At 51.3% G+C, this 69,474-nt stretch overlaps 3 protein-coding genes across 3 annotated transcripts in view; all 3 read left to right on the top strand.

The window, feature by feature from the left end:
* LOC111157804 (keratin 8) overlaps positions 1 to 324 on the top strand; it is a 7,332-nt gene extending 7,008 nt beyond the window's left edge. The window contains exon 9 of the mRNA XM_022519462.1: positions 1 to 324. This exon is cut by the window's left edge and continues 107 nt beyond it. Within this exon, the coding sequence (XP_022375170.1) occupies positions 1 to 84 (84 nt within the window). The 3' untranslated portion in view covers positions 85 to 324.
* A 33,855-nt stretch (positions 325 to 34,179) lies between these two features.
* On the top strand, positions 34,180 to 41,490 carry LOC111157865 (keratin 78). Its single transcript, XM_022519564.1, has 9 exons — positions 34,180 to 34,548; positions 34,960 to 35,174; positions 36,149 to 36,209; positions 36,689 to 36,784; positions 37,614 to 37,778; positions 38,169 to 38,294; positions 40,654 to 40,874; positions 41,109 to 41,143; positions 41,225 to 41,490. Exons 1-9 carry the CDS (start codon positions 34,180 to 34,182, stop codon positions 41,488 to 41,490), a joined length of 1,554 nt encoding a protein of 517 aa, XP_022375272.1.
* A 5,324-nt stretch (positions 41,491 to 46,814) lies between these two features.
* Positions 46,815 to 58,734, top strand: LOC111157837 (keratin 79). Its single transcript, XM_022519515.1, has 9 exons — positions 46,815 to 47,297; positions 49,563 to 49,783; positions 51,027 to 51,087; positions 51,211 to 51,306; positions 55,702 to 55,866; positions 56,065 to 56,190; positions 56,858 to 57,078; positions 57,757 to 57,791; positions 58,070 to 58,734. Exons 1-9 carry the CDS (start codon positions 46,815 to 46,817, stop codon positions 58,255 to 58,257), a joined length of 1,596 nt encoding a protein of 531 aa, XP_022375223.1. The 3' UTR covers positions 58,258 to 58,734.
* Positions 58,735 to 69,474: the final 10,740 nt, after the last annotated feature.

The raw sequence follows: 69,474 nt of genomic DNA, 5'->3' as shown, positions 1-69,474 counted from the left end.
TCCTCCAAGGCTGTGGTGGTGAAGAAGATTGAGACCCGTGACGGGAAGCTGGTGTCCGAGTCGTCTGATGTCCTGTCCAAGTGAACAACCACCGTGGTCCCACCCAGCCTCCCCGCTCTCGTGGCTGCCATAGAGCCTTTGAGGGAAGGAGCTGTGTAGGGGAGCATTGGGAACAGGAGACCCACCTAAGACTCACTCAGCCCCAGTCCTCAGCCTGCCCCTGGGGGGAGTCTGCTGCCCTGGGTACCCCCTCTTGTCCATGCCTCCAACTAAAAGCCAATTTGAGTGTCTTGTCCCAAATAAAGCCTCAGCCGGTTCTGCCCATCCCACTTGCTGTGTGCAGCCCTTGGCCATGGGGTGAGGGAAAGGAGGTCAGGAGGCCTCTCCTGGGACTCAGAAGCTGGGGTGGGGGATGGCTAGAACATGGAGAGGGGCACTGGGAAGGAAAGTCTGGCCTTCTCCAGGCTGTTCCCAGAGAGATCTCTTTGCTGAAAAAAAAAAAAACCACATGACACCTTGGGCATGAATGTGCTCTTCAACACCCCATTTCATTTTATCTATGCAACAAACACTTTGAGGCAGGCAGGCGGGTTTTAGATACTATTAGCAGGAGAGAGTTCAATTTCCTTTCTGCAGACCTCCCAGGACTCCTTGCACATAGGGCCGAGTAATTGGCCCAGCGGTAAAGAGGAAGCTCTGGAGTTTGTACTCTGCCCTTCCCCAGCCTCTTCTCCTCGTCAGTCAGGCACATGGCCTTTGCTTGGTGGCCACAGATGCCTTTTTACCGTCTTAATTCCTTTGCATTGGGGGACCAAGGAGTCCCAGGTTTCCTTCCCCTTCCGAAGCCCAGAGTCCATTCATAGCAATTGTACGTGTCCCACCCACGGTTTCTAGAAGCCAAGATCGCACAGGACTTGGCATTGATAAGTGAGCTCTTCCCAGCTCCCCTGATGGTTGCATCCATCTGACACCGGTCCTTGCCATTCCTTTGCCACCCTTTTACATGCAGTGTTAAAAATTATTTTTAAGATTTATTTATTTGAGAGAGAGAGAGTGCAAGCTGGAGTAGGAGGGGCAGAGGGAGAGGAAGAGAGAATCTCCAGTGGCCATACCGAGTATGGAGCCCCACGCAGGGCTCAATCACGACCCTGAGCTCCTGACCTGAGCTGAAACCAAGAGTCGGACGCTTCACCAACTGCACCAGCCAGGCGCTCCCACACGCAGTGTTTGTATTATACATACAGCTGAGTGAGTGAAGGGTGTGTGCCTTCTGTGTTTGCATGTGGAGGGCATGCCGTGTTGGTAGGGGTGTGTATATGTTCTGTGAAGTGTGTAAAGGGGTTTGCCCATCTTTGTGGAAACTGCAGCCTCCAGGGTCTAGGTCAGGGCCAGAAGTTGAGGACGCACCTGGGTGGGTCAGGGCATCTCTGGCCCCTGGTCCCACCACCCCCCCAGCCCCCACTGCCACCCCGGGGGTTCCAGGCAGACACGCTGACCCCTTAGCTCCGGACGAAGTGAGGACAAGCCCTTACTTAGTTCTGACTTTCTGAAGCACAAGGAGAATAAAAACCATGCAGAGAGTACAGTTGTGGGGACAGTGGGGGAGGAAACTCAAGTTCTAGCACTGCTATGGGGTCTCAGGGGTCCTGTCGCCAGATCCTTGGCTTCTCAGCATCGGGGTTCTCCAGATATCTCCCTGGCTACTTAGCTCGACGATGGAGCTACTTCCAGACTGATCCCAGGCCTTCTACTTCCCTACCCGTTCCCAGGGCTAGGCCCAGAGTTCTGGACTCTGTCACAGTAAAGGACTTCCCTTTTCCAGGACCAAATTAAGCACCATTGTTTAGAACATGATTAATTTTTGGCAACAGCTCAAAGTAAGAAATTCATTTTTATCACAACCTACAGACTAAGCAGCCTTCAGTTCATGTGGGACTGACTCTCACCAGGTCCCAGGGTGGTATCAGAGCCCAGAGCAGGTGTGGCACCCAGAGAGAGGGACCTCTTGGCCCCTGAGGCCCTGAGTCAATATTTTAAATTGTGTCCCACCCAATCCTTCTCAAAGCCAGCCACCCGTCTTATCAGGCCCCGCCCTCACACGGTGGGCATGTTGGGGGCAGCTAAGGGCCCCACCAATAGTCTCCTGGTGTTACCACACCCCAGGTGTTTGCTCAGGGAAAGGCAGGAAAACTCTGGGGGGAATTCCCTCCCTTCCTCCCTCTCCCTCCTCCCTTTCCAGGAAGTGTCTCTGTGTTCCCACTATGTGATCAAGCACATTCAGCATTCAGGGGACACCAAATATAAGAGCTGGGCCCCCAATTCTCATTTAGACGACCCTGAGGAAGGATGGAAGCTAACATTTCTTAAATACCTCTTGATCGCACATCTGGGGCTGCATCACATTCCAACTCTCCAGTGATCCTGGGAGGCGGGTAATAAAATCCCCATTTTACGCAAGTAGAATTTGCAAAAGGTTACACTGTAAGTGATGGAAATGGTGTCCAATGCTTGGTCTAGGGCTTTTATACAATCCTAGATTTTTATCATCTGTACGGCATACACAGCTGAACAATTTTAAGCTTGTTTTTGTTTTTGAATGGACGATGTCTCCTGTACACAGTTCTTTTATTTTATTATTTTATTTTTAAAGATTTTATTTATTTGTCAGAGAGAGGGTGAGAGAGAGAAAGAGAGAGCACAAGCAGGCAAAGTGGCAGGCGGAGGAGGCAGAGAGAGAAGCAGGATCCCCACTGAGCAAAGAGCCCAGTGCTGGATACTGGGATCCACCTCAGGATACTGGGATCATGACCTGAGCCGAAGGCAGATGCTTAACGGACTGAGCCACCCAGGCGTTCTCCCTGTACACAGTTCTAAGTACAAGGGGCCTCCTTCCCCACCAGCTACCTGGTTTCTCACCCAGAGGGTAATTAAGTTACCTGTTTCTTTCTTTCTTTCTTTCTTTCTTTCTTTCTTTCTTTCTTTCTTTCTTTCTTTCTTTTTTTTTTTTTAAGATTTTTATTTATTTATTTGTCAGAGAAATAGTGAGAGAGAAAGCGAGGACAAGTAGGGGGGAGTGGCAGGCAGAGGGAAAAGCAGGCTTCCACCTGAGCAAGGAGACTGATGTGGGACTCGATCCCGGACTCTGGGATCATGACCTGAGCCGAAGGCGGATGCTTCACTGAATGAGCCACCCAGGCGTCCCTAACGTTACCTGTTTCTTATAATTCATTTCAGGTAGAGTTTATGTATATATCGTCCCTTAAGTAGGTACATGTATACAGGTGTACTTTTCACAAAGGGTATTATACTATATGTGGTATTACATGGCACGATTTGACATTCACCCAACACTTGTTCTTTCCATATTAGTATGTAAATTGCTGCCTCTTGCTTTTTCAAAGCTTCATAATATTCCACTTATTGATGAGCAGCTATGTATGTATATATGTAAGTAAGCAATCAAAGAAGCTCTACACCCAAAGTACAACTTGAACTCACGACCCCGAGATCAAGAATCCCATGCTCTATTGACTAAGCAGCCAGGCATCCCATATTTAAAAAATTAAAAAAAAAATAAAAAAAATTTTTAAATTTAAATTAAAAAAATTTTTTTTAAAAAGATTTTATTTATTTATTTGACAGACAGAGATCACAAGTAGGCAGAGAGGCAGGCAGAGAGAGAGGAGGAAGATGTAAGGCTCCAACCTAGGACCCTGGGATCGTGACCTGAGCTGAAGGCAGAGGCTTTAACCCACTGAGCCACCCAGGCGCCCCTAAATTTAAAATTTTTAATATTTAAAATTTATTGTTAAATATATTTAATATTTAAATATCATTTAAATCATATAAATTATATACAATATTAATATATAATTTAAATATTTAAATATTAATTAATAAATATATTAAAATATTAAAAAATAATTAAGTTTTAATTTTAATTCCAGTACAGTTCAAGTGCCAGTTTATGTAACCAATCCTCAGTTGGTGGGTCTTTTAAATTTTCTGCTTTGTCAACAAAGTTGCAGTTAATAAGCTTGGGTCTGTGGCATATCGTATGTGGTGGGGATACCTGAATAATTCCTGGAATTACTGAGTCAGAGTACAGGTACATTTAAATTTTTGATTGGTATTAGAAAAGAAGTTTGTTTTCTTATGGGATTGAATTTTAGTTTTCTAGGAAATCTACAGGTATAGAAGACCTACGTTTGACTGGTGCAGATAAATCATTGTTCCTCATTGTTCTCACCTCTCACCCCTCTAGGAGCAAAAGAATGAGTTTTCCAAGCATTTGTGGGCCACTCTTCATACATTGTCATTTTAAGGTTTTGCTTTGCCCACCCAAGGTGCTCTGGGCTAGGATGGGCCATAATTGCCTCTTTGGGGGACTTTAAAGTAGCTCAGGATGAGGGCCAGACAGAAGATAGTGTTAAGGCCCTGGGAAGGGAGGAGGTGCTGGGAGCAGTAGCAGGGGAGGAAGGAAAGGGAGGCCGGGGAACAACAGGGCTGAACATGGTTGGTAGTCTCTGGGCTGGCCACTCTGCTGCCGCTTGGCATACCCTGGGGGGTGTTAGCTGCTCTGTGTATCCCTCCCCGCTTCTGGTAACAGAACTCTCTCCTGACCTGGCCAGTGGCACTGCCTCCCATTTTTTTCCCAACTGTCCTTCCCAGCTGCAGCCTGCAGTCCTGGTGGGCCAGCCAGTCACACACCTCCTCTCTGGGCCCACAAGAGTGGTTGGGGCCAGTCTGGCCAATCAAAGAACAAAGGCTTTGTTCCTTTCTTGTGGGGGTATGCCGGTAGGGCGGTAAAAGGCAGAAAGCGCTTCATAGATTTCCTCTTCTAGAACATTCCCCAGCTCACAGAAGATTCCCATGGGCCCCTGGCTAGAGTGCTCCTTTAAAAGGACGGATCAGGTTTGGTTAGTCTGCTTGCAGCCCCTCCTGTTGACGTGCAGGAGAAGAAGGCTCCTGCCCTGGGGGTGGGGGGTGCCGGGCAGTTTGGGCCTGATTGGCCTCTGCTGGCTGCTCAGGCCTCCTCCTGGCCACCCTCTCCTGTGTTCTCTTTCATTCTGTGGTGCAGGCTTTTCAGGGCTTGGCTCCCATCACATCTTTTTCTGCTCGGGCCTACTGCACAGGCTGTCCTGTCTTCTTGGAACACAGTCCTTTTCTATGCACACTTAGGAGTTTCATATCGTCCTTCACAGGGCCCTCAATGCGGCATCTGCAGGAAAGCCTTCTAGACACCACAGACCGGGTGGGCTTGCCTCTTCCTACCTTCCTTCCTTCCCTCTTCCCTCCCTCTTTCTTTCTTCCTCCCTCCTTCTTTCTTTTCTTTCCTTCCTCCCTCCTTCCCTTCCTTCCTCTCTCTCTTCCCTTCCCCTCCATCTCTCCCTCCCCTCTCCTCCCTCCCTCCCTCCCTTCCTTCCCTTTCTCTCTCTTTCTTCCTGTTTATTTATTTATTGATAGTAATCTCTATACCTAGCCCAATATGGGGTTTGAACTCACGACCCTAAAATCTAGAGTCACATGCTGTTTGGACTGAGCCAGCCAGGTGTGCCCAGGGTGGGCTACGTCTATAATAAGTTCTCAAAGTAGCCTGTATTTTTCTCCTTGTAGAATGAAACCGTCTGTTCATCCACAATGCTGTCTTATTCATGGGAGCCATGCCTGATGGACTGTAAGCGCCATAGGGACAGAGACCCCATCGCACCTGCCTAGTTTCTCATGATCTTCAGGACTGAGCAGAGTGGTAGGCACACAGCACATGGTCCAGGAAAAAGTTATTAAATACAAGAATAAATGAGCCATTTCCATAGTGATGGTCATCTATTTTTGTATTTTATTATTATTATTATTTTTTACCATTTCGAGACTTCAAAATTCCTTCTTCAGGGGCACCTGGCTGGCCGGGTCGGTGTGGAGGATGCAACTCTTCATCTCACATTGTGAGCTCGAGCCCTATGCTGGGTGTAGAGATCACTTAAAAATACAATTTTTTGAAAAAGATTTTATTTATTTATTTGACAGAGAGAGACACACACAGTGAGAGAGGGAACACAAGCGGGGGGAGTGGGAGAGGGAGAAGCAGGTTTCCCTCCGAGCAGGGAGCCTGATGTGGGGCTCAATCCCAGGATCCTGGGATCATGACCTGAGCCAAAGGCAGATGCTTAATGACTGAGCCACCCAGGCACCCTAAAAATAAAATCTTAAAAAAAAAACAAACCAAAAAACCCCAACCAAAAAAACCCCTCCTTCCTTTTGGGGAAAACCAATCAATTTGCTCATGCCTAGTCCAGAAGCTGCTGATGTACTGGCTTTTATTTTAATTTATTAAAAAAAAAAAAGATTTATTTATTTATTTGAGAGAGAGAGACACTATGAGCGGGAGGGACAGAGGGAGAGGGAGAGAAGCCCACTCTCTGCTGAGCGCAGATCCCGATCCCAGGCTCCATTTCTGACCCTGAGATCATGAGCTGAGCCTAAACCAAGAGTCAGACGCTTAACTGCCTGTACCCCGCAGGTGCTCTTGTATTGGTCTTTTAAGGCATCTACCTGTAAAAAGGCCTTGGCCTCACGGCAGCAATCAGGCCTTCTGTAAGTGCCTGGGAAAGGAGGGAAGGCAGACTTGGGGCCAAGTTTGACGCAGATGTGCCTACCTGTGTGTGGCCGGTGCCTGGAGGATGGGAACAAGGATGGCAGGAGTGAATCCACAGACACCCAAGACAGGGTCCTTGGCCTGAAACGACTTCCAGCTTACTGGGAAAACAATGCACAACCCAGAAAAGTCAACTTCCCTAGCTCAGTCAGCAGTCACTGGTCACCTGGGATGAGGAAGACACTGTCAGGCTCAGGGTGGAAGGGGACTGGATGTTTGGCACCTGGCAAGGTGAGGAGTCGCTGTGCACGATGGACTCAGTGATGACTTAGGGCAGCATTGACAGTTGGTGGTCCCCCAATTCCTCCGTAACTAGAACTCCACTTTTAGGCTTTGGGCACTTGGTTACCTGAAATAAAGACTACATACTTTTGTCGTCCTAGTGGGTAGCTGTGGCCATGCAACAAAGGGCTAGAAGAGGAAGTATCCTAAGAGGAAGAGAGTGTGAGCTGCTTCTTTCACTTCTCCTTTCTGGTGGTGTGAATGCATATGGAATGGCTCTAGTTCAGTAGCTATCTTGGACCATGAGGTGACCTCCGGAATGAAAGCCATCCTGGGCAGAGCAAAGGAGAGATGAGACCTGGCCCATGTACCATGGGATGCCATACTGGCCTTGGGCAGATGATTTCCATGCCTGGAAATTGGGAGAGAGATAAACTCCCATCTGCACTGAGGCACTGTTATCCTGGGTTTTGCTGTTACTATTAGCTGAAGCCAATCTTTGTAGAGTCTCAGGTGCCTAGCTTCCAGAGGAGCCCAGAAGATGAGCAGAGAGAGTGCTAGTTGGAGAAAGCAAACTGGCTTCTAGCCCCGTCTTGCCCTTGACTTGCTCTGGGATGTTTGGATAAAGCTGTCTCTTCTTGGGCCTCGGTCCCCTCTTCTTGGACCGAGTTGTTGGACTCTGTGGTCACCAAGATATCTTCTCACCCCGCCGTTTTATCTTCTGGATATTTTGATGAGTCCTGGAAGCCCAGCATGCTAAGTTGAGAAAGTTGTACTAGATCTCAGAAACCATGGTGTCCCTGGAGAATTTTTCTGAGGAGGGGTGCAGGGACGGGAAGTGGTGGAAGTGCTGCTTTAGGAAGAGGAACCTGGCGTCTCTTGATAGGGACGCCTGGCTAAGCCGGGGTGGGTTCTGGGTGAACGTCAGAAGACTGACTATGCCATGCACTGGGTCTATGACTGTGGCATACTGCCTCCCCTTTCTGAACTTCAGCTTGTTGCCAGTGATGTGGGGACAATCCGCCCCGTCCTAGGGCCTTTGAGGCTAGGACACAGTAATGTATGTGAGAGAGTTCTATGAACCCTAGATGGTGATGCTTGCCCTTTCCCTCAGGAGTCCTTCCAGGATGAATTCTCTGTTGTTGTCTTCCCTTCTGTGTCTGTGGCTCACCCCAGTGTGGGCACTCCCCATCAGACTGTGCCCCCCACCCCCCAAAGCAGGTGGCTCAGGCCTTAAGGGAGTGGGGTCCTCAGGCACCTGCCTGCTCTGGCCCTACCCCCGGTCCAGGCAGCTTTTTCTTCCTCTCTTGCAGGTGTTAAGTGCTTAACCCCACCCTCCGCCCCCCGCCTGCTTCTCGTGTGTTCTCTGTGAGGAAGGAAGGTTGTCTTTCTATAGGTGAGGAATGGGGTCTGAGGCCCTGCCCAGGAAGGGAAGTTGTTTTCTCAGGGTTCCCTGGCATGGGGTGGCAGCATGTGGCTGGAAAAAGAGACTCTAAGCCTAAAAAAATTTTCCCAGATTATTTGACCTGCGCAGACCCTTTGAAGCTAGTGGAAACTTGTGGGATTAGATGAGAGAACCGAGGAGTGGACCAGGCTGGTGGGCTCACCACTGGGTGGGGGACAGAGGCGGGCAGTAGAGCTTCGGTCTCCTGGGGTCCATGGGTCACTTCACCCAGGCTTCAGGTGCCCCCTGGTGGGCATTGTGGGGAGTGCCCAGCCCATCACCTTCCCCACTGTAGCCAGCTTCTGGATAGTTCCCCTGACTCTCCCTCTCCTTCTTGCTACCAGTCTGCCTGTGGGGCTTACTGGAACGATAAGAATGTGAGCAACTTGGAGATCTTTTATTATTATTATTATTATTTTTTTCGGTTTAGGAGGTTAAAATTCAAGCACTACAGGGGCCAGGCCGCTAAGGTAAAACAGAAAACTTGGTGTGGGGTGAGAAGTTGTAGATAGTCACATGCTGTTGGCGCATAAAACATGCTGGGATGTTCTTCACATTCACAGAGACTTACACTCTCCCATGGTCTTTTTTGAAACATGCCGGCCTTTCATCCTCCCCCTGAAGACTGAAAGATACACACAGGGCAGTTTACTTTTCTGTTCTCTGTCTCACCTTTTCTCATTTTCTCATTCTTTTCTCTATTTCATCTTTATTAGGAGATAGCGTAGGTGTGGAAAAGGCCTCTCACACTTGGCCTCATTGTAGGGAGAATAAAAGGCGGTGGTGAGCACAACGGCAAACTAGAGCCACTTTGAACACCTGGGGCCCAGGCACCCCTGCTCTGTTACCCTCTGGCTGTGCCCTTGCACCCCTGCTGAGGAGCCCAAGGGGCCAAAGGGACATGGCCACCCACAGAGCCTGCGTCTTCCCATCTTTTTCAGTCTGCTCTAAGCTCACTTCCAGGAACTGCTGGGGCTCCTTCCCTGGGACCCCCTCCTTCACACCTCCTCCCAGCAGCTGAGGGGTGGCTGATTTGGGGGCTGGGGGTCTCTAGAGCAGCCCTGCTGAGAGTTCTGAATGTGGCCAGTCTGAATTGAGATGTGCTATGATTATAAACCCACAGCAGATCTTCAAGACAGTAGGAGATGAATATAAAATACAAATAATTTAAACACGATTTACATGTTGAAATAATATTGTGCATATGTTGGGTTAAATACATACACTATTCAAGTTAGTTCTATTTCTTTGTACTTTATGAAGGTGACTACTAGAAAACTAAGAAGTATACATGGCTTGCATTTGTAGCTCACACTGTATTTCTGTTGGGTTGGTACAGACAGCTCTTGGAGCTGTCCCTCCAAATGTGGATGAAGTAGGGGATGGAGCTGGGTCAGAAGGGAAGGGAAGCTGTGGGCCTCCTTTTGCCTGTTCTGTGCCTGTCCACATGTTGGGGCTGGGCCCAGGGCAGGGCAGCATCTCTACTCAGACCCTCTCTACTCAGACCCTACCTACTGTAGACGGGCAAGGTCTAGAACTTTCACCCAGTTTCCAGAACTTTCCACTTTGCAACAGAAATTGGAAATCGGAATTTTTACATGAAATATCCTGATTTTTAAGTGTTGACAGCTAATTCAAATGTTTAGAAAAAAACACACTCTTGGCCAAGACCCCACAAGCCAGGGAAAACACATCTTTGAGCTTTGGTTCAAAGTTAGGGAGACTAGGTCAGACAGACAAAGTTTGAATTTGGTTCCCACAGCAAAGGAGCACAGGCCATGGTGCAAGGGACTGAGGGAAGGGGATAAAAGGAACCATAAAATCTCCAATACCAGCATCCATACCCATTTGCCAGACTTTGAGAGTCCAGTATTGGGGTCAGGCACCAGTGCAGTGGTGGGGACCCGAGGGACACAGAAAGCCTTGGATTTTCATCTTTCCCTGAAGCATGAGGCTCAGCCTGCGTGGACTCCGCAGGACTGGGCACTAAGACTGGGCCATATCCTGAGGGAAGGTCCGGTTTGAGCGAATAGAAGTACTCCAGATGTCCACTGGGGGGCAGGAGAAGAGCAGGGATGAAGCCTCTCTACACGCTCTTTGGAGAGGACCGGGTGGGCAGGACGCGCGGCTTCCTCCCCAGTCCAGGAGCCAGATCTGGGAGGCCCCTGTGTTGCAGGCCACCACAAGCCCACAGGGTGCTTGTGCCAATCCGAGAAAGCTCCCATCCTCCTGCGGGATACAGCCGTGGGTATGGCTTGGTGAGTGGAGTTTGGGGTGGATTTTAGTCCCCATCCACTTGTGCCTTACCCATCTGACCACCCAGGGGCCAATGCTGTGGTGGTGGGGAGCTGGGGGCACACCCAGGAGCTGAGTAGGGCAGCTCTATTCCCGCAGGGATGTGTCTCCTGCTATAGCGCGCTGGAAGTCTGAGTTCCTGCAGAGAGGTGGCTGGGTGTCCCCTAGAGGGCGCCATACTGTCAGGTGATGGTTGGCTGGCTCTCATCTTTACAGCAGGTGGCAGGCTCGCCACTCCATCAGCAAAGCAGGGGCCGGGGAGGGTGGAAGGACTATGCTAATGAAGCATTGGCAGGTGAAGCTGGAGACAGGCCGGGAAAAATGTGCACAGCAGGGGTCAGAGGGGGTTCTTGGCTCTGAAAGAAGGGACACCTGCTTTATGAGAACATAGGTGGCACTGTGGGTCAGCAGCTCGGAGGCCCGGTGCTCTCTTGCTCTGAAAGCTCTGAGAGGGAAGTCACTGAGTGTCTAAGCACAGCCGGGGCAAGAACTTGGGTGTCCATGTTCCCTGTCAGTCCTCTTGTCTCCGCAGCACTCCCGGTTGATTCTGATCATGTCACACCCTGGCTAATCTCCTTCCTTAGGGGAAAACCAAGTCCCTGAGCTTGGCACTCCATGCCCTGCCTGACCTGGCTGAAGACCACCTCTGCAGCCACAACTCCCACCAGTCCCCCCACATCCCCCTCTCTCTGCCCATGAACTCCTTGCAGGTTCCTGGAGGAATCCACCCGGCACTTCCCAGCCTTAATGTACACTCTCCCCCTACCCTATCTCCTATCTCCTATCTGGCCCCTCCAAGGCTGAGCTCCCCCACTTCCCTGTACTCCACTGTGGGGTCCTATCCACTGGGTAGCAGCTTCCCCAAAAGACGGTGATGTTGGTGAAGGCCGTCTGCCTGGAAAGCATCGTATATCCCTGGGCCTGGCACAGAGCCAGGGGTGGGAAATATCTGTTGTTCAGATGAAAGGGAGTCCTGCCCACCTCCTGTGCCCTGCCAGCTGCAACCTTGCCAGCGCAGAGGGAAAACGGGGAGGGGGTTGTCGCAGAGGTATGTGTTTGTGAACATGTGCGCATGTGCGCGGGTGTGAGCACGCACGTCTGTGTTGCGCACTCATACAGAGGGCCTCAGGGAGCCGCGATAAGGCCTAATTCATGGGGATGGTTGTATGGACACAGGCGCAGACAGGCACCAACAGGCACCAACAGGCACCGACAGACTGGGTCAACCCAGAAAGACAGCACTCTGTACACAGCGGGGGATTTACTTTTCCAACAATATTTTCATTCAAGTATACTATACATGCAGAGGCACTCAGGTCCTAAGCCTACATACGGCTTGATGCGTTTCCACAAACTGAGCACAGCAAGGTACCAGCAACCTAATCAAGAAGGAGCAGGGCCAGCCTCCCGAAACCCACGGTGGGAGCTTTCTAAGTGCCCGTTGCTCGACTCTCAAGCCAGGAGAGGGAGGAGGAGAGGGGCACAGAGAGGAGCGAGTCTGGGGCCTTCAGACCTCTGCTTATTGCCCCTGTGGGGTCTGGGCCTCCCCAGTGTGGCCTGAGGAGCTTTACTGCTCTTTGGACCCCGGCCCTCTCCCTGGGGCCTCTGCCAGCAATTTTTCATTGTCTCTCCTCCTCCAGCGCCCCACATCGGCCAGGCCCTTGCAGGGCTTTCTTCCTGGGCAGCCGGCCCACGGCTTACTCCTGCCTGCCCACCTCAGTTGCCAGAAGCTGTCTAGGGTTCTGTGTAAATCAGCCACTGGGCAAGTTTGCTTTTCTTCCTCACTCCTGGAGGGGGGTGCGGAGGACTGCTGTGAGAGGGCATGGCTTCTGGGGGGGCATCTCCCAGCCCCCTGGCCGGGCCAATCATACTTGCAGAATAGGAACAAAGCAGGGAGAAAATGAAGCCCACCCCAATGTCTTGGGTCTGTGAACACCAGGGGTGTGTGGGCAGAGACCTGCACCCCGAGAACCCCTCTCTCAGGGCACAGCTGGTGTGACTGAGTGGGACAGTTATCAAAAACCCCCAGTGAGGCTGGGCCAGTCTGTGTGACTGGCCACGCTCAGGGCATGGTTTCCTCCAGCTGTGGAGATAGCATGGAGGCCACATGACGCCGTGTGTCTGTCACAGGGCTCCGTGTGACTGGCAGTGCGGGGGGCACAGGGGGTAGATGCCTGAGCGGTTGCATGTGCGGGGCTGCGTGTGTGGGGCCGTGAGAAAGAGTGCTGGTCGTGTGTATGCTGGACAGCCCGCGAGGATGGCAGACGTCTGTGGGTTAGGGGACAGTGTGAGACTCACAGCTGTGTTTGCTCCCTGCCATTGGGAGGTTACCAGTTACTGGGGGAATATTCAGTATTGCTGAGGAGGGGTCAGTGTGAAGAGGGAGAAGGGACCAGGGGCCTCTGGATGGGTTGTGCCTTCCCCCTAGGGTCTGGCCCCTCCTCTTGGCCCCCAGCTCTGAGCGTCAGGCACCCTGCCTACTGCCTGCAGAGATGGGCGAGGTGGAGCCCCGGCTGGGGCCCAGATGCTGAGGTGGCAGGCCCAGGAGGAGGGGGTGGGGCGGGGACATGCCGGAGCGGCAGCCGGGAGCCCAGGGCACCCTGCCCTGTGCTGAGTTGGCAGCTGGCTCTGGGAGCAGGCGGGGCCCCACCCGAGCAGGCTGGGGCAGGCCGGGCGGGGTCTCTCCCTGGCCAGGGACAGGAGAGAGCTAATGGGTCAAGCCCGGGACTTGTTTTGCCAAGACAGAAGGTGGAGGGACAGTGGTCTCTGCTGGGGGAGCTCCTTTTGTGATGGGGGTGGTGTGTGTGCACACACCCCTGCTCCTACTGTTGTGTGTCTAACTGGCATGTGTCTTTGTAGTTTCCTCTTGGTGGAGGCATGTATCCACGGGTCTGCATGAGGGCCGCAGTGGTGGTAGTGGTGGTGGTGTGTGTGCGTGTGTGTGTGTGTGTGTGTGTGTGTGTCTGTCACCCGGGCATGTTTGTGGGAGGGTCTCGCTTGGAAGTGCGTGCCCACATGACTGCCGTGTGTGCGCCCTTGTTGTGAAGGCCTGCATGGCTTCTGTGTGTTGTGTTTGTGAAACATCGGTGTGAACTTTCTCTGAGGCCTGTGTGTGTGTGCACGTGTGTCTCTGTGTGTCCATGATTCATTCAGGTTCTAGGTGCAGAGGGCAGAGGGGTCGTGGTGGGCAGTGGCCTGTTGGGGGTGGGGGGTGAATGGGTACGGGGGGTGGAGGGCTCCGGGCTTCCTGGCTTGGGGTCTGGTCAGGCCCTGGAACCAATTCATTTCCACGACAAATCTACATGCCCTTCCTGTTCCCCCGTCACCCCCTTTGTGGATGGAACAATGTGTGTGCGCGATGACCTACAAACTATTTACTGCTGTGTGTAACCATGCCATTCCCCTAAACACCATGTGTGCAGCACATGAAATATGCAGGTATAGGGTGACTGGATTCCTGTGCGTCTATGTGCCCAACCCCCACCAGGCATTAGGTGTGTGCACTCGTGTGTGGGGGGTTTCACGATCACTGTGCGAGTGTGTGTGTGTGTGTGTGGGTCCCATGAAGTTTATAGATCTAGCTGACAGTGTCCCCCTCAGCCTTTTCCCTGCTGGGGATCTGGCATGTACATTCTGTTACCTCCAAAGCCCGCATGTCCTGACACTCAGCATCTTTCTGTTCCCCTCCCGGGTCCCCACCCTACTCCTTCCCACAGCCACCAAGGATCCTCCCCTGGGACAGAAAATCCTGCATGAAGTTGAGAATTGGGACTTTCTGTGGAGTCAGTGGTTTTCCCCAAGGTTGCTGTGGTACCAAGCGGCCAAGAGGAGGCTTCCACCAGCTAGGGGTTGTGGCGGGGGAGGGGGAACAGCTCCGGCCAGGGGCAAAAGCATAGGTTTTGAAGCCAGACAGACCTGCGGTCAAATTCAGATTCTGACACATGTGTAACCTGCATGCCTCGGTATCTCCTCTGCTGATTTTTGGAGTTGCTAGGAGAAGGAATGGATGAGATGAACATAAAGCTTCTGGCATAGGGCTTGGCACCCAGGGGTCTTCTGACATGGGTCCTTTTCTGCTCAAGGGATGGCTTTAAGATCACTGTGAGCTGTTGCGTGTAAGGCTCAGGGCTTGGACGGGTGCCTTGAGCCTGATGCGCAGGGGAGCGTCTGGTCTCTGACCTTCGGAGGCTCTGCAGTGTGGACATGGGCAGAGTCCGGACTTGAGAACTCTCTAAAATGTAGCCGCTGACACACAGGTCTGGGCCTTTCTGAGCTCAGGCCTAGAATCCCTTCGAGAAAGAGGCGTGGATGTGGCGTCCAGGACGTGTTTGGAGGGCATGGGGTGGGGTGAGCAGTGCAGAGATGATCTTGAAATAGTGGTCGCGGAAGGACACCCTAAATGGACCAACATTTGGATTCCAAAAGATCACCAGAGTGCCGCCCGCGGGACGCGCAAAAATCCAGAAGAGGAACAGAGACACTTCCAGGAGGACGGGCAGGGCTTCCCACTTCAGAGGGAAAGAAGTCCCCACCACCCCAAGGACAGACACTCAGATCCCCCAGAAAAAGGGACACCTGCCGTACCACCTAGAGAGCCCCCTGCCTCCTGCCCGCACCCCTCCCTCCCACCCTGCTCTCCCTGCTGAGTCAGGCTGTCCCAGCTTAGTGGGGCGGGTCTTGGCTGGAAGCAACTGGGCATTCGTTCAACTCCAGGATGGTGGTGGGGGGAGGATGAGTCACCGACAGGGGCACAGCCGGAGCCGCCCTGGGCCCGTGGGCCCGCCGTGGGAGCGCTGGGGCCCAGCCAATCGGCAGCTGCCACCAGGCCTGTCGCTCTAGCCCCGCCCCCGCCGCGGACCGTCGGCTTTCCAGTTCCCAGGGCCCTTTGCCTCGGAAGGGACCCTTGACCCGGTGGCACCCAGCCTGATCCCGTCGTCCGTGCTTCCGGAGGGAGGCTGTAGGAGACAGATATCCGCACTGGGCTCTCAGGGAAGAGAGCTCCCAGCCAGAGTCAGATCCTCCCAGGGGCCCCCTTGCTGTCCCACCCCTGACTGGTTAGGGGCAGGGGTGGCCCCCCAGGTGACAGGGGGGACTGCCCCCTTCTTGCTGTCCTCTGAGTCCTTCCCAGGTTGTCTCTGCAGGGCACTCAGCCTCTGTGGGAAGGGGACAGACTGCGCTGGTTTCCCAAGCTAAGGGCGTGGGCAGGCCGCCCACTGTCTGTCCTCTAACAGTCTCTGTGGCCAAAGCTCCTGCTCCTCAGTCCGGCACACCGTACATTGTTGCCAAGGCTCTGGTGACACCAGCTACTGAGCCTGGCAGGGCCAGGGTCTGGCCCTTGACATTGACACTCGTGCAGAGATGCAGAGACTCATCTGAGCAGGTACAAGACCGTGCAGATGCATGGACCCATACAGACAGGCCGGCCAATGTCATATCCAGATTTGCACATATATAAGAGAACACACACACACACACACATCAGTGTGAGAGGCAAGCGTCCGAGCTTGATCGCTTACTAGTTACCTGACTCTGGGTGGGTTATCAAATCTGTTTCCCTCTCTGTAAGACAGAGATAGCTAGGATAACTTCCTTAAGGGTTGTTGGGAGAATTAAAGGCAATAACAGCTGGAAAGCGCCTGGTACACTGTAATAATTCGTAAATGGCAGCTGTGATGATCACCCAGACCCACGTGGATGTAGCCACACAAACACACTCGTGGACTCCTACCACAGCACTTGGACACACCAAACCTCAGACGGCCGTATGCGTGAAGGGACCGGGTGTGTTTGCACATAGATACACAGACACAAGCAGCACCCCCAAGGAAAACAGCCACCCCCACAATAACCATACAAGCAGGTTTTACGGCTCTGGGTGTGATGGGAACAGCAAGCCCAGCTGGGTGGGGGGGCGGAGGCCTCCGCGTCGGGCGGTGCCCGCTGTGCTCCCGCTCCCACTCAGCCCCAGGGAGAGGACGCTTTCATTCTTCCAACACACCCCTCTCTGTCCCCCTACAGCAGTCACCCCATCCCTTCTCCACTGTCAAACCCCACCTTTTCCTCACAGCCTGAGTCCCGGGGTGGGGCCCCCAAGGATTTGGGCTCCCTGTGGTTGGTGGCCAGGCATGATGGTCTGGCTTTCTTGGGAGGGCTTGGGAGTCATCCTGGGGGGTGCTGTCCCCACCACTTCTCTGGGCTGGTGGATTCTGGAGGGTTGGGGTGGTGAGGATTTGGTTGCTGGGCCCTGAAAGGAGCCAGTGGGAATACCCCTGTGGGCTCAGATCCCCCTGGGCATCTGGACAGGATTCAGACAGCTTCTCTCTACTTCTTATTTTATTTTTATTGTGGTAAAAACTCTCACCATGAGATCTACCCTGTTCAATTTTATATGTCCCATATAGTGTTGCTAACTACAGGCCAAATGGTGTGCAGCAGCTCTCTAGAACTTTCTCCCTGGCACAATGGAGCCACCCTCTGTTTTGTCTTGTGCTCCCCATCCCCAGCTCTTGTCTGACACCCCAGCCCTTCCCAGGGATGGGGACATTGGAAAATGGGTCTTTAGTCTCAGGGAAAGCTAGAAGGACTCCCTGTCCCTCAGCTTGGGAGTGAGAGTCCTTTCCTGTCGGGCCATGGCCACACCAGCCTGGTTTCCACTTAGCGCTTTGCCATTTGCCTTAAAGTCCTCTCTCCTCATTCACATATTAGGATACTGGATAATTCCAGTACCATAGGCTGTCAGAGCTGGAAGGAACCCCTAGAGTTACATGAAGTCAGAACCAGAGATGGAGAGTCTCATGTCTGAGTTGACACAGTGATTCTGTAAGAAGTAGCAGTGGGATCGAACTTGGGGCTCTTGCCTCCTCATCCAGAAGAGAGCCCCGTTTCTCAATGCTCCCATCTCCCCTGCTCCTCGTGTCCATTTTCACAGGGAACAGGTCTGAGCCCCTCCCGTGGCCCCCTGGTCCTAGGAGCTGGGGATGGAGACTAGAGCAACCAGAGGACGCAGGCCCTGTGCTCTGGAGCTCCAGCCTGTTGCGGGAGGAGGGAGTCCCTGATCTAGGGAGCAGAGGCCCAATCCACAGACGGGGCCCGACCGCACATGTCTCACGGCCTCTGGGAGGTTTATCAAGCAGTTGCCTGGAGGAGGGTTTTGAGGGAAAGGAAGGACATGGACACGTCCAGGGGGTGGTCTCCAGACCGTGGGGCTGGAGGTATTGAGGGAAGATGGATGAGGCTTGTTCTCTCCACTTCAAGGACTAAATGTACTGCTTCCACCCCGGGGGACTAGATTTGGGGCGTTAGCCATGAGTGACCAGGTAACTCTTGGCTTCCAATGTTTGGCATGACTAAAATGGCCAAAGACAAGCCTGCATGTCTTGCCCAGGCCTGGACCTGGGTGTAATGCCCTACAGTATAAACTTCTGGCCAATTTCAGGGATGGGTCTCCCTGGGGGAGCTGGGGGCCAAGAGATGACGGCTCCCCCAATGCCCTGCCAACCTCCACTCTCCTGCTCCAGAAAAAGCCAAGCCAAGCTCCTCAGAGGCCAGAGGGTCCTGGAGTGTGGCCCTGCCCTGCTGATGGGTCCTGAGAGGACTTCAAAAGCCTCCCAAACACCCAGGTGTTCAACAGACCCCTTCCTTTCAGGCTCTCAGGTTTCCTGCCCCCTTCTGCCCCCACAGCCTGCATGAGCCAGAAGGGTGGGGCTCTCAGTTGGCAAGACCCTATTTTGCTGGCTGGGAGTTTTTCAGGGTGCTAATTAAAAGGAGCCACCCAGAGAGAATGACTTCACTTGTTCGCACACACACCCTTCTGCCCTGCCCTCTCTTCTGCCCCCATTCACACGCCCAGTCAAGGCAGGGGTGGTGGGCAGAGAGAGCCCCACGGCAAAAGCCTGGGTTGTGAGCAGAGGTGGATATCAACAAGCAAAGTGCAGGCTCAGAGCATTTTTGACATTTTTTTGGAGAGTCAAATGTTGCAGTCACTGCATTTCTCCAAGGTTCCCCTCCCTGCTGAACTGAAAGGGCAGAGCTGACCTGGACAGGGAGTGATTTAGGTGTCTCCTAGAGGCCCGGAAATACCCCCGCTCACCGGCGGGGAACCCTTCCCTGGCTCACCCTAATCCAGCCAGCGGGAGGCGGGGGGGTTCCCTGGTGGCTTCATCCCCCGTGGCTGAGGCCTCTGCCCGGGAGATCTTGGCGGCTCTGTCTTTGGTACAAGCTGCGTGAGGTTCTCCCACTTTGTCACAAGTCTCTATGTTCCCCAAATCCTTCCATTCTGTAGCCGGGCTCACGATCCCTTCTGCGGCCGTGGCCGCGGGTTGGGCATGTAGTGCTGAGGTGGGCACTGGTGCGGATCCAGTGGTATCTGGGGCGGGGGGCGGGGGGACCTGTGTTGCCGACAGCAGAGCTCCCAAACATTTCTGCTTTGGTGCTTGCCACAGCGCCCGTTGAGCTCTTGGTCTCGGTTCATCGGGGGCGGGTTTGTTTCCAGACTCTCTGAGGGTCTGATAGGGGACGACCCTCAGATTCTTTGCGGCTGCGGAGCAGCAGGACGCGGGGGAAGCAGAGAAGCTGGGCGGCTGCGCCCCACGTGGAGCCAGGAGGGGTGGGGCGGGGCGGGGAGCCAGCTGCCCTCTTCCCCCTCTATTCTGGGAACGCCCTGCAGGGGTCGCCCTAAGCCAGGCTTCCTGTCGGAGGTCGGCGAACCGGTCCTCTGGAGAGGCGGGGTCCTAGCTCAGCCCCCTGCCGCCAACTCGGGCTCCCGTCACCCTCTAGGGCCCTCCAGCCCTCGGGAGTCTAGAAACGGCCAGAGGAAGGGCCAGAGGCAACGTGGGGCCCAGAGGCTCTGAAGCGACAGGAGTGACAAGAGTCGATGGCTAGACAAAGTGCATGCAAATGACATGCAAATGAGTCTGGCTAGCAGGCCCTGGCCTGAACCAGAGGGAGTTTGGGCCCAGGTCCCTCTTCTGTACCCTGGGGGTGTGGAGAGAAGGTGCCCGCCGGCTTTCCACCCGTCTGTGGGTGTTAGGGTCCCCTCTTTGCTGCTTGCACTCACTGTTCCAGGCACGCAGGTGCTAAGTCCTTTAGCTAAAGCACTTAACCCCCCACAATAACCTTGGGGCAGGGACCGTCAGCCTCATCTACCCACGGCCCCTATGGGGTAGGAATATTGGTACCCAGTCTCTCCCTTTTTTTCTCACAAATCACCAGCAACCAAACTGGGTTCTCCTGGGAGGTCCTTGAGAAAGGGGGCTCTGGCTCTCAGTTTGCTGCACAAAGACTTCTGGGAGAGTACTCTGAAGAAGTCACCTGAGCATTCCACTGTCCCACTGCTCCTAGACCCTTACCTTTCCCCAGTGTCGGTGGTGCAGCACTAGCCCTTTGCCCTGGTAGGACCAGGCTTTCCAGGAAACTGTCAAAGGGGGTTTTGATAGACTTTTCCTACTTTCTCTCGCAAAAGGCCTTCATGAGGCCTGGGGAGCTTGGGGTAGCACTGGTCCCTTTCCTGGAGTAGAGTCCCTGAGAGAGGGCTGAGGGGACCTGCCGCTCTGCCTCCCTGTGTTTCCCACAAGCATTCGCACCTCCCCCTGCTCCCCACCTTGGTGGGGCCTGGAGAAGCTAGGAGGGGCCTGGGGTGAGGCCAGGTGAGGTGTGCTTAACCCCTCTCCCCCCACACCAAGTGCTCTGCCTCAGCCCCGCTTCAAAAAGGAACCTGTGCCAGGCTCCTTTGGCATCCCTAATCCCCATTCCTGCCCCCCACTCACCCTGCCTTGCTGTCCCTCCAACTCCCAGTTCTTCTATGGCCCCCGTGGATCTCCTCTCTCCGGAATCTTTGCCAGGCAGCCCCTCCTCCCCACTGCCCCTCTGGGCACTTTGGCTGATTACTCCGGAGCCCCACTGAGTTTCTCTTCTCCACAAGCCCAGGGGCTCAGGGGCTCCTCCCTGTTCCTGGGAATGAGGCAGCTAGAGGAATGAAGACCTGGCACATTCCAGAGTCTGAAGATGCTCAGTGGTTCAGCGCTTGGGCTCCCTGTGGTCTGAGACCCCTGGCCCAGCAGGGCTCAAGAGGCAGAGAGCCCAGGCCTCCCTGGGTGTAGTGACGGTGCAGGGAGACAGGTACTTTGGGGGCTCAGCACTAGGCCCCAATTTTTACCATCTCAGTTCCTGTTCTCTGCCACCCAGCAGACAGCTATGCACTCGCCCTCCCGGGCCAGGTGTCACAGAGGCCAGAGTCCCCCTTCCCATCCCTTCTTTCCTGCACTCAACAGTCTCTCCCCCTTGCTTCTTGAGTTCCTGCCATGCTCCCATCCTCCCGAAGTCTTTACCAACAGCTCCAGCCCACCATTCTCCCTAGCTCTTTCGTCTAGTCTGAGCATGTTTCTGTCTTTCTTTGGAAGAGGAAGAACAGAGGTGTCCCTTCTGGCTAAGAGCAGGCAGGGAGATGTAGGCAAAAACCTAAGAAAGGGTCCAGACTTTACAGACAGACCTGGGTTCAAACCCTGACTCTGTCACCACTGGTTGTGTGATCTAGGACAAGTTATTTAACCTGACTGAACCTCAGGTTCCCCCTCTATAAAATGGGGTTAATTAGAGGTACTGTATGTAAATCACCTGGCATGTAGTGCTCTTGGGTTAAGTGGTGATTATTGTTAATACACATAATGCTATTAACAACTGAGACGACTTCCTGGAAGAGAGGTCTTCTCTGGAACCCCTAAATGAAAGTTAGAACCCTTCTTGACACCCAGCCTCTGCATCCAAGTGGCCCTTCTTTCTGAGATGTCCTCCCCACCCAGCCCTCTATCATGCTTTTGCCTTCTTAGGAGATGCACGGTGGGGTGGGGTGCCTGCCTCCTGGGTGGGGGTTGGTTGTGGGCTCTGAAGTTGGTCCCCCTCTCTGGCCCCCAGTTCCGCTCTGGCAGGGAGTTACTGGCTGCCCCTGGGTGAGGCCTGCCTGGGCTGGTAAGCAAAGTGCTCTCACAGCATGGAGAGGGGCTGAAGCTTTCAGCCAATGGCTGGGAGCTGCCCCAGGTTCCCTTAGAGGGGCTCGGGAGAGCAGGGAGATCAGGGAGAGCAGGGAGATCAGGGAGAGCAGGGAGAGGATAGGGTGAGTTGTGGGTCCTGTGCCACCAAGACCCCCCCCCTCCCCCCGCCAGGAGCATTCCTGGGCAGGGGTGGGGGCGCTGGGTGGGGACAGCTGGCGTGGTTTCCTTCCTGAGTTTCGATCAGTGGGGCGGGTTTAAGGCTGGGCTCTGCTGAGCTAGCAGCTTTTCTCTAGGAAACTCAAAAGCTCTTGAAGAGAGAAAAAACATCCAGGTTCTCCCATCAGGTCAGGGGCACCGTCACCTCAGCCTGGGGAACTTCTGTCTCTGGTAGCCCCCTCCCCGAGAGACAAGTGCCAGGGTGGGGCTGGGGAGAGAGGACATTCACACACGACCTTCCTGCACATGCGTACTCTTACGCATTCACAACATACAACCCAGTACACATTCACACCTGGTCCCCCCGCTGACCCCTTACACACTGATGTGCACAAGTGTCTTCTACATTCCACATTCGTGGAGCTCCCCATCCTCACTCGCCTATATGAACTACGCTTCCACGGCCCCTACACTTGACTCGTGCACACACATACGCACTCCGCACATCTGACCTCCGCACATTCTCACTCATGCCCCCACATTCAGCTGGAAGCTTCCCACGATACACTCCCCACAGGTACCCCCATGCGTGTCCGTGCTCTCTCTGTCTCCTGCCCCACTCACTCAGACGACAGGGCAGGATTAGTCCCAGGAGAGTTGGCCTTTAGTAGGCCAGGCCTGGCTGCTGAGTGGGGACCGAGAAGTTAGTAAGAATAAGAGCCAATAGTGGGTACACAGTACCCTGTGTTAAGTGCTGTTCTGGGCACTATGTGTATCATCTTGCTGGGAATACACAGCAACCCTATGAAATAGGAATTATTATTCCCTTATTATAGTTGTGAACATGGAGGCTCAGAGAGGTTAGGTCACTTGCCTGAGGCCACAGAGCTTGTCTGTAGTGGAGACAGAATCTGGGAACCCAGGCAGTCTGACTCATGCTCTTAACCACCACCTATAGGTCCTCTCTTCCCCTTTCTCAGCCTCACTCTTATGCTTTGCCCCAGGTACCCTGGGACCCCAAGAGCTAGCTTGCAGGGAATCCATGTACGGTGGATTTTCCCAGCTTGGCCTAGGGCCAGCTGGGACTTCACAACATCCAGAAAAACGCCCAGGAATCACTGGTGGTTTACGTTCCCATTTGGGGGCCTGTTTGGGGGCTCTCGCCTTATAACCCCACCAGGTAGCAGGGACGTGGTGGTCGGGGAGGGACTTCAGGGAGGTCCTGCTCACCCCCTACTCCTGTTTCAGGGATTCCCAAAGGGCTGGTTCTGGCCTGGCTCCCAAGTCCTGTTCCAGTTGCAAGCCCTGGTTGCCTGCAGGGGGAGTCAAGAGCAGGAGAAGCTGGGCTCCTGCTTTCGCTCCTGCTAGCAAGGGAATGCCAAGAATGGGTCTGTGCCCCGGAAATCCCTGGAAAGATATCTGGAACCAGGACTGGATCAGACTGCCCTGTCCAGGGACCTGCTGGCTGGCCCCCGTGGGAGTCAGTGGGTGCATGCGTGTTCATGTACGCATGGGTATGTTTTCAGATATGTCCTCTGGGAAAGAAAGAAATCAGACGGTGGACTTGGTGAAAAGCCCTGAGAATCCATGAAGAGTATACGCTGAACCGTTTATAACATACCCCTTCCCTTTTTAAAAAGATCTTATTTATTTATTTGACACTGAGAGAAACTGAGAGAGGGAACACAAGCAAGGGGAGTGGGAGAGGGAGAAGCAGACTTCCCGCTGAGCAGGGAGCCCGATGTGGGGCTTGATCCCAGGGCCCTGGGGTCATGCCTGAGCCAAAGGCAGAGCCTTAACGACTGAGCCACCCAGGCACCCCTGCACCATTTACAATAATCCGATCTACACTTATTGACACTGCCAGGGTGAGACAGGGTATATAAATCCATATGTGTAATCTGATCCGACTTCAGGGAGATACATATCTATATCCATAAGGAGCGCTTATGCTGAAGTAGCATCTGGCACTTTGAAACACGACTGTACACATATACATTCATATAAAATCATAAAACGCAAACTCTGTAAAGGCATGGATTTTTTTCTGTTTCATTGGCTACTTTATCCCTAGTGCTTGAATGCTACTTGGCCCACTAAACATGGGTTGAATGGATCATGAAAGATATTTACAGGTGGAGAAGTCTGGAAGGTTTTGCACCAACCTGTCGATAGTGACAGCTTTGAAGTTGTAGTTTTTGGAAGAGGTTTATTGTTCCTAATTTTATTTTATTCTCTGTGGTTTTAAATTTTTCAACAATGACTTTGTTTTCTTTGTATAAAGAAAAGGAAGTGCCACGAGCCTTAGAATCTTCTTCCTCTGCATCTTTGAGTCATCAGCCTAGACTTTAAGAAGCCAGATGGCAGGTGGGATCTGCGTTTTCTTCCCCCTCCACTTCCCTACCCAACATCTTCTTGTTGGTCTTCTGCTCTCCCTGCCCCCTCCCTGCCCACGAGCTTCTGCTGGCACAGCTCCTGGGGCTCTTATGCCACCTTTGAAATAATGGATGGGCTAATTTGGGAGCCAGCAAAAGGCCCTGGGTATCGAGACATCCTCCCCACCTGCCAGGCTAGATCAATAAGTAGGTGCCTTGGAGGCCAAGAGAAATTGAGCTGATGTTGCAGCAGGAAGGAGTGAGGGAGACCTAAGAAAGTCTGGAGAGCAGTAAGCATCTGGGGAGGTCAGGGAGGTCACAGAGCCCATCTCTTTTCCTGGAGGGCAGTAGTGCACTCCATTCTTAGGCGGAGGGGATCAGTCATTGTATCTGATGCACCCAGCACAGTGCTTGGTGATGAGAAGAGCCCAGTACATGTTATGGATGCATGATAGCCTTCATGAGCTTGCTGGGATGGCGGAGTGGCTAGGTGGACGGGGGCTTAGAGTCCTCTTCCATGGGTCTCTATCCTAGCCTCATGGCTCCCTATGATGCAGGATGACATGAGTCCTGGCTTAGTGGGGTCTAGTCCTATCCTTGCTGTGTGCCCTGGATAGGTTGCTTTCCTTCCCTGGGCCTGTCTCTTGTGCTGTTAGATAAGGCTGCTGAACAAGATGACCTCTTGGGTCTCTCTGCTCGGACATTCTTCGTCAACTGGCAGGGGTCGTGTGGGGTCTTTTTGCCGTCGGGTCACTCTCCGGTTGTGCATTATTGTAGCCTTGACTAAAGTCTATGGTCCCCAGGGGCAGCCACACAGTCTGACCTGGTCTGTGCAGCTCACGGCAGGGCCACCATCAGGTCTCCTGTCCTGTCTGCACTCAGCGTGCTGCTGTCTGCTCTCCCCGGCTCCACCAACCGCATTCTCCCTGGACCCAACCAGGGGTTCCTGTCCTTGTCATTGTCATGACTCAGTGGTCCCACAGAGGAGGGGCCATGGTTCTTCCCTTTCGGGAGCTACAGCCCAGAGCATGCATCAGTGGGTTTAAGAATTAGATTAGGTATTAGGAAAATTTCCTAACCCTTAGGATAGACTGGGAGAACTCCTTACCCTCAGCTTTCCCCCTTCTCAAACCTGCTTTCATTCTCTCTCTCTCCCCGAAGAGTTTCCCAGAGGAAAGCTCTATTTTCCCATCCCCCAGTCCTGACAGCTAACACTGTTCCTGGTTCTGGTCTTGTTTCTTGGGTTCGTATGTGTTCGAGAGTGTGACCACTTCTTCTGTTGGAGGGTTCCTTCCTCCCTCCCTCCCTTCCTTCCTCCCTCCCTCCCTTCCTTCCTTCCTTCCTTTCTTCCTTCCTTCCTTCCTTTCTTTCCTTCTTTCTCTTTCTTTCTAAAAGATTTTATTTATTTGACAGACAGAGATCACAAGCAGGCGGAGAGGGAAGCAGAGAGAGAGAGAGAGAGAGAGAGGGAGAGAGAGAGAAAGGGAAGCAGGCTCCCTGGAGCCTGACACAGGGCTCCATCCCAGAACCCTGGAATCATGACCTGAGCCGAAGGCAGAGGCTTTAACCCACTGAGCCCCCAGGCGCCCCTATTGGAGGGTTCCTTAAACTTTTTTGGACAATGATTCCTAGGAAGAAATTAATTTCATTTTTTTTAAAGATTTGATTTTTAAGTAAACTCTATACCCAGTGTGGGGCTCGAACTTATAACCCCAAGATCAAGAGTTGATTGTTCCATCAACTGAGCCATCTGGGTGCCCCAGAAATTCATTGTCTATCACAGTTCTGTACACACTTACACAAACACATACATATGGAATAGAATTTTGTGGTGCAGGGGTAGGCAGTCTTACTCCCGGGGATACACGCTGATAATGCTGGTTGAAACCCATTCAGCTGGGCGCCTGGGTGGCTCAGTCAGTTAAGCGCCTGCCTTCTGCTCAGGTCATGATCCTGGGGTCCTGGGATTGAGCCCAACACCTTCCTGCTCTGCAGGAAGTCTGCTTCTCCCTCTCCCTCTGCTCTCCTCCAGCTTGTGTGCTCTCTTGCTCGCTCAATCAGTCTCTCAAATAAATAAATAAAATATAAAAAAAAACCATTCAGCTGATTTCACACCTTGTTGCTGGGCTGTAACAGAACAGACGGAAGTCCCTCGGGAATGGGAGCAGAAGAGTCAACTCCCCCACCCCCAGGTTACTGGCCCCGGGCCCCAGGCACAGCTCTTCAGATGGCCCTAGAAGGGATGCTTGTCAGAGGGGATGAAGGTCAGGGAGCTCATCCAGGTGACCCCCCTACCCCACCTCCCAGTCCGGCATCTCCTGTGGGGACTTACTTTCCCAGCGTTGTAGGAATCCTGGGAACTTTCCCCTAGAAATTGCCCCATGGGCCATCCACCCTCTGGCGTGTTGGGAAGCTGTCCTTAGCAACGCGTTTCCCAAATATTTGCCACGTCAGGAGCTGTTGTTAGCAACGGGGGCACCCAACTGGCTGAACCTGATTGGGTCAGAGTGGCTATGCTGCGTGCTGGGCCCTGGATGAACAAGTCTGGACTTCTAGCTCCGGATTTCTGGTCTGAACACTTCCCTCTTCCCTTAGCCCAGCCCCACTGTCCTCTCTCAGGCACCACTGGTTTGCTCCCAGAACTGTGCTCCTGGCTGCCACAGGCTGGGAAGGTCTCTTTCCCCAGAAAGGCCTCCACTGTCTTCACCTCCAGCTGGTGGCGGCATGCCAGTGTCTGCCGGGACAGACTGGGGGTGGTGGGTGAGTGGCACACGGTGTCCACCTTGTCCCCGCCCCGCAGTCACTGGCCATGCCCTGGCCACTTGCAACGAGCTGTGGCCGAAGTATTTACACCCCAGAAAATGGCCAGTGATACAGAGCTGTGTTCTCTCAACCTGCAGAGTGTGCATGGTCCCATAGCTGGGCATGGCTGCCTGCCCCTGAGCCCAGTGAGTCCCTTCCTGGCTTCTGGTGCTCTGCCAAGTAAGGAAACATGCACCATGCATACTGCTCCAAGGAGTCTCAAGGGTGCGGCGGTGCCCCCTGGGCAGACCCCCGTTCTCAGCCTGACTTGGCCTCTCACTGTCTTTGAGATCCCGGGCGCTTGCTTCCGTTTCTGTGCCTGTAGCAAGAGAGACAGTAATACCTGCTTCTCAGATGGGGACGAGGAGACAGACATTTAAATTTGGAACTCCTAGGCAAAGCTTTGTAAATCCCTGCTCTCCAAGGCCTCTGTGTGGGAATGGCTCTCCCTGTGGGTTTTGGGGGCTCATTACCTGTGGAGGCAGTGGCAGGGCCCACCCTTTTCTTGTTGCAATGAGCCCGTTCTCCCCATCTCTGGCTGGGTGCCACATTCCTCTGCTGCCAGTGCAGGGAGGAGGACAGGGCCTTCTGTCCCAGCCCAGTGGGCAGGAAGGTGCTGGGGCAGGGAACACTGGCATGTGCTCTGTGTGGCCTGGGGCTCCGCGAGGGGCCACTTTCATCTCCTCCTCCTTCTTTCCTGCCCCACAGGCTAAGAGAGATGTATTATAGAAATTGGCCACATTGGAAAGATGCTGCTCCCTCCTTTTCCTCACTGGCTTTGGGACAGCTTCAAGCCTTCCTGCTTGGATGCAGGAAGCAGTACCGGGTTGATCCGTGTTTCTGAGATCATGCCGTGTAGGCCATTGGCACATGGATGAACATTTGACATTCTAACAGCCATGTCTTACTTGAATATGAATTAGAAAAATTAGAACTAGCACACCAAGGCCATGACTTCAAGGACATTACTGCCTAGGGGCAGGATAAGAATAAAGTAAATTGATTTGTAGAAAATTATCAATGGGACACCTGGGTAGCTCAGTTGGTTAAGCGTCCAACTCTTGATTTCACCTTGGGTCATGACCACAGGGTCGTGAGATCCAGCCCCGGATCTGGCTCTGTGCTCAGCGCTGAGTCTGCTAGTACCTCTCCCTTTGCTCCTCCCCCCTTCTCTCTCTAATAAATAAATAACATCCTTAAAAAAAATAAAGAAAGCTATTAAGCACATGATGATATCCATGGGTATCCCTCCACGATGGTGAGGGTCGAATGGATGAATGACTGGTGTTTGGGATGTTCTGGGTTAGAATTTGGCACATATTTCTCAGCTGTGATGGCCTAAATGAGGGAAAGTTCTGTGACTAGAGCAGGGAAAGTCATGGGCTGTCCGTGGTTGGGGTGGGGATGCAGGCTGAAGACAGGTGAGGGACACCTTTGTGTCCGGTTCCCCTCAAACAACGGGACACTAACCAAGCCCTTCATTGCCCCCTAAAAACCAGGAAAATGGAACAAGTGTGGACAGCACAGCCTCAACCTGATCCCAGGAGATGATTTTCCTTCTTTCTGAGCGTGCCAAGAATAAGAACACCTGCTCCTGCTTTTAGACGGTCCTCAGGCTCCCACGGTACCCTGTACGTGGCACCTTCAACACTTTCATTGCACTTACTGTTTTTTGCATAGGTTTCCCGCTAGATTGCAAGTTCCACCAAGACAGGGATTTCTATTGTCCTTTGTGTACCCTGGGCTAGCATAGTACCCTGTCCAGCACCTGGTAGTGCTTCGTTGATGTTGATAATGGATGCAGTTCGAGAAAAGAGTTTCACTTTTGGATCTGCTGTATGACCTTGGGCAAGTTGCTTTACCTATCTGGGCTTTAGGTAGTTAAGTTGTCCTTCAACACTGATATTTCCAGGTATCTGAAAGGAGCACTGTGTGGTGATGAAGGGCAGACTGTAGTGCCCAGTGACCTGTGTTCGAGTTCCTGCTCTGTAGCATACTAGCTGCATGGCCTGAAGGAAATTCTTTTTTCTCATAGGCACCTCGGTTCCCTTTTCTTTTCTTTTAAATTATTTATTTACGTATTTATTTATTTGAGAGAGAGAGAGAGAGAGAGAGAGAGGGAGAGAACATGAGAGAGGTCAGTGGGAGAAAAAGACTCCCTGTTGAGCAGGGAGCCTGATATGGGATTCGATCCTGGGACTCCGGGATCATGACCTGAACTGAAGGCAGCCACCCAACCAACTGAGCCACCCAGGTGCCCTCAGTTCCCTTTTCTATAAATTGGTGATACTAATAATACCCATTTCACAGAGTTGTTAGGATTACATGCTTAATATATGTAAAATTCTTAGAATGGGGCTGACATGCAGGCCATTTATTTTTACTTATTGCTTTGTTGTTGGATAAAATAATTCACTGGCAATATTATCTTAACAGTTTTGTAGGTCAGACAGAGACTATCTGGGATAGTCTCTGAGATATTTGGTACATGAGATACTTGGTACATTTCTGAGGTTCTTGCAGAAAGACAGGACATGGGGTGAGGGTACAATGGATGCAGGGGAGTGGGAGATACAGGCTTCCACTTGCAGAATCCTCCACTTACGGAATTCCACTTATGGAATGGATGAGGTCTGGGAATGAAAGGCACAGAATAGGGAATGCGGTCAATGGTAAGGTCATAGTGTTATTTGGTGACAGATGGGAGCTACACTGGCCAGTGAGCATAGCACAGTGTATAGACTTGTCCAATCACTATGTGTGCCCTTGAAACTAATGTAACATTGTGTGTCAATTCTATTTCAATGAAGGAATTGGATGCTGAATTAAAAAAAAAGGGGGGGGCTCCTGGGTGGGTCATTCATTAAGCGTCTGCCTTTGGCTCAGGTCATGATCCCAGGGTCCTGGGATGGAGCCCCGCATCAGGCTGTCTGCTCAGCAGGGAGTCTGCTTCTCTTTCCCCCACTCCTCCTGCTCATGCTCTCTCTCACCCTAATAAATAAATTAAAAAAATCTTAAAAAAATGGGGTCTGAAAAAGTACAACTGTGTAGATTTCCAAAGAACGGAGCATAGTCCCCACAGGACCTAGGCTGGGAGGATGTAAATCTGTAGAGGAAGGGTTTTCTAGGGGTGGGCCACAGGAGTCTGTCCTGTCTCCTCCAAGACCACGGCAGTAGGTCAATGTTCCTCCAAAAGAGGAATCCCCCACTATACACCAACATGCAAACTTGTGAACCGGGGCAGTCCCTTTCAGGCTGCCCCCCGCTTCTGTATTCCTATGTGTAGCCTCCCTGGGACTCTATATTCCTTCAGAGTGGGGATGGGGCCTTATCCATCGTGTATGTCCTGTATCGCTTAGCTCAGCGCTCAGCCCCACAGGAGGAGTTCAATACACACACACACACACACACACACACACACACACACACACACACTCACACACGTCCATATTTTTCTAATGCATGCATGCTTCCCACCTGGAGAAGGTGGATGGAGATTTGCTTCAGAGAATAGAGTTTAGAGTCACAAGGACCTCCAGAGGCTGAAAGATGGAAGGAAACCAACAAGATGAAACTGACTGGGGATTCATGTGCTCAAAAGATACTTATTGTTCACCTCCTGCCGGCCAGGGACAGATCTATGTGCAGAGGATACACAAGGAAGCAAGGGGACCCCATGTCTGCCCTCATCGGGCTCACATTCTCCTGCAGGAAGACTGGTGAGTGAAATGAGGGAGTGAAATACTCGCTGTGTAAGGCAGGGGCAGGCCCTAAGCTGAGAGAAAGAGACAAAAAGTGTTGGAGGAGGGATGGCCCCAGGGTTGCAATTTTGGTTTTAGCCCTGTGGGTAGCTGGGGAGGAGCATTCCTGGAAGAGGGAACAGCACGTGCAAAGGCTCCGAGGTGGGAGTGTTCCTGGCATGTTCGAGAATAAATTAGGGGGTAAGCTAGGTTAGGCCTCTCTCATGCCCTATACTTTCCTCTCCTTGTTGTAATTGCAGTGAAATACTTGTCTAATGGCCTGTTCCGTGTCTCTTTCTCCACAGGACTCTGAGCTCTCTTGGTGCAGCGGCTGGGCTTGCTCTTGGCTAAATTAGTTCTCAGTGCAGGCCCTGGCACATAGTGGGTGACTGATCACGTTTTGGTGAAAAAATAATGAATAAATGTGAGTAAATGACATTTGGGTAAAAAAATAGACTGTGCAGGGACACCTGGGTGGCTCGGTGGGTTAGTCCTCTGCCTTCGGCTCAGGTCATGATCTCAGGGTCCTGGGATGGAGCCCCGCATTGGGCTCTCTGCTCAGTGGGGAGCCTGTTTCCCCCTGTCTTTCTGCCTGCCTCTCTGCCTCTGTGGTCTCTCTGTCTGTCAAACAAATAAATAAAATCTTCAACAACAACAACAAAAATAGACTGTGCAGACAGGACAGGCTTGAGGGAAAGAGGTTGGGGAATGATAGCTGTGGGGGTGGGAGGGAGGACTTAGGGTGAGGCGGGGAGGGAAGGGGTGAGGCAGGGAGGGAAGGGGCTGCGGGGGAGCCATGAGAAGCCGTTCCAGTCCGGCACTTTCCCGAAGGTGGGCGCAGGTGGCCAGGGCCTGCCGAGAATGATGTGTGGCTGAGGATGGTTAACCGGGAGCCCCGGACATAGCCCGTCAGAGCCTTCCCACTGCCAGGTTTCATGTGAAGTTGTGATTCCAGTCATTGGCACTTTGGCCACTGCACGAGTGGAGATCCTTTTTTTGTGCACCTCTGTGTACCCGGACAAGTCAGTCCTTCAGCGGGGGTCTAGCATTCAAATCCCCAAACTGTTTCAGCCTTCTCTCCGTCACCGCATGATTATTTATTTATGAATCATTCATTTCTTTTTAATTAAATTAGTCAATTAATTAATTTATGTATTTATTTACTTAAAAGACCACAGAATCATCATATTTATTTATTTAAAATGTCATAGAATCGTTTTCTTTCTTTCTTTCTTTCTTTCTTTCTTTCTTTCTTTCTTTCAGTAAGCTCTCTGCCCAACATGGGGCTCAAACTCTCTCGACCCCGAGATCAAGATTTGCACGCCCTACTGACTGAGCCAGCTAGGTGCCCCTGACTTATTATTTATTTATTTTTTAAATACAAGGAAATATGTTACAGCAGCATTTGAGAACCTGGTACTTCAAGAAGTTCCCTGGGTGTGACTGTCGTGGGTAAGAATTCATTTCTGAGAACAAGTATCTGTTGATGCCTGGTGTGTGTCAGACCCTGAGCCGGAGACAGTGGTGGACAAGTTATAAACAAGGGCTTAGCCGGTGGGTCCATGGGGCATGGGTCGGATCTGGGTTGTGGTCCTGGCTCCAGCCTGATCCGCGGGGTGGGTGGCCTCGAGCAAGTCACTCAGATTACAGGCTCAGAAGTCACCTGGCGCAATGCTTAGGTTACCCAAGGGTGCACAGTCTCAGTACCCTGCCCTACCTCCTATGGGGGCTCAGAGTCCTTAAGTGTAAAATGGGGCATTGGACAGATGACCTTGGAGCTTGCTCCAACTTTAATATTCTGTAATGCTACAGAGATGAGGGAGTTCCAGGCAGGTGGGTTTGGTGCCATCCCACCTATGATCTCTGTTCTCCACCCTTAACACTGGGGGGAAGGGGTAGTAGAGTCCAGTCCCCAGAAATGTTTCTCAAACACACGCACGGAAGGAAGGAAGGTACCTGGGCTTCCTTGCTGCTACGAAGTGGTCCCCAGGGGCAGGGTTTGGTGGTGGGCCCTCAGTGGGATCCAACCCATTTCCCAGATTTTCTTTCTAGACACTGGGGCTGCTCCAGGCTGCCTCTGTCTCCTCGGTGCACTCCGGTCTCCTGTTTGGATCTTTTCTCTCTTCTTCCTCACCTGGCCCCTCAGTCCCTTGATCTCTTCTATTCTTCCGGCGGAAGGCCCGACCTCTTCTTCCTCTTGAGGCCATCTGTCATTTAGCTTTGTTCAGGGGTGTGCCATGTGGGGCTGGAAGAAGGAGGAAGGGGCTTCTAATCCTCCGGAGGGAGGGGAGGCTTGCTCACCGTTGTCTGGCCTGTGGGAGCATTGCTAGGACAAACTTCCTCATAGCACGTCTCTTGAGTGTTCATGAAGTTGAGTCCCTGTTTGTTCTTGCTTTAGTAAAGGCCCAGTCTCCTAGTTCTAAGAACTAGGTTGGGAGGCAGGGAGAAATAACCCTCCCACCATGTGAAGAAGGAATTTTAGGAATTTCTAAAAAGCAGAGCTACCCCACCCTGCTTGCCAGTAGTGGGAGAGTTTCAGTGGTGGCAGCTGGACGCCTCCCCCTGAGGGTCCTGTACTGGGTGGGGGGCTCATGGACTACCAGGGGGCAGAGACAGAATCTATCCTGGGGGGGCATCCCAAAGTTCCTGTGTCTGCTCCCAGAACCTCAAGGCAGTCTTTGGTGCTTTGATTTGTAACCGAACATAGGCAGTGCGTGACCCGAGAGGAAGGGCCTGGCACTGCACGTCTGGGGAAGGAGCAGGGACACGGGCTGGGCTTGGAAACGTGCCACTTGCCCAGATCCTGGATGGAGATGCCTGGTTGGAGTGGGGCGGTACCTGGTGGATGATTGCTGGGTTGAGCAAGAGAAGGGACTTGGACACCCTGTTTTTCGGTTTCATTTCCAAATCCCAGAGTGTCTTTTAACCAACAATGACAGTAACACCTTTATTAACCTTGTAGCTTCACCTAAGCTGCCCAGCGCCTTCCTTCTCCGGTTACTGTAGGTAGATTCTTTCTTGAGAAGTTTCACACTCCTCTGTCCGGCATGGAAAGCATGGCAAGGGCCCTCAGGTGCTCCCCTGAACCCCCTTTCTTCTTCCCCATTCCCCCATCTCCTTCTCTGGGAAGCCTTCCTTGAATGACTCTCAGTGGTAGTTCAGGGCCATCCCTCCCTACCCCCAGCACCTGGAGTCCAGGTCTCTGTCTGCTTCCTCGTCTTTGGGACGTGCCCAGCTCTCCTGTCGGCCTGCGAGCTCTGAGGGCAAGGTCTGGGCTTCCTCTCCCTTGGGCTCCACACGTGTTGGGCCCCTGTCCTCCAGGCGTGTCAGAATAGGTCAGCCGGAGTCGGTGACAGACACAGTCAGGCCCAGAGCATCTTGCTCCCCAAGGCCCAGCCCAGGCACGGGAGGGGATAAAAGTCTCGTGCTGGGGCCTTGGGGCAGGAACTCACACACCTGGATTATCCTCCGTCTGTCTGCAGCTGTGTGACCTTCCGTCTCTACCATGTCTCGATCATCATGCCAGGCCTGGAGGGGCTTCGGCGCTCGCTCTGCCTGTTCTGCACCCCCGGGTGGCCGTGGCGGCCGGAGCAGCTTCAGCAGCAGAAGCCTCATTTCCTTTAGGGGCTGCAGAGGAGCCTCTAGTGGGAGGGCTTGGGGATCAGGGGGAGGACCAGGGGTACGGTTTGGGGAGGGCCGTGGTGGGCCCAGGCTTTCCTTGTGCCCTCCGGGGGACATCCAGGAAGTGACCATCAACAGTAGTCTGCTGACCCCATTGAAAATGGAGATTGACCCCCAGTTCCAGGTGGTGAGGACTCAAGAGACCCAAGAGATCAGAACCCTCAACAACCAGTTTGCTTCCTTCATTGACAAGGTGAGGGTCCACTCAGGTAAGCCTCTCTCTTTGCCTCCCTCAGAAGAACCATTCTCCAGGGATTTGGGAATGGGGAGGTCTGCTCTGCCACCACGTTTTTAGTGCTTCTGCAGCAAAGAAGTCCTTCCTGTGGTCTAACTGCAGGCTCTCTGATTATGCGGAGCCCCCGCTGTTCTATGGTTGGGGCTCAGGAACAGAGAACAGTCATTCAGCAGTGGACCCTCCCCCGTTAGCCCATCCCCATCATTTTGATGTGTTCAGAGTCTCCTGGGAGGGCACAAGGCTGCCCCTGCCCAGGATGGATTGGGAGGTAGAGGAAAGGTGGACTGAGGGTCCGTGAGGTTTTCCTTGCCAGATCCTGTGGCCAGGGAGTCCCCCAGGAGCCTCAGGGAGCCTCTGCTTGGATCCCAGGTGCGCTTTCTGGAGCAGCAGAACAAGGTCCTGGAGACCAAGTGGGAGCTGCTGCAGCGGCTGGGCGTGAGTGACAGCCCGCCGGACCTGGAGTCTTTCTTTGAGGGCTACCTGGCCCGGCTCCGGTGGCAACTGGAACAGCTCCAGAGGGAGCGAAGGGCTGTGGACGCCGAGCTGAAGTCTTGCCAGGACCAGGAGGAGGAGTATAAGGCCAAGTAGGCAAGCCCTGGGGTCCCATGGGGTCTGGGAGGGCTTGGATCCGCAGTTGGAGGGCTTCCCCATGCTGAGCTCCCAGAGACACAGGACGGTCCTCCCTTCTGCATCCCATTCCCTCTGATTCTCAGGGCTCCCCCCACCCCTCACCGTGGTAGGTAAGGAGGCCCCCCAGTCCCTGATGCCCGGGTCTGGAGAGCCTTAGTGCCAACAGACCCAGCTCTGAGGGCCATGATTTGGGTCAGGGCTGGGAGGGGCTTCTTTAAACAATGCCTCCCCGGGTTTTTCCTCGATAAATTCCTGTTGAGCAGGCTGTGGGCTGAGGTGACTCAGATGTTCTCTGGTCCTGGTGGTGGAAGGGAATCCATTTAGTGGGACCATCCCCTGGCGTGTGGCATGATTCACAGCTGGGCTGTGTTTCCGGGTTCCCCACCTAGGTCACCTGGTGTGGAGGGAGCCCTGGACGAACAGGAGGCTTGGGTTTGGTGACTGCGAGCCAGGGGTAGCTGGGCAGCCTTTTGTCTTTGCCAGCCTCAGTTCCCCATCTGTAAGATGGCATGGGAGGTGGAGCGGGTCCTGGAAAGAGGCCAGGAGACCTGGTTTTAGATCTGCTTGGGCGACCTAATTATTGATGACTTGGGCAAACCATGAACCTCTCTGACAAAATCCAAAATGCCTGCTTCACATGATGATTGTGAGCAGCGAGTGTGAAAATGTGTTGGAATGTGCCTGATAGACGTGATGGAAAGTGGCCTCATGTGGCTAAGTGGACATGAGCTGAAGGAGTGGAGATGGATGTAGCCAGGACGTGGCAATGACTTCCTGATGGGAACGGCAGAGGGTCGGGCTGGTTATGTGTCCTGCTTGGGAGCGTCTAAGGGCAAGGGGTTCCTTTTCAGGGAGGTTGTGCTCGGAGGAGGGGTAGGGGCTCTGATCTCGCCGCCTCAGGCAGCATCCTTCTGTACTTATTTGACAGGTATGAGGAAGAGTCCCGCAAGCATGCCACGGCTGAGAATGACTTTGTGGTCCTAAAAAAGGTGAGGGTGGGAGTCAGCTACTTCACTGGGATCCTGAGCCCCCACCATGCACAAAGCCCAGTCCTGGGCTGGGACCGGAGATCCTAATGCAGGACATGATTCTAATGCAAGACACGATCTCACACCGCCTGCAGAGGGCCCCCAGGGAAATGGGACACCTATGTAGACACAGGGGCCCCAGAACAAGATCTGATGGAAGGACCACAGGATGAGCTCCGGGAGTCACTGTGGGAGAGGCTGGGGAGGGAGTGGAAGATGCAGAACTGGTTGAGAGTAATCAGGGAAGGCTTCCTGAAGGCGGTGTGTGTCAGTGTCAGGCAAAAGGGAGAGCAAGGCAAGGGGGGCTGGAGGAGGAATGAATGGGTCTCTGGGGACAGCCGTGGGTGAGCGTTGGGCAGTGTGTGAACAGAACTCCTGAGCCAGAGTGGGAGCCACCAACAGGAGGTGGGAGGACACGGTTTTTGTCTTCCTGTCCCCAGGATGTGGATGGGGTTTTCCTGAACAAGATGGAGCTGGAAGGCAAGCTGGCGTCTCTCCGAGAGTACCTCTGCTTCTTGAGGCAACTCAATGAAGAAGTGAGGATCTACCAAGGGTCAGCGGGAGTGGCGGAGGGGGCAGGGCAAGCAGGCTTCCTGGCTACAGTGGGAGTGGCCAGGAGGCTACACCTGGTTAGGGTGAGTTAATTCCAGTCGTTCAGTCATTTGACAAACAAATACTGAGAATGTACCGTGTGGATTGGTAGGTGTTGGAGATACAGTAGTGAATAACCAGACAAAAATCACGATGCTTGCTTTCTGTTGAGAGATGGACGGTCAATTATAGACCTAGTAAATGAGTAAATTTTATAATATGTCAGAAGGTGATCAATGCTATGGCAAACAGGGACAGGAGGCTTAGGAATGTAGGGGGAGGTAGGGCAGGTGGTAATTTCAAATAGGGTGGTCAGAGTGGCCTTTATTTAGAAGATAAAGCTTGAGTAAAAATTGGAAGGAAGTGAGGGAGTTAATCAGGCAGGTGGAACCAGAGATTCCGGGCAGAGGGAAGGGCCTCCAGTGGTGAGTTGGTATCCTTGTGGAAGCAAGGAGGCCATGGGGGTTGGAGTAGAAGGAGGAGAGGAGGGGCTATGACAAGCAGTCAGAGGAATGATGGGGACCGGGTGATTTCAAGCTTGCAGGGCATTTACTTTTAATGTCCAAACTGCAATGGCATTAGACACCACCTCCTATAACCCTGGTTTTCATATGAGGAGACAGTAGGGGACAGGACAGGACAAATACCCAGTGGATTGAGGGCTGCCCCCTGATGGAGTTCATGGGCAGGAAGTCAGGCACCCTGCCCTGCTGCCTGGGGCTTTGGGGGAAAGGGAGTGGAGGCAGGTGGACACTGAGTCAGTCTTCCTTGCAGGAACTGGGCCAGCTCCAGACCCAGGCCAGCGACATGTCTGTGGTGCTGTCCATGGACAACAACCGAGTCTTGGACTTCAGTGACATCATTGCGGAGGTCCGCGCCCGGTATGAGGAGATTGCCCAGAGCAGCAAAGCTGAGGTGGAGATGCTGTACCAGACCAAGGTGCCAGAGCTGGGTGGGAAGGATGGTGGGGGGCAGCACTGGGCAGGAAAAGGCTGGGTCTCCCTGCCCATATCCCAGATGTGGTTGTCCAACTCGGTCCCACAACCATCCCAGTGGTTGTCCAACTCGGTCCCCTTGGGGGACCAGAGCTCCGGGGCTGGGTGGCATGGCCCACTTCCCGTCTCTAGGAGGGGGGCAGTGCAGGGAAACCGTGCGAGACCAGCCTGGACTGTTCCAAGCTCATCCCACCATACCCCTGCTTCAGCATTTAACCTGCATTCCAAGTGAGGGCTTGAGGAGGCACAGAACTGGGGACATGGTGTTTCTCATGGTCCTGGGGTCAGAGGTGAGGGTCCTTTCAACCAATGGTGTCATCTCCATCCCCATCAGTACCAGGAGCTTCAGGCGTCTGCCCGACTTCATGGTGACAGCATGAAGGAAACCAAAGTCCAGATCTCTCAGCTGCAGCAGGCGAGTAAGAGTCTGCAAAGTCAGATCGAGAACCTCAAGAAGCAGGTAAGACTCCTGGAGCTCCCCAGGACCCCCCCCCGCTTTGGACTACTTTTGTGCCAGGGTCACTGCTGGTTTGGTGTGCGGGTTTGATATCTATCTGGAGCTTTGGATACCTCGGGTGGAGAGAGGCTCAAGCCCATTTTGGAGAAATTTGGCCTCCATCCTACGACTTCAAGCCCGTGTACATTCTGCGTTGAACAACTCCAGGGGGCACTGCTCACCTGTCTCCATAGGCAGACATACATCTTGCTTCTGGCTCCTTGGGGAGAGGGTCGATCCATATTTTTGTCTTATTTTCTTGTCTTTCCTTACTCTTACTCCTCCAGCTCCTCAGACACTCTAGGGTCAGGGGCTGACTTTCTGGGTCCCGTGTTGGGGAGGGTGAGAGCCAGGACAGGGTGCAGGCAAGACTGGTGGGGGGAGTGAGCGCTCCTTAGGCAGATCTTTGCACAGGTTGGAGGTGATGTTGTTAGGGCCTGGTGTGGGCTGGGGTGGGGAGAGGAGGAAGGAGAGGATGGCAAGGGCAGGGACGTGCTTCCTTGTTCATCCTGGAGCCCTCATGTCTAGATGTGAAGGACTGTAGACTCTTTAGCTTTCCAGTCTCTTTGCACTCACTTCCCCCAAACCCAAAAAATCGGTTTTTGGATCGGGCGTTTCTTCAAGCATTTCAGGTTGACTCCCAGGGCGCACACACATGGCCCGTCCTCTGCCAGGCAGGATCCTCCCAGGAAAGCTTTCGAAGCTCAGGTCATTCAAAGACCAGACTCAGTCTCCACCCATCCCCACCTGTTTTCCTTTGGAATGTGAGGTAGGACTGAGATGAAGGTGACCCGGTCCCATTATTCAGTTGGCTGCCACAGTGTTTTTGCCCATAAATTTGCATTCCTTACTTCGGAATTCCCCTGGGTGTCTGTTAAAATGCAGATTCCTGGGCCTTTGTCAGGGACTCAACCTCTAAGGGTAGCCCAGAAACCTACTTTCTGAGCTCAGTTCACCCAGTTGGGAGCATGCAGTCTCAGCCCAGCTGCCTGTACTTAGGAGGGCTACCACGTCCCCGAAGCTGGGAGCTGCCACAAGGTACCTTTCTTGTGAGAATCCCTCTTGGGAATGCAGTACCCCCCTTACTCTTCCTTTTCCTGCACAAACATGATGGACCAGACTCCTTTGTGCCAGGTCCTGGCAGAGCCCTGCAGGCTGGGAGCGGTGGACCAGCTGTTGGGTTAGGGACGCAGCTCTGCCCCTCGCTACCTTTCTGAATCTCCGTTTCTTCATCTGGAGAAGAGAGCCAATGTTCCACATCCACAGGGCGTTTGTGTATAGAACAGAACAGAATAATGAGGCTAGAATGGGAATAGAATAATGAGATCCTTTAGGGAATGCCTTCCTTCCTGATCCTGAGGATCAGTCGGCTGGATGGCCAGGTAGATGGGGATGTTTTTCTTGCTCTCCTTCTGCGAGTTTTCTATCAGATCAGAGAGGTAAGTGCAGAGAGAGTGTTTCTCAAACCCCAAACTGAGGCATATGGTTCCATATGCTTTGATAGTAGGACAAAGTTTTTGAAGTGAGGTTGTTCTAAAATGATCAAGGACCTTGGCAACCCTCAAGATGATGCTTGTCGATAATGCTCCATGCAGCGGGGCTGGAAGAACATTAAGGGTCCAGGGAGAGAGAAAGTGCCTCAAGGAATGGGCTAAGGGATGGGTTTCTGGGGCTGCTGCGACAAAGCACCACAGACTTGGAGGCTTGACACACCAGACCACGTGTTCTCTCAGTTCTGGAGGCCAGACCTATGGAATCAGGTGTTGGCAGGTGCACTCCCTCTGAAGGAGTGGGGGCGGGGCAGGGAGGGCAGGGAAATCCTTCCTTGCCTTACCCTAGCCTCTGGTAGCCTGAGAATCCTTGACATTCCTTGTCTTTCGGCTGCATCACTCCATCCCTGCCTCCATGGTCACACGGCATCATCACTCTGTATCTGTCTCTGTGTTCTGTCATCTTTTTCTAGGGACACTACTCATGGAATTTAAGGCTCATTCTATATACATACGTATGATAGTCATCTTGAGATCTTTGACGACTTACATCTGCGAAGACCCTATTTCCAAATAAGATCACAGTCTGAAGTTCTAGGTGGACGTGACATTTTTGGGGACACTATTCAACACACTCCAGGAGTTAAGGAAACCAAGAGGCAATGCTTTCCCTTAGAATGAGAGGAACTGGGGGAAGGGGGATGGCCGTGGAGAATTTTGAGCTCATAAGATTGTGGTCTACCTCGGGCTTTAAGCTTTAGCCACAGTAGGTTCCTTGGGAGGCTGTGCTGGACTTGCAGCCACCTTCTGTCTCATCTCTACTCCCCTTCCAGAATGCCGACCTGCAGGCCACCATTGCCAATGCCGAGCAGCGTGGGGAGCTGGCCCTCAAGGATGCTCAGACCAAACTGGACGAGCTGGAGGCCGCCCTGAGAGCAGCCAAGCAGGACCTAGCCCGGGTGCTGCGCGAGTACCAGGAGCTCATGAGCACGAAGCTGGCTCTGGACGTGGAGATCGCCACCTACCGCAGGCTGCTGGAGGTTGAGGAGAGCAGGTGGGGACCTGGGAACATGGGAGAAATGGGAGCAGAAGATGGACCACCACCGAAGTGCTCTCCTTGCTGAAGGGGATTCTGAGATTTCCTAGCACTCTGAGACACCGAGGGCAACCTATCCTGCTGGAAGGGTTTTAAACTCAGAACTGTGGATTTGATCTGCTGAAAGGCTCAAATACCTGGGGGCATACTCTTTGCAGCCTTTCTGAGCATTTCCTCTTCTTTCTCTGCCAGGATGTCTGGGAGGTGCACCAGCCAGGCCACTATCTGTGAGTATCAGGGTGCTTGGGGAGAGTGGTCCCCATGGGGAACCAAGGACCATGCTGAGAACATGGTACATTTCTTGGCAGCTGTGGGCGGAGGCAGCGTTGTTGTGTCTGGAGGAGCGGGCAGTGGCCTGGGGGCCACTTGTGGACTTGCAGACGAGAAAGGCAGCTTTGGGTCCAGCTGCTCCAGCATTGTGACCGGAGGCTCCAATGTCATCCTGGGCTCTGGGCAGGGTCCTATTTGGGGCTCCTGCTCTGTATCGGGCTCTAGCTCTGGCTCTAGCTCCGGCGGCCACACCATCCTGAAGAAGACAGTGGAGTCAAGTCTGAAGATGTCTGTCACTTACTGAGGGACCTTGCAGCCACTTGTTCCTTGTGCCTTCCCGAGCCCTCTCAGCACTGCTCCTACCTCCACCACCCACCTCCCTGCACGGCCAGCTCCGTGTCCACTGCCCACAGCCTGAGTCAGCCCACAGAGGACTCTGTGAAAGTCAATAAAACCATGTTTGCCTGCTGTTCTGAGTGTGTGCCCGGTCTGGTATGCTCCGCATAGGGGTTTGCGTTTCATTTGCCTGCTGTCTGCCCCAGACCCAGATCCACAACGCCCTGTCCTCCAGCCAACCAGCCTCATCCTCTCCTCTCCACAGTTCTCAGGTGGAGCTGGGAAACCTCTGGTGGGCTTGGCCAGCCAAGTATTTTCCTTTGTGGGGGAGGGGAGAGGCCAGAGACCCAGTGATCAGAGCCTGGGGGCCAGAACCAAGGGTCACCACCTTCATCCTCCTCACCTGCCCCTGGACCTCCATCTTTCTAGCTCTTCTGTGAAATGAAGCAGCACCCATTTCTCCCTGAGTGGGGGTGTCTTCCTTTCTCTCTCCCCTCTCCCATTGTTTTCCTCCCACAAATTTGATTGAGTGCAAAGCATTCTTGGGGCATGGTGCCAGGGCTGGGTTACGCTGGCAAGCAAGATCAACCCCATCCTGCCCTCACAATGGAGTCAGTGTCTCTCTTTTTAAAAGAGTAAGCTCTACGCCCAGTATGGGGCTCAAACTTACAACCCTGAGCTCTGGTGGACTCGGAGGTAGGAAAGGTGCCCCTGGGTTCAGTCTCTCCCATCCCTTCAGTCTGTGGGTTCTCTAGCATAATGCCTCCCACCCATGAGAGCCAGATCTTCCTTCTGGAGTCCGTGGTTACCAGTGCCAGAGGCCAGCCTCCTGTGGCTCATTCAGACAGCCTGTGTTGGGGGATGGGGGTTTCTCGGGGGTTGTTTCTTTGTGTTCTGTCCCTTCTTCCGGTCCTTTCCCAGTGGTGTGCTGGCTCCACGTTCATCCAGGGTAGCAAGCTGGGTCTTGTCATGTCAGCCTCACCTCCTCTCTGAGCTTTAACCTGGCCCCTCTCCTGGACAGGGGTGCCCCCAAGCAGGTTAATAAGTCAGCACTGATGCTAAGCAATAGTTTTAAATGCAGGTTCCGAGGGCATTTAGAGGGGAGGCTGGAGGGCAGAGATGAAGGTTCCTTGTGGCACTGTGCAGCTTCTCTGCCCCTCCTTCTGGCAGTTCAGCTCTGCCTCAGGCTTGCATCTCACCCAGCAAAACAGAAGCAGTGTTGCTGCCCAGCCCACTCCTCCCAGAAGGCAATTTGTGGAATGTCTATTACTGTTTAGGACAGTTCATCAGAGGGCTTCTTCCAGGCCTCCACTCTGCTCCCTGGATGCCCTCCATTTCCTCCATCTCCACTGATGTTTCAGTAGCCCTTCCAGCTTGTTCCCTGGTAAAATAACTGTACTCCAGGCTGAAGACAGCCGCTCATTCCTGTTCCTCCTTCTTCTCACGTGTGCACCAGATTTTTCTCCTCCTGGAAACCTTCCCTAATTCCCCAAGCCTGGCTACACCTGTTGTTGTCCTTGGCTCTGTCTCTGTCTGGTTCTGGTCTGGGATCCAGCTTTCCTATTAGTCTGGGACCAGTGGGCAGGTTGGTCTCCTGCACCCAGGATGGGGATCAGTGGCTCAGCTGATGCGGTGGGGGGGGGGAGAGTTTGATGAGCTCTTGGGACTGGAATTCTGCCCATCCCCTTACCTCTTGGCTCTCACCCCATCACTGGGCCTGTCTGAACATGAGGCTGGAAACTTCTTCCCTCTTCTGCAGGAAGCTCTATAGGAAGCCAGGAGCATGGGCATCAGGGCCAGTTGCTAGATGGGTGAAGAGGGTCACTTTCTCCACCCCAGCCCCTACCCCAGCTAGTCATCAGCTCCTGCACTTGCTCTTCCCGTCTTCTCCCTCCCTTGTGGCTCCACTCCAAACTCCATGGCCTAGGCCACAGGAGGTCATGTCATCCCTCCCCCATGTCCACCCTGCAACCAGCTTTAAGGGGAGGTTAGCCTTTTTCTCAGACTCAAGGATCTCTCCATCAAAAGTATCTGAGAAGGAGGCTTTTTAGCCTTCTGTAAGGGAGACATGAGCTGGAAAGCCCATGGCCCAGGAACCAGGATTCCTGGGCTTGTATCCCAGCTCTGCCACTTACCAATAGTGTGATTTTGACCAAGCTATGTAACCCCTCCAGTGTTCTCATCTGTGAGGATAGATTAATAATGCTGACCTCACAGGGCTGTGTGGGCATGGTGCCATTCAGGATCCCAGCAGTAGACAAAATTCACCCAAGAAAGTTCACTTAGATGGGCTTTCATGCAGGAGCTCCTAAGGAGGTGTGGGTGTGGCTGAGGGAATGCAGAAAGGATGGAGGGGCCCTGAGGTCGGCAGAGCTGGAGGGGCCAACCTCGGTTTGTCCAGGGCTGAGCTGTTTCCCAGGACGTGGGCCTTCCCTTGGAAACGGAGAACCAGGATGAGGAGGTCACCTGTGTAGAGCTGAAAGACAAGAGGAAGAAGTGAGTGACAGATGGAAGAAGATATAATCATGGAGGACAGTAGAGAGGAAGCCAGGGAGAAATGCCTGCCCTTCCTTCCACCCTCCCAGATCTCCTGTCACTGCCCCCCAGCCTTGGCAAACTAGTGAAGCCAGAAAGCAAGGGAGCAGCCTACAGGGGTCTAGGAGGAGGGTGACTGATCTGGAGTCAGAAGGAGGCAGACGGAGCTCACCCAGCGTGGACATGAGATGCATTCCCGCACCGAACGTGCCGGCTCTGTCATGAGTGCTGAGTAAAGGCTGACTGTAATAGTCATCGCAGTTGGCTTAGGAAGTCCGACCCCTATAGGAGGGTGCCCAAGGGCAGCAACTCTTGTCTTCACCCCTTATCTTTGCTATGACCCCGTATCCAGCCTGGCCTCCCGTGGGTGCTGTTGGGGGCTCCACAGGCACCATTAGCCGTCTTGCCTTGTTCCTCCCACAGCAGCCTGATATCCCCTCGGCGCTTGTGTCCTACCGCGGGGGACCTGGGGGTGGGGGGCTAGGCAGGTGAAAGTCTCCAGGCACAGAAGCCCTTGGTTGAAGCAGCAGCGGAGGGGAGGAAACTGCTCCTCTTTAGCCACAGAGAGAAGGTCTGAACTTGGGTGTCCTGCTTGAAAGCAGAGAGGGCCTTAGGAGGCACTGTGTCTCCCCCGCCCCTGCTTTGTCTGGGCTGGGACCCCGGAGCCCCTGCCTGGCTGGGAGGGAGCCTGTCTCCAAGCAGGAACTCCCAGAGCGAGCCCTGGCAGCCTGTGCCACTATCTGTCACCATCTTGCCCACAAAACCTGGCAGAGAGTACCAGGTCAACCTGTGGGGCTGTGGAATGTGTGGAGCCGACTCTATTCCCACCTCCCCGGCTGCCCTGACTCAGAGGGCTGACATCACTCCCTTCCCCAGAAGTCCCACTCCCGACTGTCTCCCCTTCCCACACACCAGCAGGGAGTGATAAGGGAGGCTGAGAAAGCGATCACAGCCTCAGGGACAGGAGACAAAGATCAGTGGGAAGTGACGCTTACTCCCAGCTCTGTCCTGGGATTGCAGGCCAATGTTTTTTGAAAGGACTTCCCCTTTCATAACGGCAGAGGGGGCCCAGAGAGGTTGCGAACAGCCCAAGGACACACGGTTCGGTGGGGATACACCTCCCAGCCTGGCTTGCCCAAATGCCTTGTATCCCAGCTCCCAGCAGAAGGGAGGATCTGTTCTTGGGCTTTAAGGGACTAATTCTGTGAGTGCCCCTCACCCCATTCCTCATGGGCGTTAGGTTCGACTTCTGTAGCAATTGGGAACCACTTACACCCTCTCATAGTGGCCCTGGAAAAGAGTCCTGCAGCCTCTTTTATGCCCGGAGGGGGCTTGCTCTCCACCTGCCTTCCTCAGGCCTTGGGAGTGGGCCACTGTCCTCTCCTTCAGGACCCTGGGGCCACAAGTGGCCAGAGTTCCCGCTCGGGCTCTGGCCGATGTGGAAGGAGTGTGACAAGTGCTGTTGCTGCTCCTTCCCATGTGTGAGTCTCTCACCTCTCTGGGCCCATTTTCCAGTTTTCCAGCTGAAAGCTCAAGTGAGCTAGGAGGGCCAATTTCCAAAGTCATGACCGCAAATCTCCCTCCGTCCTAACATCTGACTAACATCTGATATCTCCACGTCTTCCTTTGGGGCTGTGTGAGTCCCAGGAGCCTGAGGTCAGGTGGGGGCACAGAGGGGACTATGTGAAGTGATTGAGGAGCTCCTGGCCCTTCTGAACCAAGCACCAGGCTCCTTGGGGGCTGGGAAGATGGGAATGTTGGGGTGCTCCCTGGGGCTCTTGGGGTCTTTGGTGAACACATTCTTCTTAGACCTGTACTTATGTTTAATCAGAATGGGATGTGTCCTCCCCCCACCTCCTCCAGAGTGGCTGGGCCCTTCTAGGGTTGTCTGCTGTGGGACAGAGGGCTGGGGGGCGCGGCTCAGGTGACGGTCAAAGTGCCCTGTTTCTCTTCAGTCCCCCAGCAAAATGTGCTTCGCCCCATGCATCTCCCTGGCCTCGGGGCAAAGCCTGAGGTGCCCAGGCCTTTCCACTTCCTCCTCTAGTGGTCCAGCCCCATGGTTGGGCCGAAACCCTCTTTCTGTCCTTATACCCACTTTGCTTGGCATGGGGTCTCTGCCCCGCAGACAATCTGGCAGTGGATGACGGAAGAACAGATTGCCCCCACCCCACTCTGTCACCTGTGTCCCCCACCCTGGATCTGCCGGGCGGCGATGAGGCCGTGGGCTGGGAGGGTGGGACTGGAGCAGGCCTGGGCACCCTCTCCACATCCCGTTGCCCAACCCTCCCTTCCCTTACCACCTGTACAGCCCTGGGCCCTGGGGCCTTGGCTTGCGACAGGGGCCTGGGCCAAATCCCATAGAACAGAGCCCCATTGACGGTGGCCATCGGGGCTGGGTGGGAGGAGACCAAGCCAGCCACTGGGTGGTGGGGGCGGCCGTGGGAGCCTGTATCATCCCGTTCCAAGACAGGAGAGCCCCAGGGGGGAGAAGGTGGCATCCCGCCCCACACAGTCTCGGCTCAGCCCCAGCTCCAGAGCATGGGTGATAACTGGGAGCAGCCCCTCCCTGCTGCTGGGGGTGAGGGGACTCCCCTGGCCCATGGGGCCCCTCCCTCTGTTCCTCGGGCAATGGGGCAGGAGTGTCTCTGGAGCCCAGGAGCCAGCCCAACTGGGAAAAGATAAAAAGCCCATTGGTGGCACAGCATTCCCACACCACGTTCTCTCTCCGTTCTCTCAGCCTGTGCTCCTGCCCCTCTGATGGCCATGAGGTCCTCTGTGTCTCGACAGACATACTCCACCAAAGGGGGTTTTAGCTCCAACTCTGCAAGTGGAGGAGGTGGGTCCCGGGGCCACACCAGCTTCAGCTCAGTGACGGTGTCCCGGAGCAGTAGCAGTGGCAGGGGGACCCGCTGTGGCCCCAGCAGGGCTGGCTTTGGCAGCCGAAGCCTCTATAACCTGGGGGGCAGCAAGAGCATCTCGGTCAGTGTGGCTGGAGGGGCCTCGTCAGGGCGGGCCCTGGGAGGCTTCGGCTTTGGCAGTGGGGCCTATGCGGGCCTGGGGGCTGGGCGGCAGGCATTCGGGCCAGCCTGTCCTCCTGGCGGGATTCAGGAGGTCACCGTCAACCAGAGCCTGCTGACCCCTCTCAACGTGGAGATCGACCCCGAGATCCAGCGGGTGCGCACCCAGGAGCGAGAGCAGATCAAGACGCTCAACAACAAGTTTGCCTCTTTCATCGACAAGGTGAGCCGGGGTGAAAGGAAGCCGGGAGGGGCCCTTGGAGCAGAAGCAGGGCCGCTAGGAGAGGGGGTGCTGGGCGGAGGCTGCACACTGCTGGGGGGCGGTTGATGGAATGACTTTGAGCTCTCTGGCCTGGCGACATCCTTCTGGGTCTCCTTGTCCTTGCTCGGTGGTTCTGGTCATAAGGGTTGTTGCTGAGCCCGTCTTGACAGTGTTGTGCCTTTCCTACAGTCATCGTTGACATGGATCACACAGCAGCCTGTCCCACAATTAAGGAGTAGACTGTCCTCAGGGCTCCTCCTAATAGGGTGGTCCTTAGTGCCTCTGGTCAGCTGGGGAAACCAGCTCAAATGTTCAACAAGTTATCCAAGGAGCCCATCTGTTCCCTGTTCTCTCAGCGTTGGAGAAGGCCTGACAAAGATGTGATTAGGACACGATTGAGGGGTTGTTCTAGAAGAAGTTACCATTTTGCTTCTCCTATTCTTCCTTGCTGTTTCTGCTGTTCCCAGAAACTCAATCTGGGATGGACAGTGAAGAGGGTGGTCACCGGGGCACCATGACCCAGGGGTATAGTTTGATCTGTCCCAGACCGGGAGCATCCTGACTCCTTCCTTCCCTGGCCTCCAGACCAAACAGATGGCTCTTGTACCTTCTGTCTGGCATTTCCAGGTCCACTCTGCTGCATTGTCAACCTCTAACACAAGTCCCCAGGCAAGGGGACCATGATGGAGAAAGTCCTGGTGGATAGCCATATGACTTCGGGGTCCCCAAAGAACATTCATGTCCTCTTTCTCTTGGGAAGCCCACAGTGTCCCATGAGGAATCAGAATAGTGATATTTGTCCATTTTAAAAAAGAGAAAACAGAAGTCTAGAGAGGACAAGTGATTTGTACAGGATCATACAGGCACTTGGAGGCAGAGGTGGGCCTGGAGCTCAGGTTCATGAGCCCTATGGTCCTTGGCATTAAGAGATCTTGTTGCTGTTTGTGGTGGGTGCACCAGCTTCATGGTTCCCAGGCCATGTGACATTGGGCCTGGGGTGCTGTGGAGGTTGGACCCGGAGAAACCGGACTGCAGAAGGTGAAGCAAGGTGTTCTGCCCACCTCCTCACCTTCTCCCCTAGTGACTTTTGGTTCTCCTGTGGGACTGTCCCAGAGGTCAAACAAGCAAAAACCTTTCTCTGGCTCTCAGCATCATGTTCTAGGAGCTGGGCGTCTGTGAGGTTGACCCTGTCCCATGTCTTTTGCTGGGCAGAGAACCCCCCAGGGGACCTGTGAAGTCCATGCCATGAGCCCCCTTTTAAGTCTTTAGAGGCAGGGCTGGGCAGCTATATTCTGCCCAGTCAAATATGTAGAAATTTATATATTATAAGTCAAATTTATAGAAAAGTTGTTAGAACAGTACAATAGATTTCTCTATATTTTTCACCCAGATTCACCAAATTTTAAAATTTAACTTAATCTAATGCAATTTTAATTCCAAACGCAGAGTATTATATTAGTTTCAGGCATACACCATTGCGATCCCACACTTCCATACTTGCTCATTGCAAATGATCCCCTTCATCCCCATTGCCCATTTCCCCCATCCGCCCTCCCACCTCCCTTCCGGTAACCAGTAGTGTGTTCTCTAGAGTTAAGAGTCTGTTTCTTGGTTTGTTTCTTGCTTTCTCTCTCTCTTTTTGCCTTTGTGCATTTGTTTCATTGCTTAAATTTCACATCTGAGCGAAATCATGTCATATTTGTCCTTCTCTGACTGATTTCGCTTTAAATTCATGAATTTTTACATTTTGTCACATTTGCTTTCTCTTTCCCTGTGTGTGTGTACATGTACATATGTACATACTTGTATATATACATACATATATATATATATATATATATATATATATATACACTCTATATGCACCTGCACTTTTAACAGTTGATTTTGGTGCAGAATTAGGGTTCAAGAACATCGGTTTACCCAGGCCAAGGGAGAAAGGAAGACCCAGAGAGAAGTGATTTGACTGTTGCCAACTAGTAAAGGACTGAGTTAGGGCTTTTACGGTTTATTAACTCTTTAGAGTCCTTGTCATTGGATTGGACAGTCTTTTCCAGCGAAGACTGCTCCCTGAGGAGGAGGGGCTCCTTCCCGCAGCAATGCATCAGCTGTGCACCAGCCCTGTGAGGTCCTGGATGGGGATGGTGGTGACGATGGGCCCAGTCCTGGGTCCTGTCTGGGGCCAGTGGATGGTACCAGCTCATCAACTTTCTTGTCCTGGCTCAGGTCCGGTTCCTGGAACAGCAGAATAAGGTGCTGGAGACCAAGTGGGCCCTGCTGCAGGAGCAGGGCCAGAACTCGGGTGTCACCAGGAACAACCTGGAACCCCTCTTTGAGAACTACTTGGGCAACCTGCGGAGGCAGCTGGACAACCTCCAGAGCGATCGGGGGAGGCTGGACTCAGAGCTGAGGAATGTGCAGGATGTCCTTGAGGACTTCAAGAGCAAGTGAGGAGGACTGGACAGGCTGGGGCCATGGGGGTGAGGAAGGGACAGTGTGGGAAATCTCCCCAGAGAGGGTCACCACATTCCCACGTTCCTGGTTCCCACCTGGGGGAATGCACAGACAGAGCGTCTTCCCTTGGGTGCCTCCTGGAGAACTGTCCCACTTATTTGTGTATTGTTCATAATTAAAAAAACTCTAAGGTAGGGAGAATATGAAAGGAACCTCTATGTTCTTATTACTCAGCTTTAATAATTATTAACTCATAGCCAGTCTTATTCCATCTATATACCTACTTGATTTTTCTCCTCCCTTATTGTCTTGAAACAAATCCTAGCCATCGTGTGATTTCATTCACAGATATTTACTGGCTATATTCATAAGGCTCATCGGCATAGCCTGACTTAATCAAACATAAACATAATGCCAAACCACAACTCAAATTTTTTTTTTTTTTAAAGATTTTATTTATTTATTTGACAGACAGAGATCACAAGTTGGCAGAGAGGCAGGCAGAGAGAGAGCGGAGGAAGCAGGCTCCCCGCTGAGCAGAGAGCCCGATGTGGGGCTCGATCCCAGGACCCTGAGATCATGACCCGAGCCGAAGGCAGAGGATTTAACCCACTGAGCCACCCAGGCGCCCCTACAACTCAAATTTTTAAAACAGTAATTCCTCAATATCCTCGACTATCCATTCATTTTGAATTTTCAACTGTCCCGTAAATGTCTTAAGTTTTAAAAATATGGTTGGTTTGAATCAAGATCCAAATAAAGGTCAGAGATTATGATGAGCGATATGTATATTTATAATTTTAGGGTATAATCTTTCATAACTTTCCCGATAATACTGGCGATCTCTAACCCTTAAAATCTCAGCAAAAGCAGTTGGAAAGAAGTGAGCTGTTTTAAATGACGTCCTGCCTGTCGAAAGTGAATACAAAGATAAACCACTGTTGACACAGCTTTGCCTATTCCTATAAAGCCTCCCAGGGGCTCCGATCCAAAGAGATGGCTGCTCTTGATTGCCGTATTATTGTGCAAAGTCTGGGCCCATTTCCTTAAAGTGGGTGGGCTGGAATATTTAATGGCTGTACCCCAAGTTTCTTCACTGGTGGGCTGCATTACAGAACTGCTTCTCAAAGCTGTTCTTAGATAATGTGGGACCCAAGGGGGCTTAAAGCCAAGTGGGTTAAATGCTTTAGAAGGCAGAACTAGGCTGAGTCTGGCCTGAGTCTTCCTGTGTTACAGGTACGAGGATGAAATCAACAAGCGCACTGCGGCGGAGAATGAGTTTGTGCTGCTCAAGAAGGTGAGCAGGTGGCGGGGAGTTGGGGAGGTGGTTCCCGGGCTTGCCAGGGTGCCAGGGTGACTCGGAGGGAGGCGAGAGCCCTGGGGACTGAGGTGTCTGCCCTGCTGTCTCTCTTGCCCCCAGGATGTGGATGCTGCATACATGAGCCGAATGGATCTGACTGGCAAGGTCAGCACCTTGACTGAGGAGCTCGACTTCCTGAATCATCTCTATGAAATGGTGAGATGGCCAATGGATGGGGACAATTATATATATGTATAGCCCTGGGGATCCCCCCTGGAGGTCTGACCTGAATTCACCAGTGCAATTTAACTGATGGAAAATAGAATCTGGACCTTTTATTAATACGAGCTTCCATGCGAAGTGCTAAGGATGGGCCAGAAACCGGGCCAAGCTTTACATAATCCTCTCAAGGAAGCCACAATAGAGGTAATACTATTGTCTCCATTGTATAATCAGGGACAGGGAGGCTCAGGGTAGCTTGCCCTTGGTCACAGAGCTAGGTGGAGGCAGTGCTAGAATTAAAACCTGGTTCTTGGACTTCAAAGTCTGACTTGCACTCCTGTGTTAGACCTTTTCCCTTCTAGAGCAGTTTGTAATGGAGCAAGGGCCGGAGGAGCAGAGATGGCAGAGAAAGGACTGAGATTTCAGGTGGGCTCAGGAGTTGAGGTGTGGGTAGTGGGTAGATTGCAGGATCCAAGAGGGGTTCCAGGAAACAAGGAGGTTTTGAAGACTAGGGTGAGAGGGCTGAAATTAACCTGAATTGATCCTAGCATCCTGGACTTGGACTCAATAGTGGCCTCATGGCCCACCTTCCCTCTGTGCTGGAGTCCTTTCTCCCTCATCGCTACTAGGAGTCATGTAGCCTGGGCTTGAATCCTCTCGGTGGCAGGGAGCTCACTGTTTTTCAGGGCAGGCATTTTCATTGTTGACCAAAAAGGAAAGCTGACTTCAATCATCTTCCCATGACTTCTGCTCTTGATTGGCCCTGAGTCTGCCCTTCAGGCAACAAAGCGAGTTGTCTTCTGTGTGGCTCATTGCCTTTCCCAGGGCAGCATGTTAGAGGTCAGGGTGCTTTGGGGACTGACATCTGTGGCATATGAGAAAGTTGAGGAAACAGTGTTCTTAGACCAGACTTTGGGAAATGGTGTGGTAGGGAGGGAGCATACAGACTTGCATTCGTGCACATAATGTTGCGTTAGTTTATGTGTCATCTTTAGAAGTCATTTCACAATATTTGCTCCTTAAACACCCCCCTCCCCGGACTTTTTCACATGAATGCTTTCAAGTGAGACATGTATCCATTTGCTTCCAACTTCCTGGATTTGGGCAGTTGAATTTTGAAACCAAATGCAAGAGTTAATGAGTCCCATTTTCCCTGTGACATGTGATTATGGTTTTTTTTTTTTTTCTAAATATTTATTTGACAGAGAGAGAGATCACAAGTAGGCAGAGAGGCAGGCAGAGAAGCAGGCAGAAAGAGAGGGGGAAGCGGGCTTCCCGCCGAGCAGAGAGCCCGATGTGGGGCTCGATCCCAGGACCCTGAGATCATAACCCTGGCCGAAGGCAGAGGCTTAACCTACTGAGCCACCCAGGTGCCCCGTGATTATGGTTTCATCCCGTCATCTAGATAACTGTAGGCACTTTGAAACCAATTTCCCCCATGCATATGTTGGAGATACCCCATTGGGTAATTGGACATATTCATGATGTCCCAGCCTGGGGTTCTCTGCAGACCTGGTAAACTTTCAGTTTAGTGTGAATGTTCATTTCAGTGTATGTGACCAGTGAGCACATTAAAGCCAACAGGGCCAAGAACCGAGTCCTAGTGCAAGAACTAGACTTTTGGTGGTATCTTTCTCCCAGGCTGACCTCACTCCACTCATCACTAATTTGTGGTTCAAGTGCCTCAGCTACTTGAAAATCTAGTTGATATCATCATCTGGCCCACATCTTTCTGTCTTGTGTTCAAGAATACTGTGGAAGTCTGTGCTGGTCCTTTAGCATTTTAGTAATACAACCACAGGAGAAAATGAAATCCGTTTGGCTTGGCCTTTCCTTAGGGAAGTCTTGCTGGCTCTATGCCTCTTACTTACATTTTGTGATTCTAGAGGTTTGTAGGAGGTTGTTGTTAGGTTTTACCTGAAGAAGTCTAATGACTGCATCATTTGCCTGTTTCCCATCAAGGAGAACAGTCATCAAACTAGAAAGGGCAAGATGCAGGAGAAAATGGAAAGCCAAGACAGACACAGAAAGTATAAGAGGCCCTGGCCTTGTTGGGCTTCTCAAGGGTCCAGGCCAAAGGAGCATATCCTAGGGGGCCATGGGATTGCCACAGGGATGGAAACTCCTGGAGATCCATAAGAAATATAGACAGTAGGGAAGATTCCAGAACCCCAGAAGCAGCAAATGTCTTCATTTTCAAGGGAATGATATTTAGGCTTACCTGTGCCTATTTGGGGTTGAGAATGAAGGCAAGAGCAGCCGTTCCCTTGTTGCCTCCTGCACGAATCAACTGTGATGGCCAATAAAGCACTCACTAATTGATTTCATGCTCTGGTTTTGGTCAAGCCAGATCTCAGGGAAATCTGGAGGGCCACTCACCAACCCCTGGCATGTCTTACAGGGCAGAAAAGCAGCCTTGTGCCCTCCCTCTGGCCTGGATGATTCCTGTGGGATTTAGCCCCTGCTCCAGTATCAATGCTTTGGCCTCTCTGGCTCTTTTCCTCCTTGCCCAGAGGCTCTCCACGTGCTCTTCCTCTCAGGGTCTCTGGTGTCTGAGGAGACACATACCTTTAATCTACAGAACTCTTCCTTCTCCTTCTCCACTTGTATCAGCTCTGTTTCTTTGGAAAACCTAACGCTTTTATCGTCTTAGTCTACCACTCTTGGTGGGATTTGGTAGATCTCCTTGTCTTAAAAATTCCAAGCTGATTTTCCTCAGGATGACACTCTGGCTCAGGGGTGCACAGGGACCCTGAAGGGGGGAGGGCAAGGGGGTGATGCTGCAAGATGATGAAGTCAGGGTTATCACTGCTGTGGCAAGATGATGTGATCTGTAGCAAATAAGCCTCATGGATGTCTTGACTGACCTTCAGAGAAGTCTGGGCACATAATGCATTTCACTGAACACCCACCATAGGCCACAAATGGATCTGAATCCTTACATCAACCCCATGAGGAAGGATCACCACAGGCTCTTTATAGAAGAGGGGGCGGAGGGATCAGGAAGTTCCGTCCCGGTCACACAGCCAGTGAATGGCAGGCTGGGGACTTGAACTTCGCTTTGCCTGTCTCCAGAGCTCATGTCTTTTCACTCAACGGCAAACGTTTCATGAGTTGGATGTTCGCCCCTTCCTCCCCACCCAATCCACCTCTCAAATGATAACACATCTTAGTAATCTAAATCTGTGTCAGTATGGATGGCAGTTCTGGCTTTGGTCGTTCTCTTTCTCGGCTTCTATCTCTCTTTTAGTCATGCCACCTCAGGTTCTGGTGTCAGACTCCCAAGGTTTAAGACTGGGCTCCCTGCTTATTAGTTTGTGATTTGGGGCAGGTCATGTCACTCTTTGTGCTATTGGAAAAGAGCTTGTAACAAGTTGGTGTCTGTTAAGTGCTTAACACAGCCCCTGCTCACAGGAAATGCTCAGTCAGTGCGCTCTAATATTCCAGTTTTATCGGTTATAATCTCACTGGCAGCAGGAAAGCTGGAGGCAAAACCAGAGCATACAAGGTGTTGACTCTGAAACAGAAGATTCTCTCCCCTCTGGGAGCCATTGAGGTTTGGGCAGTTGGTCGACAGCCCAGGACAGGAAGGACCGTGGGAGAGATGGAGGCAGAGCTCAGCGGAGCCCATTCAAATGAACTAGTGATAGAGCTGAACTCAAAGCCAGAGCACAGAACTGCTGAAACTGAACCTGCTGCTCATGGCATCTTTAAATGCCTGTTTATATGTCAAAACCAATGGTCCTAGAAACCCAGGGAGGGTCCAACAACATCGCCATGGTCTATAAATATCAGTATAGTCTAGAGGAAACCACCTGGGAATTTGTTGCTCAACTGACTGGTTCCAGTCTGGGCCCCAGGACTGGACTGGATGACCTTGGATCTGATGACCTTGGATGTGTCACTTCTCTTTCCCAAGCCTCTTTCCTAACCAAGGAAAGTGTCAGGACCACTGTGAATGGTGGTGCAGGGGGTTAGCTGGCTGATTGGAGAGTGGGGTTTGAATCAGGCCTATGTTCAGTTCCTTGGATCCCACTGTCTACCCCCGTCAGAGGGGAGACTTTTCCCAAGTTGACAAAAGTGGCCTGGCCTGCCTCCCAGGGCATTCTGAGGATGACAGGGACTGGCACCAGGTTTGGGTGCAGTATGTACACATTCTTTCCCCTTCTGTAATCTCTTGGAAACCTGTAAATCCACAACACGGAATGATATTTATAAAAATGAGAGCCCATTTCCCAGCTGGAAAGAATTAGGTCTTTCCTTCTAGGCTGGAGCCTGGGGTAGAGCATAAGCCTCCTCTTGCAACCTGGGGCCCCGTCCTTCATCCCTCGGTTGTCTCCTGGGGGCCTGGATGAAGTGCGCTGGTGGCAGCTACCTCTTTTTCTGCAGGAGCTGAGCCAAGTGCAGACCCACGTGTCTGACACCAATGTCATCCTTTCTATGGACAACAATCGCAGACTTGACCTGGACAGCATCATTGCTGAGGTCAAGGCCCAGTATGAGCTGATTGCCCAGAGGAGCAGGGCTGAGGCTGAGGCTTGGTACCAGACCAAGGTGAGGAGAACAGCTGGTCAGGTGTGTGGGCTGGGACAGATACAGAACTTCTGCCACTGTGAGAGGCCTGGGGCTAGACACACCAGCTGATGGGGTAGGGACAGGGGTGGGGCTGTAGCTGTGAGGGTGGGCCTGGGGCAGCTAGTTATCCGGGAGGGCCTGGAACTGACAGGTCACTGCCACTTTTTTGGTCTCCAGTATGAAGAGCTGCAAGTGACAGCTGGGAAGCATGGGGACAGCCTGCGGGACACTAAGAATGAGATTGCTGAGCTCACTCGCACTGTCCAGAGGCTGCAGGGTGAGGTGGATGCAGTTAAGAAGCAGGTGAGTCTTTGGTGAGGAGCCTGGGGGTCAGGTGTGGGTTGGCAGAGGTGAGGACCTTCTCTATTGTCACGCTGAGGGGTGAGAACTGTTCTTTTCCTGAGGGATGGGACATACTCAAACAAGCTGGACTGTTAAAATCAACACAGTCCTTTTACAGGGTAAGAAACTGAGGTCAGGAGGAGAATAGGAACTTGTCCAAGGTCACATAGCATTTTAGTGGTGGAGCCGGTGAAACGATCTCCTCCAGGGAGCCTGATCCCATCTCTAGGCGATCAGAGCAAGAGGCTGACAGTTCAAGCATCCAGGTCATAGGTGCTGATTCCTTCTAGGATATGGCTAAAAGCTTGGGCTTTCCCCCAGATCGGAGTGAAGCATTTGGTTAATGGTGAGGTTATATTATTTATTCTATCTCTTTTGAGGCACTGGGCTGAGTTGCAGCAGGAGGGACTAAGATTAGACTTCAATAAGGACTTTCTCAGTAGTGCTACACGACCCTGCTTATGTAATAGTATCTCTTCTCTGAGATGAATATTTCTGCTTTCATTCTTTCTCAGTTAGTTGGGGTCCGGGGGGATGGGTGGGGGAATGGTGGTATCTGGTTTGAGGGCAGAGAGATGGATGTGATGACCCTGGAGGATGTTCTCAACACCTCTCATCCGTTGGGCAGTGCCAGCAGCTGCAGACTGCCATCGCAGAAGCGGAGCAGCGTGGGGATATGGCATTGAAGGATGCTCAGAAGAAGCTTGGGGACCTGGACATGGCCCTGCACCAGGCCAAGGAGGACCTGGCCCGGCTGCTGCGTGACTACCAGGCTCTCATGAATGTCAAACTGGCCTTGGACGTGGAGATTGCCACCTACCGCAAGCTGTTGGAGAGCGAGGAGAGCAGGTGGGGGCCCCTGCCTGCCCTGATTCAGAGGGCATTACAGCCCTGCCCTGTGGGAGAGCCCGTGTCATCATTGGCTCTGCGCTGGGGGTAGGGAGAGAAGGGAGGAACCAGGAAGCTGGGCTCCTAACTCATCACCCACAGCAGACTTTCCACTTGGGTTCACTGCCTCTGCTGCACATCTCTTCAGTTGGCAGGACAATCAGTAATTCTTACAGTGGTCAGCAGCCCTACAGAAGTGAGGTTTCTTCTTCCAACACTGGATTCCACCACCTCTGAAGCTTTGAAAAAAAATTTAATCATCTCTGTCCTTGGGAAGGTGTGAGATGTACAGAAAGTCATTTGAGCCAGAAACCGGGAAGCTTTGTTTTAGCATGAGCTTTGTTTGCTGTCTGTGATGTGCATGCAAAGGAAGGCAGGACAGGGGAGGTTGGTGTCACTTGGCCTGCTGTGGCTCTGCTTTCTCTGTGGCACCTGCTGGAAGGGCCACAAGGCCCAGCACAGCCACATGCACGTGTTTCTCATGTCTCCTGACCTTGTCTTGCGGACCCTGGCTCGAGAGTTGACTCACTGAGTTGACCTACCGTGAAGGCAGAGAGTAGGAAAGGGGAAGGAGGGAGAGGGTTTTCACTTGGGCTCTGGGGACCACTGACCCTTCTCCTGGTATTTCGGTTTCTGCAGGATGTCTGGAGAATGTCCCAGTGCCGTCAGCATTTGTGAGTATTTTGCTGTCTTCCCTGGCCTCAGGCTCAGCCCCGGTCCTCTGCTCAGTCCACTCAATCTGTCCTTGGCCAGAATTCTGCACATTGCCCTCTACCTGAGCCCCTGGAGACAAGTTTGGGGGTTCCCAAAGAATGAGCTTCCTGCCCGACCTTCTCCATCAGTTTCCCACAGCTCCACTGCCTGCTTGTTCCCATCCCTCATTGGTCTCTGCAAGTCCCCCTCCCCCTTCCAGTGTGGTTGCCCTGTCTTACCCAGACCCTTTGTCTTACAGCGGTGACTGGCAACTCCACCACGGTGTGCGGAGGCGGTGCGGCCAGCTTTGGGGGTGGCATGTCCCTGGGTGGGGGTGGGGGTGCTAGCAAGGGCGGATTCAGCACTGTCAAGGGAGGGGCCATCTCTGGGGGCACCTCCATCCTGCGGAAGACCACCACGGTCAAGACATCAAGCCGGAGGTATTAGCTGACCAGACTTGCAAGCTGGGGGCCCTGCAGTTTCCTCCTTGCTGTACTCATCCCACCCCACCCACCTCCATAGGAACTGGAACAGCTCCAGGACCACAGGTCCGGTGTATTTGCATGCCAGACTCTTTGCATGCGATCTGCATTTTGGGAAGGTACAAATCTACCCACATTTTCTCCTTGCTTCTGCAATGTGATGGGAGGGGAGATTAAGGCCACCACCCTGTGCAGTGTATTTGAGTGATCTGGAGGTGAACTTTTGATCACTGAGAAGAGGTTGGATTTCCCTCAGTTCCTCTGTTCTTCTGCTCTGCGTTCAGGGCAGGCTTGCGGAGGAAGGAGGAAAGTTGTGAGTGGTCCCTGAAGGCCTTTCAACCACCCCAGTCTCCCACCAGACCCAACCCCTCTCTGAATCTATCCACGCCTGGCTCTCCTGTCTGTGCCTGTGATGTATCTCAATAAATGGCAACTGCAGCTAGCTGTCTGGGGCTCCAGTCTGTCCTGCCCAGGGATTGAAACTGTCAACCACACGCTCACTATGCCCCATGCTACTCACCATGCTAGAAGCACATCAGCTGATAACCATCACCACTGTAGGCCTTGGCTCTTACTCTCTCCTTTGTGGAGTTCATGAGAGAAGTCTTGAAGCAATATATAAGTTGTTCAAGGCAGGACCCGGCCACTGAGCAGCTGCCTATTACCAGCCCATCTCCTGATGCTACTGAGTCCTCCGTCCTCTGCTAACTCTGTGGGTTAGGCAGTATAATTGTTCAATGGCGAGATCTTGGGCTTCAGAATTGGCCAGACTTGGGTTTACATCGTAGTTCTGCCACTTACTGTGTGACCTTGGGCAAGTCACTTAACCTCTCTGAGTCCCAGTTTCCTCCTTTGTAAAAGCAAGGTGTGATGAGAACATGTGTAAAGCCCCTGGCTAACAAGGGCCTTAATAGGAACCAGTGCCCTTTGCTTCTCTTCCCTCTGGCTCCTGATTTTCCACCTAACTCATCACCAAGCGGTCTGATGGCTTTTCTCTCAGCCCTCATATCTGGTCATCAATAAGAATCCACATTTTCCCAACAATAGCAGAATACATATTTTTCACAAGCACGCGCTGAATGTTTTCTAGGGTAGATCATATGTTAGGCCACAAAATAAGTCTTAGCAAATCCAGAAAGATTGAAATCATACCAAGTCTTTTCTCTGGTCTCATTAGTATGAATTCAGAGCTCAATAACAGGAGGAAATTGGGAAATTCATGAACACATGGAAATTAAACAGCACTTTCCTCAACAACCAATGGATCAAAAAAGAAATTAAAAGAGAAATATCTTGAGACAAACAAATGGAAAAATAAAAAACTAACCTTATGGGAAGCCATACAAGCAGTTCTCAGAGGGAATTTTATAGCTATGAACACATAGAGAAAGAAAAAAGAAAGACCTCAAATAACCACTTAACTTGACATTTTAAGGAACTAGAAGAAGAATAACAAACCAAGCTCAAATTTAGCAGAAGGAAGGAAATGATAAAGATTAGAGTGGAATTAAATGAAATAAGGAATAAGAATGATTAACCAAACTAAGAGTTGCTTTTTTGAAGAGAAAAACAAAATAGACCAACCCTTAACTAGACTCACAAGGGAAAAGAGGGAGAAGACCCAAATTAACAAAATTATAAATGAAAAAGGAGGTGCAATCACTGGTAACATAGAAATGCAAAGAAAGGATTATAAAATGCTCTTCTGAACATCTAAGTGACAACCATTCAGGCATCCTACAAGAAATGGATATACTCCTAGAAACATACAACCTACTCAGACTGAATAAGAAAGAAATAGAAAATCTGAGCAGACCAATTACTGGTCAGGAGATTTAATCAGTCATCAAAAATTTCTTACAAAGAGACGTCCAGGACCAGATGGCTTCCCTTGTGAATTTTACTGAACATTTAAAGAAGAATGAATGCCAATCTTTCTCAAACTCTTCTAAAAAACAGAAGAGGAGGGGTCACTCCCAAACTCATTTTACCAGGCCAGCATACCCCGATAAAAAGCTAGACAAGGACATTTTAAGAAAAGGAAAGTAGAGGCCATGTCCCTGATGAATATAGATGCAAAAATCCTTGAGAAAATACTAACAACAACTTCTTGCTAGACACGTCTCCAAAAGCAAGGCAAACAAAATAAAAAATGAACTATTGGGACTTCATCAAGATAAAAAGCTTTTGCACAAAGGAAACAATGGACAAAACTAAAAGGCAAGCTACAGAATGAGATAAGATATTTGCAAATGTTTTATTAGATAAAGAGCTAGTATCCAAAATCTATAAAGAACTTATCAAACCCAACACCCAGAAAACAAAGAATCCAGTCAAGAAATGGGAAGAAGACATGAATAGACATTTCTCCAAATAAGATATACAAATGGTCAACAGATACATGAAAAAATGTTCAACATCATTTGGCATCAGGGAAATACAAATCAAAATGACAGTGAGATACCACCTCACACCCAGTCAGAATGGCTAAAATTAATGAGTCAGGAAATGAAAGATGTTGGTGAGAATGTGGGGAAAGGGGAATCCTCCTACATTGTTGGTGGGAATGCAAGCTGGTGCAGTCACTCTGGAAAACAGTATGGAGTTTCCTCAAAATTTAAAAATAGAGACTCAACAACTGCATTGCTAGGTATTTATTCAAAGGATACAAACATAATGATTCAAAGGGACACATGCACCCCAATATTTATAGCAGCAGTTTCCACAATAGCCAAAATATGGAACGAGCCAGATGTTCATTGACAGATGAAAAGATAAAGAAGATGTGGTATACATACACAGTGGAATATTACTCAGCCATCAGAAAGGATGAAAACCCAATATTTGGATCAACATGGGTGGAACTGGAGGAGATTACACTAAGTGAAATAAGTCAAGCAGAGAAAGTCATTTATTATACAGTTTCACATATTTGTGGAACATAAGGAATAGCATGGAGGGTATTAGGAGAAGGAAGGGAAAAATGAAGGGGAGAAATCAGAGGGGGAGATGAGCCATGATAGACTATGGACTCTGGGAATCAAATGGGGGGTTTTAGAGGGGAGCGGCTTGGGAGAATGGGTTAGCGTGGTGATGGGTATTAAAGAGGGCATGTATTGCATGGAGCACTGGGTATTATATGTGAACAATGAATCATGGAACACTCCATCAAAAACAAATGATGTTGAGTTTGAGAAGTTCTTTATAGATCCTGGATATCAACCTTTTTTCTGTACTGTCATTTGCAAATATCTTCTCCCATTCCGTGGGTTGCCTCTTTGTCTTGTTGACTGTTTCCTTTGCTGTGCAGAAGAAGCTTTTGATCTTGATGAAGTCCCAAAAGTTCATTTTCGCTTTTGTTTCCTTTGCCTTTGGAGACATATCTTGAAAGAAGTTGCTGTGGCTGATATCGAAGAGGTTACTGCCTATGTTTTCCTCTAGGATTCTGATGGATTCCTGTCTCACATTGAGGTCTTTTATCCATTTCGAGTTTATCTTTGTATATAGTGTAAGAGAATGGACGAGTTTCATTCTTCTCCATATAGCTGTCCAATTTTCCCAGCACCATTTATTGAAGAGACTGTCTTTTCTCCACTGTATATTTAATCATATCAAAAAATGGGCAGAAGATATGAACAGACACTTCTCCAAGGAAGACATACAAATGGCTATGAGACACATGAAGAAATGTTCATCATCACTAGCCATCAGGGAGATTCAAATTAAAACCACATTGAGATACCACCTTACACCAGTTAGAATGGCCAAAATTAGCAAGACAGGAAACAACGTGTGTTGGAGAGGATGTGGAGAAAGGGGAACCCTCTTACACTGTTGGTGGGAATGCAAGTTGGTGCAGCCACTTTGGAGAACAGTGTGGAGATTCCTCAAGAAATTAAAAATAGAGCTTCCCTATGACCCTGCAATTGCACTACTGGGTATTTACCCCAAAGATCTAGATGTAGTGAAAAGAAGGGCCATCTGTCCCCCAATGTTTATAGCAGCAATGGCCACGGTCACCAAACTGTGGAAAGAACCAAGATGCCCTTCAACGGACGAATGGATAAGGAAGATGTGGTCCATATACACTATGGAGTATTATGCCTCCATCAGAAAGGATGAATACCCAACTTTTGTAGCAACATGGATGGGACTGGAAGAGATTATGCTGAGTGAAATAAGTCAAGCAGAGAGAGTCAAGTATCATATGGTTCACTTATTTGTGGAGCATAACAAATAACATGGAGGACAAAGGGAGATGGAGAGGAGAAGGGAGTTGAGGGAAATTGGAAGGGGAGATGAACCATGAGAGACTATGGACTCTGAAAAACAATCTGAAGGTTTTGAAGGGACGGGGGGTGGGAGGTTGGGGGAGCCAGGTGGTGGGTATTATGGAGGGCACATATTGCATGGAGCACTGGGTGTGGTGCAAAAACAATGAATTCTGTTATGCTGAAAAGAAAAAAGAAAAACAACAAATGATGTACTGTATGCTGACTAACATAACATAACAAACATGACAAAAATTATAAAAATAAAATAAGAAAACAGTGGAAAAAAAGAATGAAATCTTGCCATTTGCAATGACATGGATGGAACTAGAGGGTATTATGCTAAGTGAAATAATTAAGAGAAAAACAAATACCATATGATTTCACTCATATGTAGAATTTAAGAAACAAAACAGATGAACATAGGGGAAGGGAAGGAAAAATAAAATAAGATGAAAGTTGAGAGGGAGGTAAACCATAAGAAATGGTAAACTCTAGGAAACAAACTGAGGGTTGCCAGAAGGGAGGTGGGTGAGAGGAAGGGATAATTGGTAGGAGGGGCATTAAAGAGTGCATTTGATGTAATGACCACTAGGTGTAATATGCTACTGATGAATCACTAAATTCTACCTCTGAAATGAATAAAAAATAAATAAATAAAAAATAAAAGCAAAAACAAAAACAAAAGGAAAATACTAGCAAGTTGAATTCAGCAGCACATTAAAAAGACCATACATTGTAGTCAAGTGGGATTCATCTCTGGCATATGAGTTTGGTTCAACATAGGCAAATCAATAAATGTTATATATCACATTAATATGATGAAAGATAAAAATCATATGATCATCTCAATAAATGCAGAAAAAGCTTTTGAAAAAACTCAACACCCATTCATGATAAAAACTATCAACAAGCGTGCCCACAGCTAACATCAAATGCAGTGGTGAAAGGTTAAAAATTTTCCTCTAAGATGGGATCAAGACAAGGGTGCCCACTCTTATGGCTCCTATCTAACAAAGTACTAGAAGTCCTCACCTGAGAAATCAGGCAAAAAAAAAAAAAAAAAAAAATTGAAACCAAAAAAATTGGAAAAAAAAAAAAAAAAAAAAAAATTGAAGCCATCAGAATTGGAAAAGGAAGAAGTAAGATTGTCTCTCTTTGCAGATGATATGACTTTATATATAGAAAATCTTAAAGACACCACCAAATAACCATTAGATCTAATCAATAAATTCAGTGAAATTGTGGGATATAAAATCAACATACAAAAATCAGTAGTGTTCCTATACACTCACAATGAATTATCTGAAAGAAAAATTATGCAAATGATCTCATTAGCATCAAAGCCAACAAAATACTTAGGAATAAATTTAACCAAGGAAAAGAAAGACCTGTACACTGGAAACTGTAAGACATGGATGAAAGAAATTGGAGAAGATATAAATACATGGAAAGATATCTGTGTGCATGGATTGGAAAAATTAATATTGTTAAACTGGCCATACTACCTAAAACCATCTGTAGATTCAATGCAATCCCTATCAAGATTCCAACAGCCTTTTTTTTACAGGAGTAGAAAAAACAATAGCAATGTTTCCATGGAACCACAAAAGAATAGCCAAAGCAATTCTGAGGAAGAAGAACAAAGCTGAAGCCATCACACTTCCAGATTTCAAACTATATTATAAAGCTATACTAGTCAAAATGGCATGGTACCAGCATGAAAACGGACCCAGAGACCAATAGGACAGATTCAAGAGTCCAGAAATAAATCCATTCATACATATAGTTTATGACTATGCATATAGTCAAGTAATATTTGAGCAAGGAGCCAAGAATACTCAGTGGAGAAAAGACAATCTCATCAACAAATGGTGCTGGGACAATTGGATATTCAGACGTAAAAGAAAACTATCTTATACCGCTCACAAAAATTAACTCTTTAATGGATGAAAGACTTAAATGTAAGACCTGAAACCATAAAACCCTTGGAAGAAAACATAGGGAAGAAGTTTCTTGACATGGGTCTTGGAAATGATCTTATTTTTGGATATGACGCCTAAAGCATAAACAACAAAATAAAAAATAACTGGGACTATATGAAACTAAAAAGCTTCCACGGGCCAAAAAAATAATCAGCAAAATGAAAAGGCCACCCGTGGATTGGGTGTTAATTAATCCCATTTTGATAGTCACTTTGCAAGAGACCCATATGCCAAGTCATTCTGCTGTATACCTTAAACTTCTACAGTGTTGCATGTCCATTATATCTTAATAAAAACTGGAAAAAATGCGCTTGGGTGGCTCAGTCGTTAAGCATCTGCCTTCGGCTCAGGTCATGATCCCAGCATCCTGGGATTGAGCCCCGTTATCAGGCTCCCTGCTCGGTGGGAAGCCTGCTTCTCTCTTTCCAGCTCCCTCTGCTTGTATTCCCTCTCTTGCGATCTCTCTCTGTCATAAATAAATAAAATCTTAAAAAAAAACTGGAAAAAATTCCACATTTTAATTGGACTCTGTGGCTTACAAATATATTACATTGCTCATGACCTCAAGCAGTCCCAGAATTCATTAGGGGGGATGCATGTGATAGCCCATTTTATAGGTGAAGCAATTAAGGCTCATAGAAGTTAACTCTTAGACCAGCAGCCATATAGCTGCTTGGTGAAGTTGAGGGCTGCTGATTTCAAGCCCTATGCTCTTTCCTCTTAAGGCTGCCTCTGTCCCAACCCTGCATCCCTTTCTCTCCAAATCTTCTGGTCCTTCCTCTGTCATGTCTCTCTGAGTCCTCCCTTTTCCTCTTCATCTCCACAGCCCCCTGCTCTGAGCCTGGGCCCCACACCTTATTCTATATCCAACTAGTTTATGCCCTCCACCCCCCGAAACCCTGGTGCCAATCAGTGTACCTGAGTCGAGGCTATCACTGCACCCGCCCCATCCTGGGCAACCTTAGAACTCCTATTGGAATGAACCGTTCTTGATATCCCTTGTATTCTGAGCATGGTCACCCCATCTTCCTTGGAAGAGCCCAGACATGCCCCGTGAAAGCTTCCTCCAGGGTTACAGGAAGGCCAGCAGAGGGATTTTGAGCCAAACCCTAAACCACAGCTTAGGAACACTAAGTCTTAGCACTTAGCAAAACCAGCTCCACCTTACCGAACTGAGTGGTCTCTAGCTTAAGAGATAGTCACACTTAAAGAGTGATGCTTCTGTTCTAGGAGATGGAGTGTAGACCAACCCCCCACCCCCTGCCATGTCTGACACCTTCTAGGAATGACAGCTAATGTCCACAGAGTGCTTGCTGTGGGCTGGCCCTGCTGTCAACCCTCTGATTCACTCTTCACAACAGCCTCTGATAAAAGCACATCTTGCAGATGAGGCCACTGAGGAACAGAGTGGCTAAGTAACTCATCCAAGGTCACACTGCCAGCAAGTAGAGCTGGACGTGGAACCTAAGCAATCTGATTCCAGAGTCCAAGTTCGTAACAACTGGGTTATGCTGGTTTATAGAAAAAGAAACAGAGAAGCAGGGGGGTACTGGAGCTGGAAGGGATTTTGGATTCAATCTAGTCCAAACTTTTCATTTTATAAGTGAGAAAGCAGGCTGAGAGCCGGGGGCAGCTTTTCCTGGTAGAGTAAAACAAGCAAATGGTTTCATTGAAATTACATCTAGAGCTTAAAACCTAATTGGAGACATTTGCATTATCATGCAATAAAACTCAGATTATATCCCTCGTCAGGAAGGCCCATGGACAACGACATGTTCCTTAGTAATACTCGTTGAAGACTGGGACTGGCCTGGACACAGGGGCTCCCACGTGGAGCTCCTGGAGCCTGAGGACCCCAGGGGCTGCTCAGGAATGCAGGCAGTGGGTGAGAAGCTCACAGCCCCCTGGTCTGCACCAGTTGGAACATGTCTCCTTTTGTCTGTTTTACAAATAGGACTATGCATGTCTTTGATGACAGGAATGTTTTACGGTCAAAATGTGCCAAGTAACCCCTGGTTGCTCATGCCCAGGGTGGGAAGGGGAGGACCCTGTGCATCGAACCCTCCCTCAGCCCACTGTTCTCCCTGGTCCCTTCCCGAAATGCTGACTGGTCCTTTTCTACAGAGTCTCTGATCCCCAAGTTGGCTCTGACTCCCAAAAGAATGACTCAGACCTCATGGGGCAGCTGAGGCCCGGTGACAGCGACGGAACGGTCAAGGGCACAGACGGGCCACGGAGGGCGCAGGCACTTTCTGACAGCACACGGCAGCTTTGGGCTGAGTAAAAGACCTCGGGATCCCTGTAATCCCAGGCTGAAAGTGAGGGCTTGCCTCCCTCACCCAGAAAGCCCAGAGCAAACACTCCCTCCTGCCCCTGCTCCACACCCCTGTCAGCTGCTCATCCTCTTTGATAAGATCAGGAACAGCTAGCTGCCAGATGAGGAAAGGTCACGGAGGACAGTAGTGGAAGCTGTGGGGGTGGAAAGGTCTGCTAAGGTCGCCTCGTCCAATCTCCTGACTCCAGCCCAGGCGGGCAGCAGGCATTTCTCCCTTTTCTCCCTTTTCACTCATCATTGCCTCTCTCACTCCAGGGCAAAATCGCTCTTGCAGACTGAACATATGTCTGCCCTCAGTTTCTCAGGCTGCTGTTGGACGGTTCTGAAAATTCTGACTTAATAAAGCCACAGAATATGGCTTTGGTCTAGAAGTTCTTCCTGTTTGGTTTGGATTTATTGCAGAATTTGTAAGTTAAGTTAATTTTGATTTGGTTAATTGAAGGACTTAGAATTGGCCCCTTGGGACAATGTCCTACCTTACTGGATACTTGCAAAAGACAGGGTCACCTACACCAAGCAACCAATCATGTGACAAAAGCAAGGACGGAAGGAGCAGAGACACTTCTGCAGAATACGCAGTGAGCTGGTCAAGACCCTGTTGCTGTTCTGGTGGATCATAAGATATGGGTCTGTAGAAGTTGCCATATGGTTTTTTTGGTTGTTGTTGTTGTTATTGCTTTTTTCTGAAGTTACTGTGTGGGGAAGAGTTGCTAATGTAAAGCATTGTAGTGTAGCCGTTAAGGTCACAAGCTTTGCAGTTAGACAGAGAGGTCTGGCTTTCCACTGTCACCACGTCCTAGCTGTGTGAGCTCAGGCAAGTTACAAAACCTCTCTGAGCCTCAGTGTCTGCAGCTCTAAACTGAGCATAGCAACACTTCTTTTGCAGGGTTGTTGTGAGGAATGGAACTGTTCTAAGAACAGCATCCAGTGTCCAACATTAATGGCAGCTGTAAATGAGAGTCCCTTCTATCTAAAAAGCACTATGGCCTTTCCCTTATTTTTTATCTGAGCATGGTATGTGCCTCGATTTAGCTTTAGCTTCATGAGAAGTACCTCAGTTGAGAAATACCCACAGGCACAAAATTAGATTGATTATATGTTATATATTATCCCCACTCCCCATCCCTTCCACCCCTTCCCCCTTCCTTCCTTCCTTCCTTCCTTCCCTCCTTCTTTCCTTCCTTGATTTCTTTCTTTTTTTTTTTTAAGATTTAATTTATTTGACAGAGAGACGGTGAGAGAGGGAACACAAGCAGGGGGAGTGGGAGAAGGAGAAGCAGGCCTCCTGCTGAGCAGGGAGCCTGATGCGGGGCTGGATCCTAGGATTCTGGGATCATGACCCAAGCCGAAGGCAGACTCTTAACTTACTGAGCCACCCAGGCACGCCCCCCTGTTGCTTTTTGTTTTAGGCTCCGGGCCTCTCTGCCATGACTCCTCCACCCACCCTTCATCTATTTAGAGGTCTCCTGGGCAGGGGAGGGTCGAGCTGAGCAGAGGCTGAGGTGGGAGGTGCCGAGGGAGGGGTACAGACCAGAGGTAGAGGCAAGAAGGGGGCAGAGGGAGGGGGTAAGGGTTGTGGTGGGGAGAGAAGGGGGGCTCCCAGCTGGCCCAGTCTTCCCTGCAGCCCCGTCCCCAAGAACTAGATCCACTGGCCTCCCTCTTTGCACCCCATGGGCCCTGCCCTTTCTCTTTGCAGGGAGGCTGGTCCTTTCTGCCATGGCCAGCTTTCAGGCAATCAGGGTCAACTTGGACCTGTGGGAATTACCCAGGCCCCAATCACTGCTCTTCCTCAGATTTGGAATCTTATCAATGGGGATGACAATCTTATCAGGGCTTTAGAAGACAGTCAGGGAAACAGATTTGTCTAATTTCTCATCCTAAGTGGTAATGGCAAAGTCTTGGCAGATAAGAATGAATGTCCACTGACCTACTGTGTGCGAGGCACTGTGGGGTCCCTTTATAGATGAGAGGATGGGTTGAATGAGTTCAGCTAACCCGTGACAACGGATGGGATTTGAACACAGGTCTATGTCACTCAGTGGGGAAGAATTTAAGTTAGAACTTAACACTAGGATTTTGCATTTAAAAACATTGCTCTGAGAAGGAGCTCATGGGTTTCCCTATTCTGCCAAAGGGGTCCTCCACACCAAAAGAGTTACAGACTCCTGCCCTGAATATTGGGACCATTATGGGAAAACAGAACATGTTCTGTCCTGGTGGAGTCTAGCAAACAACTGGGCAGAAATGGAGCAGTGGGGCACACCCAATAGGAACCTAGACTGGAGAACACTACACTCGAATCTACACTAGAATCCTACAAACACAGACCCAAACGGAGGCTGGAGAAGGAATGGGAGTCTTGAGAGCCTGAGGCAGACTTAACTCTCCTCCGCCCCCAGCTCCGCGGCGGGCACATAGTAGGTCCTCAACAACTGTGTCAAGTTGAGGTGAAGCTTGATTTAGGTTTGGAAGGCTCTAAGGCTGGAATATGGATTCCTTCTTTTGTAGGTGCATGTGGGGTTGAGTGCAGATGGAGGGATAATAATGTTGGTAATAAATACAGGTTCAGCTTCTGACAGTTCACAGTGATG

This window comes from Enhydra lutris, unplaced genomic scaffold (assembly GCF_002288905.1).
Source record: "Enhydra lutris kenyoni isolate GAN:26980312 unplaced genomic scaffold, ASM228890v2 scaffoldscaffold56, whole genome shotgun sequence".
NCBI lineage: Eukaryota > Metazoa > Chordata > Mammalia > Carnivora > Mustelidae > Enhydra > Enhydra lutris.
The sequence above is the reverse complement of the archived record's forward strand: the minus strand, read 5'-3'. Positions and strand labels throughout refer to the sequence as shown.

Excerpts from the sequence above, each read along its gene's own strand:
- LOC111157865 (XM_022519564.1), top strand. The coding sequence starts at position 34,180 with ATGTCTCGATCATCATGCCAGGCCTGGAGGGGCTTCGGCGCTCGCTCT. Across the intron at positions 34,549-34,959 it reads TTGCTTCCTTCATTGACAAG|GTGCGCTTTCTGGAGCAGCA; the intron begins GTGAGGGTCCAC and ends CTTGGATCCCAG. Across the intron at positions 41,144-41,224 it reads CACCAGCCAGGCCACTATCT|CTGTGGGCGGAGGCAGCGTT; the intron begins GTGAGTATCAGG and ends ATTTCTTGGCAG.
- LOC111157837 (XM_022519515.1), top strand. The coding sequence starts at position 46,815 with ATGGCCATGAGGTCCTCTGTGTCTCGACAGACATACTCCACCAAAGGG. Across the intron at positions 51,088-51,210 it reads AGTTTGTGCTGCTCAAGAAG|GATGTGGATGCTGCATACAT; the intron begins GTGAGCAGGTGG and ends TCTTGCCCCCAG. Across the intron at positions 56,191-56,857 it reads TGGATGCAGTTAAGAAGCAG|TGCCAGCAGCTGCAGACTGC; the intron begins GTGAGTCTTTGG and ends TCCGTTGGGCAG.